The 72,089-nt window shown below is 40.9% G+C and overlaps 1 long non-coding RNA gene across 1 annotated transcript; it reads left to right on the plus strand.

Annotated features, from left to right (window-relative positions):
* Positions 1–887: 887 nt before the first annotated feature.
* Positions 888–38,844, plus strand: LOC308595199. The gene is made up of 4 exons (XR_014011903.1): positions 888–1,191; positions 15,605–15,828; positions 18,333–18,396; positions 37,669–38,844. It is a non-coding gene; the product is annotated as an uncharacterized lncRNA (long non-coding RNA).
* Positions 38,845–72,089: the final 33,245 nt, after the last annotated feature.

Here is a 72,089-nt window from a genome sequence, read left to right on the forward strand (position 1 = left end):
CCATTTCAGACACAAGGGATAGCTTGTTTGAAAGGACTCCAGCTTCAAAATCTCCCTGTGTATGCAAAACTAGCATGACAAGAGAGAAAAAAGACTTAATTGTCAGAAGCATGGCTAAGGAAGAAAGGAGCTTGCAACTGAAGGATGGAAGCTGTTAGGGTTGCCATTTATTTTTTCTGGAAGGGTTCCTGTGTCTTTAACAGAGATATAACAACCAGTGCTTGCCCTGCTTCTGCTAAATGCAAAACCTTCGGGGAAAAATATCAGCTATTCCCCAGTTTGCATGTAATGTTGAACAACAGTTATAAATAAACTATGGTTTAATATCAATGAAAAGTGTGTCAGTGCACATTGCTTTAAAGCTGGCTTTCTCCCTGCTCGTCCCATTACCCCATGAGGAAGAAACAAACCACAAGTAGTAGCTCACATATAATGCTAAGCCAGTTTGTTTCCTCAAGTCTGGCTGAGGGAAGTATGGGAAGAGCAAAGCAAACACTTTATAGCAGCATGCACTATCACACTACTCATTTGAATTAAACCACATATTATTTTTAACAATGGTTTAATGTTACATGCCTAGAAAAGAGGAGACAGGAGATATGAGAGCCATCTTCAAATATCTAAAGGACTGTCCCATGGAAAATGGAGCAAGCTTGTTTTCTCCTGCTCTACTTCAAGTTACAAGAAAGGAGATTCAAACTAAACACCAGGAAGAACTTTCTGATGATAGTTCTTGGGAGATTGTGGACTCTCCTTCCTTGGAGGTTTGTAAGCAGAGGCTGGATGGCCATCTGTCATAGATGCTTTAGTTGAGATTCCTGCATTTCAGGCAGATGACCCTCACGGTCCTTTCCAACTCTACAATCTGATTATTTAAACCTGTCAGGAAGAAGATGCTGCTGAGATTCTCCTGCCACCAATGAGCAAAATATTATGAATCAAAGGAAGCACAAAAAGGCCTTCATTCAATCTGGCTGTCTCATGCATCTGAGACAAGTTTCTAGAGATGGGTCATGAGTGTTTTCTCAGCTGACAGAAATTGTGGGCAAATGGGAAGGAAGACTACCAATTCTGCTTCTTTATTTATTTGTACTGATCAGCTTTGCCTGCCTGTGTGTCATCATAGCACCTTGGAAATTATCTCAAGAAATTATCTCAAGAAAGCTTCAGCTGTCTGAACCTCCCATACACGTAAGTTATCTACAGAAGTTATGCTCCATGTTCTCTCAGCATCAGAGGTATGGCAGTGGTAGGACAGGGAATTTTCATTAGCAGCAAGGGATGGATTCTTTGAAAATCATGAGGCCAGGCTTATCCACACAGATTTTTAAGATTTCCATCTTGGTTCTTAATCTTAGCAAGAAATGAGTTATGCTAAAAATACGATTCTCCCGTATGATATACATCATTATTATTATTATTATTATTATTATTATTATTATTATTATTATTATTATTATTATCATCACCTGATAATACTATATGCATATACACTCCAGGTTTCCTAAAATAGCCAGCGCATAAGCAGCTGCATACAGTACTGCATTTAACTTCATTAATTTTGCTGAAGAAATATTAATAAGTTGAAAGAGGGCTTTAACATTAAAAATGTACATGGTTTCTTATTCATAACACTTTAGGGTTAATATTGAGGATAGGAAAACATTAGTAGACAAAAACTACAAAAACCTAGCCACTATAGGTGCGGTATTTCAATCTCCATTATGTACTTACTGTTGCCACATCCCCTGTTCTAGTTTTCTGCTGGAGCTTGTCAACATTTTTTTTTTTTTTTTGACGGAACATCTGGGTCCACTCTTTGCCATGAATGGCTTCCTGTGTGCAAATTTCTGCTATGGGACATTGGGATTTATTTATCCAGAAACACATCTTTGAAGCCCCATTTTGTCCTCACACTGAAGTAGACTTTCCAGATGTCCAGGTCTAAAGCAGATAGTTTGTGCTGGGTCTGTCTCACTTTTCCTCACTAACAACCATTGGACGATTCCTCACTTCAAATCTGTCTTCTTTTTAGGCTTCTTTTTAGAATTAGGCAATCTAACTGCACACTAATACAGGACAAAATGGACTGGAAGAACATCTATGGTTTTATTTTTTTAAAAGTATGTTTTATTTATTGAAATATTATATCCCCCTTTGATCCTAAATGGCAACCCAAGACAGCTAATAAGACTCCTTGAGTCCCTGTCAGGGAAAAAGGTGGGGTAGAAATAAATCTATAATAATACTAATACTAACAGCACCTTGAACTTGGTCCAGTAGTGATGACTGTTTAATGAGTATTCATTCTAATTATTTTTCTGGGGAGGATAGATGCTGCTGCAAAGCAAGTGTTGACCCATTTTTCAGTGCATTTCCATCTCACTTTTCTTATTGCAAAAAGTCCAATCTCAGGAAAGTAAGTTTGTTGGCAAGAGCTCCAAATCAGCTTTCACTGTGCAACCTGAATTTGCTAGTCTGTGACTGAATACATCCTGAAAACAGCTACAGTCTGGAAGCACCCTAAGGTGTTTGGGGGCAGAGATTGAGCATTAAAAAGCTGGCAGATTTTCTCCTGGACATTTTGTGCTGAAACTGCAAAGCCATTTATACACACTACATGAATTTCTCTGCTCTTTCAGTCGCCTCCATCTTCCATGAAGAGAGGTTGCACAGGAGCCTGCAGTGAGTGTAGATGGCAAGGAGGGATGGCTGCATGTGAGGTTAAACTCTTCCTCCTCCTTAGAACCAATCCTGGCTACTGTGTAAATCAGGGGTGGAAGACCTGTGGCTCTCTAGCTATTGTGGGGCTCCAGCTCCCATCACTCTGACCCACCAGGGGGTGACAAAACGGCATACTGCAGGGGACAGAACTTACCATGGGGCCTGGCCTGCAGCGTGCCCAAGCCATGCACCTCAACTGGGAGTGACGCGGTGGCTTGGGGCCCCACGCTGCCCCAAATGGCGGCATGGGGCTTGTGTCCGCCAGGTGGAGTCCATGGGCAGCTCACCATGGCAGCCCCCTGGGCAGATTGCTGCAGTGCCCCCATGGGTGGATCGCCCTGCCCCCGCCACTCCCGGTGCTGGAGCAGCTCGCTACGCCCCTGTGACCCACTGACGATATTGTCTGGGGCTGTTGGGAGCCAGACTCCAATCTGGAAGGCCACAAGTTCTCTTTCCTATGTGTAAATTTCTTCACTCACAAGGTTAGTTTCTGGTGTTAGGAGAGATAAAGCAGCCTCTGTTAGTCTCTGCTTAACTGGACCTAGTCTTCATGATTACCAGGAACAATGTGCCAATTCCAACTTTCAGGAAAACTACTGTTTATCCACCCCCCTCCCGTGCATGTTTACTCATAACTAAATATTGTTACAAAAGTCTGGGTGCCTGCCCCTCTTTCAGCAGAGTGGTGGCAAAAGCCCGTGGGGTCCCAGGCACCCACACAGGGTCTGTGTCCCTTTGGAGAATGGAAGAGACTGCAGAGACTGTTGTGGCTTTTACAACTGCAGTCTGCATGGAGGGAGTCTGGATTTTACAGCATAGTCCTTTCCAGAGGTGCTGGTGCCCACAGCAGCACAGGCAACCTTCTGCCAGCCTGCCCAAGATGGATCTCAGCTCTTCTTCCAGCAATCCTCCCCCCGCAGCAGTTACCTTGGCAACCTTCCAAATCTCCAGTCTCTGTTCACACCTGGGGCAAGATGGAAGGAGTTCACTTATATTGTTCGTGTTCCTCTATTGTTCTTTTGATAGCCGTAGCTCAGCCAGGTTGTTTTGCATAAGCTAGACCAAGAATTCCTTTGCAACTTGCATTCTTCCTTCATATCACAAATAACCCAGATCCTAGCATTTATTAATTTATAAGGTTTAGGGGGGGGGGTTATAAATCTATAACACCAATCAGTAGGGCTTACTCCCAGGTAAGTGTAAAGAGGAATGTAGCCTTAGCATGGTTTGTGGTGGCTTGCCAAGAATCTAATTCAGTCCATGATGGTGGAGTCAACTGATTGGCTTTGCATCTGCTGGGACTGCATAATGCTCTGAAGTGGTCAGAAGATCTTTCCAGCTGCGTTATTCCTCTACTTGTGGAGTCTGGTGGCTTCTTACATAACGATTCTCAAGCCGGTTTTGTAACTGTCTTTGCCCTAAAAAAAAGAAGAAGAAAAAGCTCTGTGAAGTAAATTAAAAACATTACTGTTCCCCTTAAAAATTACTGGGTTTGGGATCTAGAAGCCTGACCAACTTTCATGACTGGTCATCTCTGCTGTTGCACACATGAAAACAAGTCCTTTGATAAATGAACCCAGCATGTTCAAACTGTGTAAGAAATGAAGCAATGAAAGGAGTGCAGAACAGACGTTCTAAATTATTACCTACATTTAAAAGATACAAATCTTTAGGGAAGCATCTGGCTTTTCCACTCTTGGTTCACTTCTGCTTCATTGCTACACAGGAGGATGACAGCTTGAAATAAAAGTTCCGCTTTAGTAAAAATATAAACATTATTTTTATGGGGAAGATTACATGCAGAGATGCTTGGGTATATGCTTTGTGATGACTGGGGAAAATGTATTGGGTGGGGTTATGCATAAAATACATTGTATTATAAAATTAGGTTGCTATATAGTGCTTAACAGAAGTCCTGGTTTTTCACATCATGTGAATAATGGATTCTTTGCAGTGCATCACTTACAATGTGATTTAATAGGGTCTAGTTACTTCTGTGCCATAAATGTCAGTGTACCAGTCTCGCTTCCAGTACAGTCCAACACATGTTTACTTGGAAATAATTCTCTAGTAAGCATGTTTAAGATTGTAGTCTGAAGCCCTTTACTGTAACCGTGGCTGTATGATATTAGTGCATGTCGTTTAATAATTATTACAGGAAATAAAGTAACACTCATTTTCCTCAACATGATTGGCAAATCTTTAATTTGCAGCTCCCTAAGTGCAGAATTGGAAAAGTATCGGCTCTGCTTGGCAGGAAATCTACAACAGCTGAGCTGTGGAAGTCCCATAGAGACACCACAGCTGAAAGAAATTTTAATTTAGGCCATATATCTCGGTCTACCTTCTATGAAGTTTGCTGCCATCTAGTGTTGCAAATATTGGTTAGTTGCTTCTACCAGTTGCACAGACGGGCGCTGTGGGTTAAACCACAGAGCCTAGGACTTGCCGATCAGAAGGTCGGCGGTTCGAATCCCTATGACGAGGTGAGCTCCCGTTGCTCAGTCCCTGCTCCTGCCAACCTAGCAGTTCGAAAGCACGTCAGAGTGCAAGTAGATAAATAGGGACCGCTCCGGCGGGAAGGTAAACAGCGTTTCCGTGTGCTGCTCTGGTTCACCAGAAGCGGCTTAGTCATGCTGGCCACATGATCCGGAAAAACTGTCTGCGGACAAACGCCGGCTCCCTCGGCCAAAGAGCGAGATGAGCGTGCAACCCCAGAATCGGTCACGACTGGACCTAATGGTCAGGGCTCCCTTTACCTTTTATGTAATTGTACCTACATACCTACGTACCTATGCATCTTAGTATAAAAGCAAATAGACAGATACTTATGGAAGATGCTGTCAGTGGTGAAAGAGAGACTCATTAAAAAACAGACCTAGAGGACCTTTACCATACGGCTTTTTGAAGTCGAGGAAGAGTTTGTTTTTCCAGTTGGCTTAATTGCAGGATGGTGTGAGGCTTTCAAAGCTGCTGCTGTTCTATGAACTAAGGAGGAGACATTTTTGGTGCAGGCACCCCAATAATGGAATCTCCTTTCCAGTAAGGCTTGCCTGCTGGTGTGCATGCTAATGCCTTTGTTTTCATTAAAGACTTTCTGGTTTTTATTTTCCCAGACCATTTAAAACCATGTTTAGTCCTGGATACTAAAGATTTCTAGTGGGGGCTTATACAATGTTTCTAGAATTATTTTGTGCTGCATGGGCTGGTTTTTAGGTGGATATTGTATCGATTTCAGGTTTTAACCTCATTTTGATATTAACCTCCCCTGGCAGCTGCAAAACAGGCATGCATGCAAGAGATGACACTTTCCTCTTCGAAGCACCTCAATGCTGGGAAAAGTGGCAACATCTGAAACATTTCTACGACTCATACAGTTATTTAAAATGCAGAAACAAATATGGCAACAACACCATCAACATGCTGTTTTAAGTTGTTAGCTGCCTTCTTGATCCCTTGCAATGGGGGTGAACTAAAAAATCTCTCTCTCTCTCTCTCTCTCTCTCTCTCTCTCTCTCTCTCACACACACACACACACACACACAGCAGACTAGGAATGTAGAAGGAATGATGTTTTAGATTAAAACATGGCTGTGCACAGATCCATCTTGCAGTTCTATCATGTGACGCAGCATCTCTAGAGATGCTCCTGCCAGTGGTAGAGACTGGGATATGAAAGCTAGGAGCTAAACAGCTCCTTAAACCTAGGTTATAGGCACAATAACGGAATGTCTAGGCACACTTTTTTTTAATAACAAGAATACAAAGCTGAAAATGAATGAACTGCAGCTAAAATATTATGTTCATTTTTCACATGGTCTGGTCCTTTCCCTGCCCACCCCCCTAGTATTCTTCAGAGGGTCTCTTCTCCAGTCTTCAGAGAGTAGCTGGAAGTGGGGAGGCAGAAAAAGGCCCTCCTTTCCTTCCACTCTGCAGGTTTAACCTGAAATCTCAGGTGCAGTAGTGTGCCCAGAACTCAGAAACTGCCTGCGCTAATGAAATTATTGTCGCAAAATGTGCCTAGAACAATGGGAGTTTTGAACACTGCCTCCTGCACCTTTAATAGTCCTGTAGCATAAGAAGTTTAGCATAGGTTCTGGTGCATTCTGAGTAACAGAGCAGTCCGATGGAGTTAGGGGGGCAGAGTGAAGTGGCAGGTGATTCTCCTACTTTCAAAGCCCAACAGGCTCATGCTAGATGGGTTAAGAACTGGGGTTGTTTTCCTCATCTTTTTTATTTCCTTAGTGTTGGTTTTGGGTGCAAGGGGAGATCTAGGTTGCTGTACCTGAAGAGCTTTGGATCCAGCAGATCCTAGGCCACCTATGCCCTTGTCCTGCAGCAGCACTAATATTTGGGGAGCTACTACCAACAGGAGATTTATGCCTGTGGATCTGTTTGCAGCTGGACTGGTCCAGAGGTGCCTTCACTCCAGTGGAATGTCTCTCTGCTGGCAGAGGGGTATTTCTGCTCCCATCCTAATCCCGTTTACCAAGCAGGTCTGTGCATCTGTATTGTTTCGGAAGTCGTCTTCTTCTTTTGACCCATTTGAAAATGGAACAGATTTGAAAATGTAGTGACTAACACTGCCCTATTTTGCAGGTGCTGAATAATGCCCTGCTTCCCTGGATGAAAGCAGCTGTGTGGAAGAAAAATAGGCTTTAAAAATAATAATAATCAGACACTATGCTGCCTGAACATCAGATGCAATGCTGGCAAAGTTAAGTATTTTTAAAGTCCAATTGATTTCAGTGGGCACCTGAGGAGCCATGAGTGGAAATGGAGACTAGCCTGAAGAGCACTGAATATGGAACGATAAAGCCATCATCTCCCGTGGTGTTCTCAGCACATTTCTTTCTCTCTACATGAATGATATCAACCCAGGCTATTGAAGTACCCCATTTCCTGTTCTGCATCTTATTAAAAGGACTTTCCCCTTTACTTTCTGTTCCTGCATCATGATGAGCCTGAAGCATTCAAAGAACATCTGAGTAGGGAGTTAGATCACAACTGCTAGCTACACTTCCTGCATGCTGGCATGCATTCCTGCATGACAATGAGGACCCTGAGCAACCCATCCATTGGCTGTGTGCTTGGCAGAAGTGTGATGATACATGTATACAGATGTACATGCTGAGACCTCCATTGGGATTGATCAGGGTTGCTGCAGAGGCAGATTTAAGGGAGCATGACCAGTTCAGCTGCACAGAGCATGGAACCTTGGGGGATGACACAGGCGACCCCACAACTATGCTTGGGAACAGGGGTCAGCAAACTTTTTCATGCAGGGGACCGGTCCACTGTCCCTCAGATCTTGTGGGGGGCCAGACTATATTTCGGGGGTGGGGGGAGGAATGAACAAATTCCTATGCCCCACAAATAACCCAGAGATGCATTTTAAATAAAAGGACACATTCTACTCATGTAAAAGCATGCTGATTCCTGGACCATCCACGGGCCGGATTTCGAAGGCGATTGGGCTGCATCCAGCCCCCGGGCCTTAGTTTGCCTACCCATGCTTTAGAATGACAGGGGGCACAGAATTTGGACGTCACACAGGGTGCTGCTGAAATTTGAGACCCCAAGGTCTGCCACTGGTTGCTGATTGCACAGAGGAGCTCTGTGCAGGGTCTCTTCACATTTCTGCTAAATGTGTAATTGGCAGTGGTGTGACTGATGGGTGCATTGATATTTGATAATGTGGCACATCCATGTCAACCCTCTTCTTCCCACATTCATTTGGGAATGTATGACAAGGGCCATGTAATGTGAGCATCTGGATTAGAGAAGAAAATAGGGAATGGTGGTTTTGACAGCAGCACAGAAGTCAGAGTGGGACTTGTAGATAGGGTGCTTCCAGATGGATGTTTATTGTGCAATTGGTGCTGCTCAGGAAAGCAAGTGTTTTGCAGTGTTCACACATCTATTTGGAACATCTAAATTACCGGTGCTTCCCCCCCCCCCCTTGAAAAATAGGTTCCAGCACTCACCATGAATTTGTTACTGTAAGTGCCACACTTTTTAACAACCACAAAATGGTGCCAGTACTGCGTACCCTTGAGTACCCCTTGAAAAAAGCACTGTTAATTACCTGTATGAAACACTAAGCCCTTATCTAGAACCACCCATATATAGCTTTTTTATGCAGCATAGTTCCTTTTCTCACTGTTATGTCCCATATTTCACGCTGGCCTAGTTTGGCAACTCCACATGTTCTGGTTTCTGAAGCTGTTTTCACCCTGGAGCTCTTTTGAGGCACTGCATTCCCACAATTAGCTCGAAGTGGAATTAAAATGGTGGTCCTATACAATCACTTAATGGAGCATAATGGTCAAACTGCACCAGTAATATTTGGTTGTAAGTGCCATTCACCAAAGATTCTTGGCAATGCTAATTAAGTTTTTCTTCCTTGTAGGTTAAGACTTTTCATTGGTAGGTCACAATCCTAGCAATGTCTACTCAGAAGTAATTCCTAGTGAACTGAATGAAGTGTCTAGTAATGATTGCTCCTTGGGTAGACTTTTAATTGCCTGATGTCAATTCTGTTGAGATAATGTGGAAAAGTTTCATCAAACTGATAGTGGCCTTGTTTCAAAGAGGTCTGTAACACATTTTCTCATGCCCCGTCCTTGATTTCTTTGTTGCAAGGAAACCAGAAGATTTGGCACTCTTCAATCCAGATGAAAAGGTTTTGGTGGAAGCACAACAAATTGTTGTGAAGGTCTTTGCGTTTCCATGCCGTATTTCTTCGCAGTGCAAAATGGTGTCTTTTCTCTCAATGTTCATGGATAATGGAAGCCACAGCCCGTAGCTGCAACCACTAGAGGGCGATGCAGCACTGAAGAATGACAGCGCCGAGAAAACATCCCAGAAAATAGCAAATATTTGGCATAATAAAATTTGGGGGGGGGGTGCGCCCCATTAACAAACAAGGGCAATTCATCACCATTCATTTTAAGCAATGTTTCAGCTTCCATTTTAAAGCTTTTACGTAGCTTGCGTAGGTGTGAGTAACTATGAAAGCATTCTGGCTTCTTTTCAAATTGGAATTCATACAATTTCTTTTTGTCAAGCGTTTTCATTTTATTTGAACGCTTTTCCTTCTATGCAAAAAACCCAAAAAACAAACCCACACAGAAACAGGCTTGGGGGAGGATGTTATTGAAGTAAACACCTGCTAAGTTCCACCCACCTTACCACTGAGAGCTGAGAATGGGAGGCTGCAGCTTAGATTTATAGTCACAGCATGTTTCTCCGTCTCTGTGTCCATGATGAGGGACCCAATTTATACCTATCTTTCTTTAGCCTGTGCAATGTTTTGATTTATTTTTTTTTGAAAGCACAATCAGATTCCATTGTATTTCTGCCTCCCCCCGTATCTTCTCTCCTAAGGCTTTTTTCCTTTATGAGAAAATCTATAACACACCTTTAAAATCTTACCTAGTCTTGGGACATCGCTCAGTCTAAATAATGAAGTTAGCAGGTCAAACTGAAAACACTATCAGTCTTACACACTTCTTTGCACAAAGCAGATGTCCAAATGACACCCCCTGCTCTTGCCCCCCTTTAAATGAAACCTAAAGATGGAGAATGAAGACAGGAAAATGGCCACCCTGTGAAATTTACTGTTCAAAACAAATGCTTCTGGACCTTGGCATAGGGAGGGTGATTTCTAGGCCTAGTTACACCAAAGAATTAACCCTTGAATTAAATGGTGTTGACGAAAAGGAGTTTTACACAGTGTAATATGTATTTTTGTGACCTTGCTTTTCTATGCCTATAACAAATAATGGAGCACGTTGCAGCTTTTCCTTGTCTTCTTCCTCTTCAGTCTCAGCAGGTTTTTTTTAATTGTTTTCTCTCTTCTGAACTGAGTTTAAGACTTCCATCATTCCTTATGCAACATGACCGGTGCTTTGCTCTTTTCCTTCCTGTTGGTTCATAATACTCTGTTTAAAAGCAAGAGTGAGCCTAGACTCTGAGATGAGTGAATGGGTGACTGAATGTCATTCTCCCGATCAAACAATCATGGCTGCATCTTCTATGCCACAAAGAGTATATCTTGCACCACCTTTTGCAGGGCTACCTTATGCCTTGTACTTAGTTTGGTTTTGCCATTTTAGTTTTCTGTCCCAAGTTCCTACCCCTGTGCTCAGTGCCAGATTTACATATAAGCTAAACAAGCTATAGCTTAGGGCCCCACCCTCTTGGCCCCCCCCCCAAAAAAAATTTAAAGGAAAAAGACACCTGGATGTACATTTCCAAAATACAAGATAAAAAACAAATACAATAAAACCTACATACAGCAACAGTGTTTTGTGTTGTGTAGGCTCCTATGATATAAGTAATGCCCCCCCCCCCCGCTAGCCTGCTCTCTAAAATACCACATATTACCTTCAGTAGCTTAGGGCCTCATCCAACCTAAATCCGGCCCTGCCTGTGCTTCAAGGCAACCCCAGAGCCCTCCTTATACCACAAGCCCCAACCCAGAATTTGTGTTGAACCGTCCACTCTCCTCATTATTCCTTGGCTTCTCAGCTCCCTCTCTTTTCCTTCTTAGTCTGAGTGATTTCAAAGCCTGAAGATGCTCTTGTCAATGGCAAGGAGCTGCCATTGCTATGGCTTTCCTGTCATAGTTCTCACTTCAAATTAGCATCTCCCTCCAATATGATCCACTTATCCATGATGTGTGTTCTCACAAGAGGACCAGCTCTTTAGAGATGGCTGTTGGCCGCGTTGCTTTGTAAAGCATAAAACAACACAGTCCTGCATGAAGGGACAGCTACCAGGGGGACTGAATCGCCTATTATTCCAGAGAAGCAGGAGCACTTCCACTTTTGTCAAGAGGAAATGCTCAAGGGCACTGGAATGTAGCCTGCAGATTAGAACAATCCACATAACTACATGGGATCATCTGGCAATCTGAGTTCGCAAATATGCTCCTGCAGGTAATATGGATCACTGCATATTGCATAGTCTCTGTGTTCTGCCTGCAATGATCTCATGCATAAATCGGCACTGCTGACAGAGGGATCATGGGCTTAGCAGGCCTGTGCAATTCATTTCATTGGCAAAGTAATGATGGCCGAGGAAGAAACTGTGACCCACACAATTTCAGGTGCACTTCAGGCACAGGCTTAGAAAAGCAGGTAAGACGTTACTGTGTAGATACTGCCTAAGATGCCCCTCTTGGCTCTTGGCTTGTTATATTTGGCATGCTGTGCTTTTGCCTAGTATAAAGGTTTGTTTAATAAAGGATAACAAAATATAATGTGGTTACTGGTGGCAAAGATCCATGCTCCACTTCTCTGGCCTGGAATTAGCAGCTACCTACTAATATGCACTGTGACTGGCAATAATCCAGGAGAGGAAACAAAATAAATTGAACCAGTGTGCATGGAATGTGCTCAGACTTGTTAAATAACTCATCCAAATGAAATGTGATGTTTTGCCAGGGAATCAGATACAAGTATGGAGAGTCGATTTGTGTGTGTGTGTGTGTGTGTGTGTGTGTGTGTGTGTGTGTCTGTGTAACACACAGAGAGAAATGCGAATATAAGAACCAAACATACCATTTATTTACTGGTGGTCCAACCAAGGTGTATGATTTGTGCAAGGTCTTCTGCTTGCCCTATGGGCTTCCTATCATTTTTGCTCTCATGTACTTCCCCAGTCTTTTCCCTGTGAAAGAATCAGGGCAAGGAGAAAACCACTTGGACTTCTGCCTAGAAAGCATGTGTCAAGTGGAAAACTGCTCTGACCTGTGATTTCTAGGTATGGGACAAATGGAAGTGTGGAAGAGCCCTTAGTTCTGAAGGAAGGCAAGGAAAACCAACATTATTTTTCATGGTCAATAAAGGGGACTCTAAAAAGCTCAGCAAATAGTTCTTTGTATGAAGTAGATACCTATTGTTTGCAAATGAAAACCAGATCCTGATTTATCGTAACTCAGGGTGATACTTCAATAGGAAAGTTCAGTTTGAGAACAATAACCAAAGCTATTGTCCCTTTTAAAAGCTATACATACATTTAAGGACTTTCAAAAAATTTATAAGGATGCAATGCAGCCAACTGATGCACTTTAAAGTCAAACTAGTTTCACAAGCTGCCCTGTCCTGTTTACATCAGTGGAACCCAGAAGGGATATACACACACACATGACTGGGTTACCTCCATATGATTAGCATAATAAATATAATAACATTTTCTCTTCTCCTGATACTACTGCATAATATCAGCACACTTCCGGGATGCTTCTGCATACAAAACATTTGGGAGACATCTCTATACTCTTCATTATATTATCTATATGGCAACAGGAAAACATATAGAGGCATTCTGGGTGATTACTCACAGTTACATGGTAGGAGCAACGCAGCTGTAGATGCAAACCATATTATGCAAAATAATCCATACATGAGAAGAACTCTATAAACTAGAGCTTTGCACTGGATTCAGTTGAGAACTGAATCCCAAGACAAATCAGGGCCATTTGGTGGGATCTAGGTGTCCTTCAAGTTGTGTTGACACAACCTCGGATGGATTGAGTGGCCCAGTGCCATCCTGGGCTGCCAGCAATTAGGAGAAACTGGGAAAAAGCGTGGCTGTGTTATGTACTGAAGTTCTCACCCTGGGCCAGCAGGGGGATACTGTAGATAGTTTTCACTCAGGTCCACATATGCAAATAAAGGATTGAAAGTGAAGTTCAGTGATTGGATAGTTACGGAAAGTGTTACAGTTGTGTTGTAGTGGAGCTCTATATAAGCAGGCTGGCTGAACCCTTCAGTTCAGTTCTGTTCTGGTCTGTGAATAAACAAGAGCTGTTTGAAGAATCGCTGTGTTGTCTGATATGTTCACCCACAACTTAACAGGCTGCATCTTCATGGGAAAAGGTGGGAGGTGACTTTCCCAGCAAGGCCTCTCCTCCTCTCTGCCCCTTGAATCAACACCAGGCAGTACAGTATTAGATTCTCCAGTGTAACAGGTGTTAAGCAGGGTGATCCGATCATGAGCAGTGCCAGTCACTTCTCCCTTGAAAGCGGCTTCTTTTGTGTACAAGGAAGCAGCTCATGAAGGAGCAGCAAGGTGCAGGATCTGATCCCCTGGCTTAAAACCCCCTCCTGTCCATATTTTTAAACCTAATTTTAACTGTATGTTAAACTCAGCTTAAAAAAACAACAACTCTTAAAAAACCCTTAGCCCCTCCCCTGAAATGCTGCAGGGATAAATCCAGCTGGATAAGGGGCTTGCTGGGTGGCACAGGGCACATCAGCCCAATCCTTGGGCCACGTCTTGGGGCCACAGGGCAGATCACAGGGTCCATGAACAGCCCTTATATAAATGCTCTAATTATGGCAAAAGTTTCAGAAAGAAAACACATTTGATAATGCATCAGAGAACCCGCCCAGGCCTTGGGAAAAGCTTCAGTCATAGTTCACTGCTTACAGAACATAAAAGCGTAGACACAAGAGAGAAACTGTATAATTTTGTAGAGTGTGTGAAAGGCATCCGTTGTCATACTGAAGTTCTCTGACCACAAAAAATCCACATAGGAATGAAAGCGTAAGAATGTAGGGTAGACTGGGGAATGAAAGCTCTGTGAAGGATTGTGTAGGGGAAATTCCCTTAGTATAAGGATTCAAGTTGTCATTTCTTTTTGGTGCTACAGAAAGCCATTTCTGAGTATTTTAATATACAAGGGCAAAAAGCATTAGAAGTAAAGGAGTTGCTCTACCACTGAGCTATGCCGCTTCTCTAAAAATTCTGGTAGCTGGCCTTTGTTGGCCTGTATGAAGTCCGCCTCACAAATGATGATTCAAGCTGTAATTGTTCACAACCTGCTCTGTTTTCTTCTGCTCCTTTCCCCTGCTCCTCCCCCAAACACCCACTCCACATCCATCCTATAAGGATTCAAGAAAAGGCACCCTATTGGTGTCTTGGGTTTACACATGACTGTGCCATGGAAGCAGCCTTTAGTGCTCTGTTTGCCCCCTTCTAACTTTATAAAACAAGCAGAACCACGTGAGAGAGCAAATTTAGGCATGGGGAGAAATGTGATGCTAAACTTAGATCATTACTGAAACAATATGCAAACTGAAACACAGCCACTCTTATCTAATTTTTGCAGTTCAGTGCAGTTCTCCAGACAAGTAATGTGTACAGAAATGTACATACTAAAGCCTAAATATGAATGCTTATATTAGTGAGATGAACACACAAACATGCCTTATCTTAGGGGAAATGGCATTCCGAAGATGTATATATTAGGCACAATTGCATATAAAAATGTGTGTAGCAGGAGGAATGTGTACACCAATTCTGATGAATTTTCACGAGGACTTTTAGAAAACAAAATCGCAAACTGATTTTGAAAGGCATGGTTGGAAAAAATGAGAAACTGAGAGGAACCAGAATTGACCTATTTATCCTATCCATCTTGATTTGCTTGCAGAAAGCTTAAGGTTAGGTTAATGAGCATTTGTTTTGATTTGTTTTGTAGGTTGGTGATAGGGCAATGAGCATTTATTCTGATTTGCTTATGGGGTGTTATTTATATGTCTTTATGTTAGCTATATTTTAGTGTATATCCCTATCAAAGCTGTTTTTAAAATGGGTTTATTGTTCTAGGGTGACAGAATATAAATCCACTTCAACTGTGCAAACCTTTACGGTATACGCTCGAATCCTTCCTGCAAAACAGCAATAGTCTATAAGCAACCCATATGACATTGTGCCTCATTAGCCGTTTGACACATCCATCTGGAAATTATATATGGGTTGCATGTTGGTAACCATTTTACATGTAGATATGTGGTCTTCAACAATAAGAATGATAGCTTTCCAATGCCTTGATCTCTGCTTTCTCTTATTCAATTGGACACAGCGATAGTTCTCTTGGGGATACATGCTGTACTAGTGCTAAACAAGAAAGGCATATTCCGAAGCAAAGGGGAATCCAAGAGGCATCCTGAAAGCTCTGGGACTGAAGTGCTTTGAAGACCTGCCTGCTCGTGAGCTGCGCTGGCTTATATAACTCATTCAAAACTTTTGGGAAAGCTGCCCTAGAACACACAATGGATGCCCGTTTCGACCCTTCCTGTTGAGAAGGTATGCATAAATGTGCACAGGGAAGCTTAAAGAGAATGTTATTGCTTCAAATAATAGAAAGGGGTGATTTGATTATGCATCAGTGTTACTCGGCAGGGAGGATGTATTATTCACTTGCTGTTGCTAGGTTACCAGCCTTATTTACAGATAGAAGTTTCCAGAGAAGGGAAATTTGAGAAGCTTCAAGGACAGAAGGCAAGCGGGAGGGAAGAGGCACCAGCAAATCAAAGCTTGTTAGTCTAGAGTGAATGTTAAACACCTTTCTACAAAGAGGCCTAGAATAAAAAAGAGAAGAGTGGGTGAGATAATATGAAAAAGCGTGTCAGTAAACTGTCCTTCTTGACCAGCAGTTCTGATTTCAAAGGATGCTGTTGGCTAAGGAAGATAGAGAGAAAATTAAGTGTGGGTGTCCATTTATAGAATCATCGAATTATAGAGTTGGAAGGGACCCTGAGGGATCATCTAGGCCAATCCCTTGCAATGCAGGAATCTCAACTAGATCATACATGACAGATGGCCATCCAACCTCTGCTTAAAAACCTCCAAGGAAAGAGAGTCAACCACCTCTTGTGGGAGTCTGTTCCACTGCCAAGCAGCTTTTATTGAGAGAAAGTTCTTCCTGATGTTTAGTCAGAATCTTCTTTCTTGCAACTTGAATGCATTGGTTTGGGTCCTAGCCTCTGGAGTAGGAGAAAGAAGAAGCACACAGGTTTAAATTAGATTATGTAGGCACATGAGAAGAAGCAAAGACCACAGAGTAGCTTTAAAAAGAGCAAGTACAGCCAGATGCTATGGCAAAGGGCTCAGATGGGCTAGTGACCTTGGAAACACATTGTTGTCTGGGAGGCAGTTGATGTAGACCTCTTGTACACATGAAGAATAGGATACATGCAGTATGTGGAGAAGCTGCATCACGTGGTGTGCTACAGCCATTGACGTGCAGAAAATGAGACTAAATTGTGCTATATTGGTTGAAGTGGGGTGGGAAATAATTTGGGACCTGAAACACATCAGAAAAGGCTAGCAGTTCTGGCCTCCAAACATAATCAGTGTCAATGAACAAGTGTCTTTTGGTACAAACAGAATCGCATAATTTGCACCAGTTTTTGTTCAGGAAAAGAGTATAAAACAAATCCCTCAGTACATTTGCTTTATTATTTTTTAGCTATTTCAAAAGCAGCTTAGAAGCCACTCAGTGACTCATCATTTGTAGGTGGTAGCTTTATGAGTAGCTAAATGCAGCCAGCAATTGTTCTCAAACTCGATTTCTATCTGAAATCTAGATTCCTATTTGGTCCAGCAATGCCAAAGCATTTTCTTATAGCAGGAGCATGAACGCTACATAAGTTGAGCCCCGAAGGTAAAGTTAGTTAAATTTCTGATACAATTTAAGCTGATGGCATCAAATTGTAATAGGTGTTTCTTCCAATTCAGACACACATCAGAAAGAAGGCAAATGTAATTTCGATTATTTTCTGATTCTGTGAAAAGGAATGTTAAATATAACAATAAAATGTTGCAGTGATGAGTGGTCCCGTTCAGGATTCCAGTTGGCCAGCCATAAGGTTTTTCAGGACACTCCATTCCATTGTCCCTTCCCCTGGGTTCTGAGGCCACAGAGTGATTAGCGCCTTGGGATAAATGATCATGTACACAAGTCTTTAAGCGATCATGAAGTTGAGGGTGGGCATGGCTTAGACATAGGTCACATGCTTTGCCTGTGAGAGATCCTAGAGTCAATGACTAGCATCATTGCTTAAAGTACAGCGGCAGCAGGATTTGAAGAAAAGCCATTGCTAGTTAGTGTTGACTTTCATGGGCTAGTTCGGGTGTAACCAATGTGACACCTTCCAGTTGGACTACAACTCTCTTCAACTCCAGCCTGTAGGGCTAATAATCAGGTATGATGTCTGTTGTAGTCTAAAACTACTGGAGAGTATCACGGGCACTGTCCAAATATACAACGGTTCTCAGTTGATGCAAGGCAGCCCCTTATATTCAATAACATCTCTGGCAAAATAATATTGTTGCATGTATGTAGCCATCTTTGATAATTAATGATTATTGAGCAGAGGTCTTAGTGCTCGCACTCACTCACTCACTCACTCACTCACTCATGAAGTCAAAAAAAGAAAATTTAATGACAGACTCAATTGAAATTCTTTTGTTCTGTTTCTATTTTTATAAAAGCCACAAGAGATTAGGTTAGAATTTCCTTGTATAACAGTGATTGCCATGGTAACGAAACAAATTTAAAGCCTTAGGTCTCCCCACTCTCAAGTCTTTCCTTTATATTGAATATAAGGATCTCAGGTTTTGTCCTCCTGCCCTCCAAGTCAATACACTGATGTGTATTGTTATACAGAACCCTATGAAGAAACCTGTTGAGTTCTCAACACCGCGTGGAGCCTGTTTTTAGTAATTAAGGCACAACACACAACACACTTACCAAAGCCAAGTTTTTGCTATTAACTTCTATTTGCTATATTCTATTCTATTTGCAGTAATTTGCTCACACCTTCCATTTTTTAAACATTTCCTGGGAGTTCAAGAATAACTTGTGAGAAGGTAAGTGAGACAACTACATCTTTTATCTCGGTCTTCTTATTCCTCCTGTAATTTTTCAGAATTAAAGTCCAGTACTAGGCACACTTACTTTGCCGTGGGACCTGTTTTTAACACGGTAGTCTTGGAACTGATACAGCTAGGTAATGAACCTCATCATTCAGCATCAAAGTGAGCTCCTGCTACATCCTGATATGGAGCCACTGTAGATACAGGATTTCTATTCAAGGTAAAATCGGGAGCTCAGCACCACCACTCAGCACCCTTCCTAGAAGCTCTCACTAAACATTTACCCCTATGAATATTTTGCAAAACTCACAGACTTGACTACCTGCTGATCAAACTCTCCGTGGTCAACTCACCTTTTGAGACATATCAACAACATAGGGTTGTAGCCAACTGAATTCTCTGAATTCTCCCATTGCAATTAATAGAACTAAGTTAGTGATGTGCATTAATTTTAATGGATCTGCTCTGAGTATGATTAACATTGGATGTAATCCATAATTATCAGAGGAGCCTTGCTGGATCTGAACAAAGGTTTTTATTCATTAAAGGTTTTAAAGCAGAAGTTGGATGGCCATCAGTCATGCATACTTTAGTTGAGATTCCTGTAACCTCACTTTTTGCAGTGAGGGCATCACCAGAAGGCCCTCAGAACTGGATCTCAGTGTCCAGCACTGGTGGAGCCAATTCAGTGCTCCTGCTGGTGTGTTTCCACCACCTCTAACCTCTCAGTCATCTTGTAGCACCTCTCTTCCTCCTGGTAAGCAACTGCAACCCACCTGCTAAGAACCTAACATAGTGGCTCTGCCCTTCACAGTCCGCCACTTCTGCATTTCAGTGACACCTCAAATTCTTTCCATTTTTGCCCCTTGCACTGTGGGTGTCACACTGAAGTTGCAATTACGCTGGTGCACTAATGGTGCCCAAGAATGACACAAATCCACTCTGCTGGTATATCTTTGGACTCAGTAGCACTGGGGACTTATTTCATCTTTGTCCAGGGTGCTTAAGTCAAAAGTTGGACTGTACTGTTATTCTTTAAAAAAATATTAGTAACAATGGTTTGGGTACTTGCAAGGTAACCTGTTTTTATGTCAAGATATATTAGTCCCCCCCCCCCCTTTGGTTATATTTCAGTGTGAATTTTTGAGTCAGATACTGTTATATTATAAAAAGCTTTTCCTATCTCTTCCACTGTTAAATGTTTTATACTGTAATGTATTATAACACAACACTTAATAAATTTTGACTTGGCACCCCACAGGGCAGACACTATTTCAGCCTGACTTCAGCACTTCATGATTCTTTCTGCAGAGATTGGGGATTTGTATTCCCCTCAAATTCTGCAGAGATCCCCAGTCTTTTATATACCGTATTTTTCGCCCTATAGGATGCACCACCCCATAAGGCGCACCTAGTTTTTTGGGGGGAAATAAAGGGAAAAAAATTTATCCCCCCCCCGGCACGGGGCTGGGGCGGGGGAAGCCCGAGCTTGAAGGGGAAAAAGTGTGTCCTATGAGGCAAAAAATACGGTATACAGATGCACTCATTCTGGATACTTTTGAACTGCATGGACCTTGGATTAGACCACAGCCTCCTAAGATTGATTCCTGAATTAGCTTGTTGCTCCTTAGATTCTCAAGGCTGATTTTCTATCATATCCATTCATCAAACCCATAGGAAATAATGTATCCTGGAGATGAATTTCAGAGATTTGCTTCAAGAGGCAACTCCCTCATATCCACCAGCTGATAAGTATTTTATGCATGTGTCAGGAAATGGTCCGAATGGGAGAATTGGGAAGTGTATCCTCAGTCAGATCAGTTTCTCTCTGAAGCGGAGGAGAGGGGGAAGATTCGCACCCCTTCTCCCCAGCAGTTTCAGTAGGAGAGAGAGAGGAGAATGCTGCACAGCCTCCGTAGGAGTTACCTAACTACAAGATAGTAGAAGAAGAGGGGGAAAGGAGGGAACAGTCTCCCTAGAGAGCCTGGGCAACCCCTCTCCCCTTGGGCTCATAGGTCTCTCCGTATTAGAGAACAGAGAATGCAGAGGGGTTGAAATTCTCATTGGTGCCCAGGATGTTGCTGGGGATGGAGGGGGAACTCTCTTTGTGGAGAGATATGGATTCTTACCTTGCTGAATAACTGAATAAAAAGGACTATAAAAGACAAACTGCTTGTGATTCTTGACTATGAAGTTACCAGAGGAGGAGAGGCCTCTCCACGCCTGGCAGTATGCTGATTTGGTAGATGGCATGGCGTCAGCAATGAAGCGACCTAGGGGTAAATCAAATAGGCAAGATCAGTTACACGAAAATATTATCTGGCCTCTGCAGAAAGACATTAATCATGCCAGAGGTTTCCCAGTTCTGCCCCATGGGTGCCTTTGATACTCAGGTGAAAACCTTTGATTCCTACCTGGAAGTAACCCAGTTCCACCATATTATCACTTTTTACCACACTTTAATCTTAAAATAATACTTGAAGCAGCTTACAATACGGCTTAAAATACACAACAAAAAGACAAACACTAAAATTGCATATTAAATATGATAATATCCAGAACAATAATAATATATTCCACCTGCCCTTCTGGCTATCCCCAGTCTCTGAGATTCTGACTTAGATCCTGCCTAAGTCCATTCCACAATGCTGTCCTCCCTATGGTATCCACTCAAAGGTCTGCAGCCCTAAGCAGCAGCCCTTCATAAGTGTAGTCTACCCTGGCCACTCTGGACACTGCCTGGCCCAACTGTTAATCTGAATCCCTCCACCAGCACCTTCTCCACCTCTCTATATCAGACATTTGGAATCAGTGTGGTAGTTCAACATCATTTCTGAAGTGCGAAACTCCTTTGTTGAGTGTGGGCTCAACAACATGCCAGAATGGCATATCTTCCAACATGACATGGCCCAAATCTGGGATTCCATCTTTTGGGTCCACACTCTCATGTGAGTCCTGTGACTCGTATGAGATCATACCCCCCCAAAAAAAGCGCTATGTCCAGGAATAGTGGCCCAAAACATGTTTTGGGGCACCATGCCTGAAAAAAAGTATAAGGTTGTGAAGGCCATTTTGGCCATTGTCCTCTTGTGAGAAAAAAGGGATGTCCCATGTTTATTGGGGCAGTTGATGGGTATGTAAATGGGTTGGCGACATCACAGCAAGGCCAGACTGTTTCCATTTACAGACAGATGATGCGAGTAAATCGCTACTGGATCTCATCCACAGTTACCTGCAGCAAAATGTTTGCCCATGGACTGTTCACTTCTCTCATAAAAAAATAAGAAGTACTGTCCACTCTTGAATGTCTTTTCTTCTAGTTTTTTTATATAAAGTTATTCAGTGTGCTAGTTTGAAGCAACAATTAGATGCAAATAGGCTACTTTTCCTTTACAGAAGTAGGGCAGCTTGAGGTGCTTGCGGTACCAAGTCACAAGAAAAAAGGGTGTTTAGATCGCGTGCAAAATATTTTATGGTTTATGTAAATCTGCTGTGTGCAACGGTCTGAACAAAAATTCTGTAAGAGATGCCTTTCTGGACACTTTATAATTTAAAAATCGATGACAAGATACACTGAAAGGATGAGAAGATTATATATATTTATTTACAGCTGGTATCTGTTTGTTTGTATTGGGATTTATTTATTTATTTCAACATAGCATTCTTTAGTCAGTTTTTATTTCATTTAACTCAACTAAGAAGGAGCCATGCATCCACTTTCAACTTAAATAATAGTGACGTCCTACTCTGTATCTCCTTTTGCTCAAACATTAGCTCCACACCCACATTGATTCAGAGCCAGATATTGGGTGGGGTGGTTGATCCTCAAGTCAGCTTGAGGCAGACTGGCCTGATCCGGAGGTGGGACAGTTTGTGCCAAGCCCAATCCTTCACTATCCTACTCCTCAGGCTCTTCAGATGTGTGTAGTGCTATTCCCTGTCTTTCTCCCATTCCTTTCTTAACCAGAGTCCTTGGATAAGATCAGGTTTGAGCAGCACAAAGGAGTGAGGATGGAGGGATGGGGAGAACCCATTTTACCATTTCACCTCTACAAGAGTAGATCCTGACATACAGCAGTTAACAGTATGAGCATGGTTAGACTCAAGGGTCCTCATGTATTCTTTGTCAAATGGAAGCTTAGTGCTGAGTAGAGGAGGTCCACAAGATATAGGGCAAGTTCATAAGGGGGGTGCAATTTCCAAGACTTGACAACAAACATGTCAGATTATTAATCTTTTGAGAGTTTTATGGGGTGATTGCTCACTTATGACAATCTATTAGCCTATTTGCCATTTTGCATGGCAAAATTTAACACACTTTAACACCCATCACTCTTGCTAAATATGGAGTTGTGCTGCACTTATTGTGTGGTGTGTGGGTCAATTACACAAACTAGCTCATTGTGTGGTGGAGTCTGGTCTAGTGAAATTATGCGCATGCCTCATACAATAAGGTGAGCTCAACTCCATATTTTAAAAGTGGGATCAAAAGGTCTGACATATTTTAAATAACTGCCGACCTTCTGATCAGCAAGCCCAAGAGGCTCAGTGGTTTAGAGACAGCACCACCCCTTTCCCTTGCCCAGACACTTAATACTCTATGGGAACTGCTCCAATCCATTGGTGGTTTCCTTGTAGTCCACACTGAAGAATAGGAATCTATACAAATTTCAGAGTCCAAAGTTCAATGGAAATGTTGCACAAAATTCTCTCTCTCTTTTTCGAAGTTCTGCTTCTTGTTTTTTGTTTAAAGTTGTGCAACCGGTCTTTCATTGGGGAGCCTAAAACAGGATTCTTGGAAATGTGCAAGTACTATTTATAAAGGTGGTGCCTATCACAGATTCATTCTGGGTTGGACTGGATCAGAAAGCAAGACAATTCCAGTTCTACATAATGGTATTCTACAATAATCTGGAAATTGAATTAAATTAGAGGTTCCAGGCAGCACTAAATAAAAGAGAGTTGCATCATCCAATAATGGCTTGTGACAATAATTCTTCAATAACATGAATTCACAGTGAAGTCTTTTTCAGTAATGCTTTTCTGCACTCATAATTAAATGTTTTATTGCTTCCAGGTCAACATATTAAGGAGCAATTCATTAATAATCCCCTAGCCACACTAAACTGGAAACAATGCAATGGACAGAGCATGTGAAGAGAAAGCTTTTCATTTAAGGCACTGCGGCCCTTAAAAGCCTCAGTAACAGTTTATCAATTCATATTGAATAGACTGGCACTGTTAATGCAAATATTAGGTCCCTCCTCCCTTTTTAAAGACCTTTATCGTTTTTACATGGAAGTAGAACACGAAACAGTGGAATGCAATGACTGGATTTGGCAATGGTGTGATTTGAGGTCTCTTTAAAAAAGTTAATGAATGAAGGATGGTCAATTCAGAGAAAGGGGCATATGTGGAAGCAACCCTAGAATTAAGTTAGATGAGATATTTTTATTAAAAACAGGGCACTTAGTCACTGTACAAGCTCTTTGAAGTCTACTGGCAGGTAGAATAAAAGCTAGCAGTTTAGGACACCTTGACCTCGTTTATGCTGACGCTTTCAGAAATTGCATTAAGAGGCTGCCAAATGCTTTAAGATGGTACTCTGGGACAGCTTTAGGCATGCACTTACAGTGGAAAGAGTGTACAGTTTTTCATTCACATGGTTCTTTCTTTTTAAGTTTTCAATTTAGCCCTGTCCCTAAACAGAAGAAAATGAAACCCTAATTTTGGTATATTTTCATATTTTTGTATTCTTTCAAACTTAAAGCAATAAACAGCACCAATAAATAACAGCAGCAGAAGCAACAGCAGCAGCAACAACAACAACATTCATGGATGGTTTATTATCAACTTTTTACTTAAAATGTCACCACAATTTTTAATTTTCTTTCACAAAAAGAGCAACAGCTGCACAGTGAGTACTCTCAGCACACCTACAGGTATGCAAATTACTCATATGCAGGACAATATGTTTGTTGTCTATCACAGCCAATGAGAGAAAGTTTTGGGATGAACAAAATAAAGTAATATATATTTATTTGTTCATACAAGGATGTGGTATGTTGTCAGCAAAGTCCTTGACATTGTGCTTTTAAATATCATACCCAAGAGAAGAACTGTTTTGCCACTTTATTCCCATAAGAGACACCACAAACTTGTTAAAAGAGAGAACTATTTGATTTAGTAATTCTGTAGAGATTCAATTTATGGAGTCACTAATTTCTTCCTCTGTTGCTGATTGTTTCCTGATATTTTCTAAGTTCCCTTATTGTTCCTATCTAATCATTATTCCTTTATTGATCCCCCCCAATATTTTTAGTTTCCTCTCTCCCCCATGATAAATACATATTGCCTGCCAAGCTGTTTGCTGAACCAACTCTGTCCTTCACCTTTCTGCTAATATCTTGATCCTAAGTATGATATACTCAAAGGTAGCTATGCTTGCCCCAATGAAATCAGTGGTACAATGAAAGGGCAATATTAGGTTGACTGCAGCAATGGAACAAAGCTATAAGAAACTGAGTTGGATTTTGTGCTTGATGGTCACACTGGGTGACATTCAACTAGGTTTTACTCAGAGTAGACCCACTGAAATGCATTAACATGACTTAGCTAGAATCATTAATTCCAATGGCTCCACTCTGAGCAATACTGAGTTGACAATCACCCACTGTGTCTATAAGTAGAACGCTTGTCAAATTCATTATTCACTTCAACTTATCATATAAAATGTGTACAATACATATAGTATTTACTTACTTGGCCTTCCTTAACTAATACTGTTTTCAATGGTTTATCAGCTTCTGCTTATGAGTGTGATACAGGAAACCTCTAACCCTTAACTTAAAGTGTTTTCCTATTTTATTTCTGACTAGGGATGGATAAATATGTCCCTTTTGTTTTATCTAAATTCCTATTTTTTCAAGTTTTATTAATTTCCCACATTTCCGTTTGCATCATAGTTTTATAAAGTCATCATTTTAGTGCACATTTATCAAATATACATGCATTTGTATGTCATGTCCCCATAATTCCTTTTTTGAATGCTCTTTTCATTAATATCTGCATTTGTACCTGTAATATACACATTTTTGTAAACAGGTTTAGTAAAGGTAAAGGTAAAGGGACCCTGACCATTAGGTCCAGTTGCAGATAACTCTGGGGTTGCGGCGCTCATCTCACTTTAGTGGCCAAGGGAGCCGGCGTACAGCTTCCGGGTCATGTGGCCACCATGACTAAGCTGTTTCTGGCGAACCAGAGCAGCGCATGGAAACGGCGTTTACCTTCCCGCCGGAGTGGTACCTATTTATCTACTTGCACTTTGACGTGCTTTCGAACTGCTAGGTGGGCAGGAGCTGGGACCGAGCAATGGGAGCTCACCCCGTCGCGGGGATTCGAACCGCCGACCTTCTGATCAGCAAGCCCTAGGCTCAGTGGTTTAACACTACCCGCGTCCCCTACACAAGTTTGGTACACCAACAAAAATACCTGTGCTTCTGTTTGCATATTTTTTGAGGAGCTACAGATGACGAAGGTTCATATTAACATACAAACTAAACTCACTGCCCCACTTTTTGTTTTTGACCTTTTCAAAACCATACATAAACATCAATCCTTAGTATTGTAATATCACTGGGACTTGATTATATTTAGATGAATAGGATATTTCTTTCCAAAATGTCTTTGTGGCAGATGGTGCTTTCCCATCTGTGGTATTTGAACCCTAGTTCCTGTATTCCATGAACCACCTACTGCCATCTGCTCCTTCCACCAAGTACCATTATTAATTTGCTCCATTGCCTTTCCAGAGAAAGCCAGTAGAAGGCAATTTGCTTCTTCCAAATTTACTAGGGATCTCCCACTTCAGAGCTGCTTGATCTCCGCTTTTACTTGGGCCTCTTCCAAATCATCAACCAATTTTGGCATTTTGTCTATTAGCATGGAGTTTGTTACATTGTCCCCCAAGACAAACAGATGCCAGCCTTCATACAGATTACAGGTAACAATATGTTGGTCATATCTAACATTTCAGCTGCACTGGCACAAGGGACTTCTCTGCTTGCAACAGAATTTCCTCTCCATCTCCTCTTCTTTCCTCTCCAGTCCCCTCAAAATTAGTTCAAGACTCTTGCTGCCACAACTGGACACAACTCTGTACTCATAAGTTGTCTCTATTGAAATGACCTTATATAAACTCTTGTATCTTTAATTCGTTACTTTATATGAATACAATTAGATTCCAGAAATGGGGGGGGGGTGTTTGGGGGAGAGGAGGGGATAGCTCTTGATTTAAAGGTTGACCTAGCAATGGCTTCCCCTGTCTTTCAGTACAGTTCCTCCATGGCTTCCCATCCTGTACTTCATTGGCATATCACTCTTGATAAAGACAGGGTACCATTTTGGCTGGTGAAAGCCAGATCAACTGATGTTTGTTTGTTTGCTTGCTTCCTAGATAGCTGTAATGTTTTATTCTGTTCTAAGCCTTCAGGATGTGCATTTTATTATTTATTAAATTTATATCCCACCCTTCCTCCCATTGGAGGAAGTAGTTCCTAGGATTTGAATATATGACAAATAATTGTATTTTTTTACTTCTCTCATTCAAGCAGTAAACTTGAATTCATAGTTCAGCTAGTAATTCAGAAGGCCCCTGACCTTTGATTAATGAAAATTCCCTTGTATTCAAAAAGGGTTGTTTTATACACTTATCTACTAAATTAAGTATAACCTACACAAAAAGTGACCTTGCAAGTTACTTCACAGCTATTTTTATGCATTGCTGCAATATATTTGCATACTACAGCAGGGCTAGTAAGTAATCTTCTCCTAATGTAAATTAGAAGTTGGCTAGGCTTATCAAACAAGACACAGCAAATTAACAAAAATCATTTTGCCACAGCACATAATTACCTCCAGGGAGCCTGTCTGAAGTTCTAAAATCAAGGCAGCGAACACAATGGAGTTTTACAGCAGATTTGGAATAGACTTTTCTGAATGCCTTGATGCCAACTTAGTAGAATTATTTAGTAAATTAAAAGAATATGTGGTAGATGTTTCGTATTCATTTCAGACAATGGCCTGATTCAGCTAATATTCTTCCTTACTTTGTCCCTATTTATGATTTAGGAGGTTTATCATGCTTTCCTGCCTGGCCTATTTAGCACATCTGTTCCATCTCCACCCCCACATGTTGGAATGTCTGCACATGGGCATAATGTTTGAAGAGCATTCAGTGTATCTAAGCACCAAACAATATGATTGATTCCTAATTTATATATATATATAAAATCTTCAAGAGCGGACATTTGAACCGTATATCTCAATTAGAGCTAGACCAGTGACTGTGAGTGGCCGCCGAGACCATATAACACCAGTCTTGAAAGACCTTCATTGGCTCCCAGTACATTTCTGAGCACAATTCCAAGTGTTGGTGCTGACCTTTAAAGCCCTAAATGGCCTCGGCCCAGTATAACTGAAGGAGTGGCTCCACCCCCATCGTTCAGGGCTGAGCACCTTCTGACTGTTCCCGTAACTGTGAGAAGTGAGGTTACAGAGAACCAGGCAGAGGGCCTTCTGGGTAGTGGCGCCCACCCTGTGGAATGCCGTCCCATCAGATGTCAAGGAAATAAACAACTACCTGACTTTTAGAAGACATCTGAAGGCAGCCCTGTTTAGAGAAGTTTTTAATGTTTGATGTTTTATCATGTTTTTAATATTCTGCTGGGAGCTGCCCAGAGTGGCTGGGGAAACCCAGCCAGATGGGTGGGGTATAAGTAACAATTAATAATAGTAATAGTAGTAATAGTAGTAGTAGTAGTAATAATAATAATAATAATAATAATAATAATAATAATAATAATAATAATAATAATAATTTTGCCTTGCTTGGGCTTTGCCTTAAACTAGCCTGTTTAACATTGTTAGAACAATATTAGATTGTTCATTCTAAAACATCACAGGACATACTTGTAATTTTAATCGTATTTTCATCAAACTGTTGCTGGTTGCTCTGCGGCACCCTCTGGTTTCACATTTTAATAATGCGTTAAGAACATTGTAAGCAATGCAATCATTTGTTCCTCTGTGTAACCGCAACCGTTCCTTAACTCTTTCCTAGAGTTAAAAACACAAGTGTAGATCCACCCTTAGTGTCTTGTTTTCAACAATAGCGAGATCACAGATGCCGCTAAAGATACTGTAACCGTGCTAAACTTTATCCCTCTTCAGAAATGACACCCACACATTCAAATGCATAAACAGGACGTGGGGCTGCACCCGTTACCCTGACTTCTGGTATCCATGCCTCCATCTGTAGCAGGGATGGCTTTGTATATACAGCTGGCTGCAGAAAGACTTCCATGCCACCCTGGACCCCAGTAATGCAGGGGTCTCCTGCTTGGTAACTACAACTGCACATGCAATCTTCACATGTATGTGCTCAGGCTTCCTTGCTACAGCTGTGTATGTGTGGATGCCAGGCAGTAGGGCTAGCTGGTTTGGCCCCGTTCCTCGCTCAAAGAGTTGATTTAATGTGTGGGCATCATTTCTGAAGTGGGCTAGAATTTCCATCTCAGGCACTCCAAGTCTGCTATATACATATTATAGATCTGTATAGCACCATCAATGTGCACAGTAGTTTAGCATATGGGGGGGGATGTCCTCTTAAGAATCTTGTAATCATCAATAGCAAGGGTGAAGAAAAGGTGGCATCATATACAAGTTCTGGAAGAGCATTTTGGCAACCATTTATTTAAGTGTCATCTGCATTAATCATCCTCCTCCTCATTATATGTCCACACTGATTGGCATTACTGTTATCAGCTCAAATTAGAAATTCTTTAGCTGGTTATTTGGGACTGAAAATAAGCAGCTAAATTTTCCCTTTTACAGAAAACCTGTGTTTCCCAGTGCTGGCACAGGCTGAAAGAAGGCTGGCTGGACTTCACTCACCAGTCAGTTACATCCACACTTTCCAAAGAGTTGAAAGCCAGAGAGTTTCAGTGTGGGAGACAGTTTAGTACTGAAACTGATGATGAGAACCATTGGGAGAGTCAAATGAACACTGAAAAATTAATACTTCTTTCTCTCCCACACAAACAGAAAGGCTATTCATTTACATGGGGACCAGATTATGTTTGTGAAGAGAGTTTTCTGATTACGGATCTGACTTGAGCTTAATACCATCTGACTAACACATCACTGATATGTAAATGTAAAAAAAGTTGAAACTGTGCTTTTGCCTTCACAAAGCTTATTGTGAATATTCAAAACTTGTTACATCATTCCTAGATGTTTTCTTCAATGGCTTAATCCCAGCCAGTCATAAAATATGGTTTATTGTGAATGCCCAGCCTAGGTTTTAATATTATCATGATCTGGAATAATAAAAAGGTGTGCATTTCTGACCATATGTGGAGGGCTACCAGAGTGAGTCCACATGTCTGCATTAGAGGGAAAGGTTGCTATTCCAAAAAGAGTGGCTTCCATTGAAACTAGAAGCATTGTAGTTCCTTTCCTTTTTTTAAAAAAATTGTACTTCTCTAAAAATGTTTCCATTTCTCCATTGCTATGTTGAATGGATCATTACATTTACGAATTCTCACATGCAAATCCAAGATTAGCAGGTATTTTATGCATCTTGGCTGTGAGTCCTGGAAGACCTGCTCCCTGCCTTGCTAGCCTTTCCCCGGCTGGCTGACTGACTCCAGCTACAAAAGCTGAGGCTGCTGAACAGACTCTTGGGTGGGGGCATAGTTTAGGGTTTGATAGATAGATAGATTTTATAATTTATTTAGAAATGGCTTGATTTGGTTGTGTGCTTTTTGATGTGTTTTATTTATAGTTTATGACTACTTTTGTCATGTTTGTGATTATGTAAATATTTTTACATTGTAAGCTCCTTGAGGATAGTTGTAACTGTGGAAAAGTGACATACAAATCAAATTATGATGGTGATGACGATTCTGGGATTCCTGGAGGCCTTGTTGCCTGAACAGCAGTGGCTCATGCTGTAGAGCGTGTTGTGGTGTCTTTGTGCCTTGCGGATCATGTTTTGTGTGTCTGGTGGAGTCTGGTGACAACATAGATGTGGAATAGCACCTTCCATGTCTGGCTACTAAGGAGTGGGGGTGGGTGGAATGTGGTTGGCACAGTGATTGGTGATTGCTGGGAGTCAAGAGTTGGCATGGCTGCTAGGGAAATGGCTGTCAAGAATGATCCATTTAATTGTGTGTGTGTGCTGCTAGTATTATCTCCTCAGCTTCTGTGTATAGGAGCATATAGGATCCCAATTAAGCCTGCTGCTAGTGTGTGAAGATACAGGAGCGCTTGCCTTGACTACAGAACCCAATAATGCAGTGCATTCCTGAATAAAAATGTGTACATGGCTATATCCAAGACCTAAATAGAAACTAAATTATGCAGAAGTATGCATGGAAATGGGTGAACTTTAATTCAGCCGGAGGGTTTTCTGTGGTGATGTATTGCTTGGACCAAGAATCTGGAGGCAATGATGAAATCCTCAAGTGTATTTTGCATCTCCTTACATCACCCTGATGTGCTAGGGCCACGGGAAGACAAGCTCACACCTTCGTATTTTTGAAATATTTGAAGCTTGTACTGATTCTTTTAAGGGGGCCACTGGGGCTTCTTTCCTTACTCATATAAATAGAATGACAATATAAACCCCAACACTGGATATAATTTGAAAGTGCAGAGTTTAAGTATGCATTATAAGTCTGCTTGTTAAAATCCAGGCTTTGCCAGGCAAGTGAATAAATCAGTGCTAATAAAAGGAGAAAAGGTCTTGCAGCTTCTATAACAAGCTGATACAGTCACCTTTCCCACTCCAAGGAGGAAAACAGCAGGTTCCTTTTCTTTCAGCCTCAGGCAGAAGAATGGAAGGGCTCGTCTGGTAACTCCTGAGGGAAAGAGAAATGTTAAATAAGTTCCTCCCACACTGTTTTCAGAAGAATGCATGGCTTCTGACTCCTGACCCATCTATCGCCCTGATATCCAGCCCTGAGAGGAAAAGAAAGGTGCCATATTTGACTAGCTTGGCAAAACAGGGAAGGAAATGGTGAAATATAACAGTTGATCAAATTCTATCTTGTCTCAGGCCTATTTTCATATTCCCGTAGGATACTGTCAAGTCATGCTGCCAATGCAGAACTGTTCTCTACAGTGCATTTGTGAGTACTTTGTCTGGGCTGGTTTAAAATAGCTTGAACGACAGTTTCAGCAGTTGCAAAGCATATTCTTGGGATTTTTTCTTTCTCTTCAGTATTTTGCCTACCCTTTCTCTACCCCCAGCTCAGGTTTAACTGATTCCTTTTGGATTTATTCAGTGCTTTTTTTTCTTAAAAAAAATGTTTAGGGGTACTCTCATTTCGATTCAAGAAAATTACCATTTTACAGTTCAAATCAGGAAAAATACAGTAAATGGACAAAATGGACAAAAGATTCACAAAATGTTTAGGGGTATGCGTCCCCCTGCGTCCTCCCAGAAAAAAAGCACTGGATTTATTTATTTGATTCTATTTATGAATTGCACCCCATAAAAATATCACGAAGCAATTTTCATATGCCTACGTTAAACCTTAAATGCTTAAAGGTTGCAGTTGCCACAATGTGTCCTTTTGGACACAGTTGGACCTGCTTCTGAGTGGAAAATGCAAATGATTGTGCTGTTAAAAGCTGCAACCTCCACAATAAAGATTATACAAAAGAAACATTGTACAGAATAGACCACAGCAGAGAGAAATTTGCCCTTCAGACACAAGGCATTTGGCCTCACCAAAATAAATTTAAAATCAGGTACTGTACTTTAAGATTAGAATAAGCTCCAAGTAGTTTTATGCAGTAACCAAGTGGCCCAACTTGGATCTCCCCCATCTGGGGTTGGGATTTCTCCAAGATGTCATTTCTGACTATTAAAGAGCTAACATCATCTTCATCAGAAGGAATTTCCAGGAAAGAGGCTACTTCTGGGAGTGCTTCACAGGTGTGCTTCCTGCTTTTTGGGGAGGCTTATTGGAAGACCTTAAAGGGGGGGACCGGGACAAAATGAATACTTTAGGAAAATTACACCAACAACTGCAGAGCAGCCAAGCTGGGAAGGAGTAGGGTATGTGTGGCCCAAGGAGTTGGGGTACAAATGCTCTTGTGCCCCTGCCCCCATGTACAGTGGTACCTCGGGTTAAGAACTTAATCCGTTCTGGTGGTCTGTTCTTAACCTGAAACTGTCTTAACCTGAGGTACCACTTTAACTAATTGGGCCTCCTGCTGCCACCACGCAATTCCTGTTCTCATCCTGAAGCAAAGTTCTTAACCTGAGGTATTGTTTCTGGGTTAGTGGAGTCTGTAACCTGAAGTGTCTGTAACCTGAAGCGTCTGTAACCCGAGGTACCACTGTATTTGGACAAGAGACTACAGAGAGCATTACAGTCCAAAGTGTGCAGCCGTAAATCAGATGAGCAGGGGTTTGGGGGTACAGAAGGTCATTACTAGGAAATCAGTGCTCTGAAGATGTGGTAAACCCAGCTGAAAGACAATTCAGTGGGGTGGAAAGAACTATGTGATTGGCCATTTCACACATATCTTGAATAGTGTAGGATTACTATGTTTGATCAGAAAATTGAGTCTGGGTCTGTAGATGCCACTCTCTTCTCACCCAGGCCCCACCATCCTCAATCCACTAGAATTTTGTGACATTTGCTCATATTTTTTCTCAGTCTTCTTGTAATCTATTCCTGCCCAGGAGGAAAGATTAAGTGAAACAAATCCTGATATGGGCTCTTCTCAAAGTACTCTGAGTACATTTTCAGTGTTGTGGCCCCACTTAATTCTTGATAATAGAGAATTGATGTTGATGCAATTTTAATTTAAGAATTGTAGACTTTTAGAATATAGCAAAAAGATGCTGCTGCTTTTAATTTATTACCCATCTTGAGGTCCCAGGGCAGGTTACAACAGTTTAAAAAACAACATTAAAATGATGGTGCAATAATACACAGAACAAGGACAATTCAGAGTTAAATGATGGGGTCTTGTTGTTATATATTTTGGGAGCTGGCTTCAAAAGCATACAGGGAAAAGGTTCTAGTGGTCACCTGTCCAGAAGATGGACTTCATTGGGATGAATGGACTGCAGCCGACATGCTTACAGTATTCTGCAAGAAAGGAGGATCATGGCAAAGACTAAAATGGAATCATTGAAAAGTACACTTTAATTTTTAAAACATAGTTCATGTTTAAGTGAAGAGGAATAAAAAGCACATTTTACTTTGAAAAGTGTAGCTCAGGTTTAGGTGAAGGAGAGGATTAAAATATTTATCATTAAAGCACTTTGATGTATAAAAGGATGGATGGAAGGCAACCTAAATGGGACGATTGCATGGTAGGATGGGACACACAAAGTAGCTGGGATTGTGAGTGGGTGGTCTGGGTCTGGTGGATATGAATTTAAAGGGAAGTAATAACAGAGCCTAGGACTTGCCAATCAGAAGGTCGGCGGTTCGAATCCCCGCAACGGGGTGAGCTCCCATTGCTCAGTCCCGGCTCCTGCCAACCTAGCAGTTTGAAAGCATGTCAAATTGCAAGTAGACAAATAGGTACTGCTCCAGCGGGAAGGTAAACAGCGTTTCCATGCGCTGCTCTGGTTTGCCAGAAGCGGCTTAGTCATGCTGGCCACATGACGCGGAAGCTGTACTCCTGCTCCCTCGGCCAATAAAGCGAGATGAGCGCCGCAACCCCAGAGCTGGTCACAACTGGACCTAATGGTCAGAGGTCCCTTTACCTTTAATAACAAGGAATGTTATTTCAGCATCTGTTCAGGTACTCAGGCCACATGGGCACTACACATTTAAGAGTGGTTTAACAGCCATTCCCTCTTCTTAGTGGGGTTGGTGGTAGATGGGTGGGATCCAAAGATGTCCCAGAACTTACATGAATTTTGGACAAATTTTTGATCTAAGGGGGTTCATTTCAAAAGTTAGATAATGGGTGCATTCAGATGTGAGGAATATTGGGTTGGTTTTTCCTGATTATAACACTAGCCCTTTTGTTCTGTTTTCTAATGTTCCTTTCACACTCCATTAGTTCCCCCTCACCAATTATCTATATCCAGAAGACATATGCATATTTAGATATTAAACCGGAGGATGACATCAGCCATTGTTAGTTACTTGGCAAGCAGGCCACACCTTGTTAAGCTTTGGCCCTATATTGGTTTGTGGCTTACTTGGTCATCATCTTTTAGATTATCAAACATCATCAAGGAATGTAGGTCTGAAGAATATGTTTCCATATGAATAGCATTTTCCATGAATCAAGCAATTAAACCCCGCCGCCCCCCCCCCCCGAGAGAGAGAGGGGAAATGATACAACACAATACAAAACCACTATAGAAAACTATAACATCTCAAAACAGCAAAAACATAGCAACATATTTGGGAGGCATCTTAAAAGGCCCTTTCCTCTTCACCTTCTTTCTTACCAAGGCACATCCTGACTCACAGTATGAAACAGTTAGCCCACTAACACATGTACATCACCCCAATTTCTGTCTTCCAGCTACACAAATCATACAACATCCTATCTTCTACTCAACTGATTCTACTTCTGCATCCACAAACACATCACCCACCCACCCACCCACCCACCCAATCACTGCAATATCTCACACTCCACGCTCCATCACACTCAAACTGCTATCACTAACCACTTCTTCCACCCTACTATTTTATTTTGTTTTATTTTATTTTATTTTATTTTATTTTATTTATTTTATTTATTTTATTTTATTTTATTTTATTTTATTTTATTTTATTTTATTTTATTTTATTTTATTTTAAAGTACCAGGAGACAATGAAACCATTCACTGGACAGAACCATATAAAATATCAAAACAAATTCCCGCCCGTCAATCACATAGATGTACTGCTATCGTGGCCAGTAATCTTGCTCTCACTCAGGTTGCTAATTTCCACCCAGGACTCTCACTCAAGGATGGGTAGAACTGCACTCGTTCCTCTCACCAGTGAGTACCCTTAGACATTTCAGCCCACAGGATAGACACTCACAGAATATATGTTTGTGCCTACACTGAATGTTACAATGTACCTACCAAGGATTGTGGCTCCTTCTGTTATCCAAATTTTCAACAGCTCATACTGCTTCTGCTGAATACAAGATCCCAAGAGAACTCTGTCTCTGGTTGTTTCACTCTTTTTCAGACCTGCATGATTCATGGGGAAAGTTCCATAAAAAGCACACTGAAGGACTTTTTAATGAGAGCTTTTTTCCCATCCTACATACACCGACATCTTTTTATTATTGCATGAGCCTAAGCATCCAAATTTAGCTCTTTGGAATTAAAGATAATCTTAGAGCAATATGTTCCACTGTGGTTCCATCTCAAATCGCCTGACAATGTGAATTTTATACTGGCACCTTGACATGAAATATTGCTTGATGTTACGGTGCTGGGTCCGATTCAGTGCTCTAATCAAAGCTGAAACGAATAGAGCTTTTTTCCAGTTCACAAATACAATTTTAGGAAATAGTTGGAGATTGTATCCCATTGTGACTTTGCACCATATTTTCACCCATTCCAACTGCAGCCCTCTATGTTGTATCACATGTTGTTCCAGAGGCCCCCCCTTAAAATAAGATTTTGGGTGGGGAGGTGCAGGGGGTTGCATTGGGCAGGAGAGATCAGAGCAAATCAGATCCTCTGCCCTGCATTTGCAAGTGAAAGTGCTTCTGTTAGTTCAAAGACACCATGGGCTACAACTTTGGGTTTGTAATAATTTCATCTGAAGAAGTAGTTTTGTTGGAGTGTTGCAGTCAAACCTAACGGTGCTAAATTTTTAGAGGAGCCTCAGTGATGTCCCATCCCCTCTTCCCATTCCCTCTTCTCCTGATATTTTTTATGCATATTGTATTATTTAGATGATGTTAGTCTTTCTGAGCCCGGCTCTGGCCGGGGAGGGCCGGGTACAAATAAAATATTATTATTATAATTATCATCATCATTAGATAAGGAGGAAGTAAGGCATGTTTCCTGTTCTCTCTCTTGCTGCATGTGATGGCGGCAGACATGCCGCAACATATCTCCTTGCCTCAGACATAAGTCTGAAGCTGCTTTTGCTGAATTTCTACCCAGTAACTTATACCTGCATTTCTTATTGTTACTACATAGGATAATGCATGACTGTGACCTCAGGTTGAGTAAGTAAAGCATTTTTAACGTACTTCAGAGTGTGGTCTGTTTCCTTGCATTAGAGGAGAAGTGGGGAGCCAGCTGCCTCAAACAGCTGGAATGTATTAAAAGAAGGTTTCATAACCTATTCCTTTGTTTTTTTTATCTGCCTAACAATGGGGTTTAAACTCTGCTCTTTACATGCTAGTCCTGTGGTTTTAAAAGAGGCAGCCGTTTTGTTCTTTTGTTAGTTAACCCCCCCCCCCCGGTCTGTAGAGGATTAAATATGACTGATATATCTTCACACCAATACACATCATATTTTAACTCTAATGCTTTGTCACTTTGCTCTGTTTTTCCTTTAATTTACTGGGCTTTTAAAAATCCACTTAGTCATTTTGAAATGCATTGAGCAAGGCAGGTCACAATATATTAAAAGACCAAATTTCATTCCAACATAATACGGTCCATAAAACCACAGTCTAAAAATATTACAAACAACATTATAACAGCAGAATAAACATCAGCAGAATAAAAGGGCATGAATATAAAAAGGCAGCAAAAAATTAAAAGCAACAGCTATTGAATACAGAGCATTAAAATGTCAATTAAAAGCAGTTTGAAACAACAACAAAAAGACTTCAAAGACCATCCTAATGTCATCAAGTCAGCACAGGGCTAGGGCTCTATGTACCTGCTTGCTTTTCCTATTTCATCTCATTATGCTACTCTCTTTCTTTCCCTCTGGCATGAGTTTAAAATTGAAAACAACAACTGTCTGACTCTTTCTTAAAAGTGTTATTTGTCCAATGAACACGGCATGAAAATATGAACAGAACCAAATTTCTCCTCCATCCCCGGAAGGGAGAGAAGAAGAAGCTAAAAGCACCTTGCAGATTTAAGTAACTTTGGGAATCTAATGCAGGATAGCGGTTCTGCTACATGTTCTGCTACACATGTTCTGCTACACTTGTCCCAATTCACACTCAATGTGTATATTTCTAAATAAAATATATATTACAAGAAATGCCGCCAATTTCTCACTGTGCTCTCCCCTAAGGAAACCAAGCCCTGGTTATTCTGCCTCCGGAACTTCTTCTTGGTCAGGAAAACAGAGAGGACATAACAAGATTGCACTGCTGTTGATTAACTCCTTCCATCCTTGGAAAGACTTTCCCTTTTCTTTCAGGAGATGTGATGTCTCATGATTAGGACTACCACAAGCTAACCAATCCAAGAGTGGCTAACCAGCAGTTCATTACTGTTCCAATATTTATTTTCTGCTCAAAACTGCTGAAGAAATCCTCCTTGCATTGAGAAAAGTGTGTGAGAGAAACTCTTTAAGACTCCTTAAATAAAATTAAGGCTTCTTATATGTGAAAGCCCCACATATCCTCTGCACATGAATGTGCATGTGGCTCCATGATTACATTGCGAGACAAAGGTGTTAGCATTTTCTGGAAGAGACATAGTTGCTCACAATGTAAGTGGCTGAGCTCCGCATTGCAAGTGGTTCAAAATATTGAAGGCAGTGCTGAGATCATTTAATGTGAATTTGCTGTGCTTGGCCTTATCTCCATGACAACCATTACATATGCTTTGGCTCATAATCATTGATTAAGATGAAGTGGGCAGGTGCTCACATCCGGCTTGACTCAAAAACTGGGCTGGAAAGGGTCAGGCATGAACTGATCTTTCAGTCTTTACAGGATAGTCACTCACTTTGAAAACTGCAGCTTTTAATTTTAATTTTTTTAAAAAAGCTTATATGATCAGAATTGAAATTTGAAATGGAGACATCCTGGGCTCAGTCTTGTACTCTTTGCTTTGCAGATAATAAAACTGTGTACTCAAATGTGCTCATCCTGACAGGGGAAATTAAACTCCAGCCATCTGGAGGACAATGTGGAATATAAAACTCTCAGCATGAGGCCAAAGAAACCTCATAAACTGATAGATTATATTGGGGATGATTTCCTATTGCTGTGTAATATCTGCTGTTTTATTTTAAGGCTTGTAGAAAGCAAAATGGCACTTTTACCTTTCTTAATAATAAAGGGTGGAGGTCTACAATAAAATAAGAAACTTGGCCTGAACAGCTGTTGAAATTATTTGGGAGGTACCTATGGCCAACTGAGGAGTGGCGGTAATTTCTGAAACGCAAAGTGAGAAAGCAGCTGTGTGTTGATACCTCTTCTCTGTGTGTAATAAAAGGAAAGCCTATTTGTTGTTTACACTTCATCTCTCTGGCTGTGAATCTTCTGGGGGAATGCCTGTACTGGTCTCTGAAGTGGATGACAAATATAATTGAGAAGAAAAGTGACAAAACCATGAGCAGCATAGAAGAGGATCCAACACCCAAGGCAGCTTGCAGATGGAGCTTACAAGGGCCTTTTGGGTCTCGCCAAAACCGCTCACAGGAATACTGTGAAACTCTCAAGCTGAGCGATGAGACACCTTGTACTCAGTACATTATTAGACATTTCATCAGGGGAATGACCTTCCTGTGAAAAATACAGCTTTGACTGGAGAAAGCATTTGAGTAAATAATACTTTCTCCATAGCTATTAATTTAGAAGTTGTATATGCAGAAGATCATGCAATTTTTAGAGGAGACTCCATGATGTCTCATCCCCTCTTCCCATCTCCTCTTCTCCTGATATGATAAGGAGAAAGTAAGGCATGTTTCCTGTTCTCTCTCTTGCTGCATGTGATGGTGGCAGACATGCCACAACATATCTCCTTGCCTCAGACATAAGTCTGAAGCTGCTTTTGCTGAATTTCTACCCAGTAACTTATACCTGCATTTCTTAAGGATCAAGATAGCCTGACTACGCTATTATAGGCAGAAAGGTATATGCAAGCAACTGTTGCATTTTTGGGGGTGTAGGGGCATTATGTGACCAAGGCTCGTTAGTATATTGCAAGGTGAATTATAGGACCTTGACAAAAGATGATCTAGGAGGCAGAACCTAAACGTCCTTAACTGACTTTGAATTCAGTTGGATTTATTTCCATGAAGGATGTAGCAGTTAGAACTCAGAAATCTGTGTTATGTAAATAAATCTAATTCATGTATAATCCCTGATCTTCTGTGTCATCATAACATCCCTGCATTTTCATTATTCCTTGGGTTTAAATTATTCCTGAGAAATGCTCATTCAATCTACTACTATAAGCTCCAGAGAAGACAGTTTGACAAATGCCCATGGAAAACGTCCTTCAATGAGAAGGCATACCTAGCATTCAACCAATAGATATGCAGCTGATATTTGCACCCAATCAAAGTAGGTAGTCCCACCTATATGAGATAGAAGGGCTTTGGCTTTTCTAGGTATAGAAGAAAAAGAATCAAGATTACCTATGGGTCTTTCTATCCAGCAATCCCACACTAAAAACCACATGCCTGTATGAAGCTCCACATGAGGGACATTGCCTTTTGCCAAACCTTAGTTCCTCTACATGTGGATACATCTCTTAAAGAATTTTGTGCTATTGATTCACAGACTGGTCTTAGGCTAATCATAGCATTCATTGGCTATAAAATGAGATCAATATCCACAAAGATATAAATACAACATTGTGTTTATTATATGTGTATTATATGCATCTGTCTTGCCATGTAATGTGTGGCTTGCTTCACTGCTTTTCTTATCTGAAAACATCTACTAGCATGGACTTTTAGTTCATGCTTTTTACTTGTGGTAATTATTGCAGTCTCATGAGTAGTGAACAAATTCAGGCAGACAATGATATGGGTTAGAAAAAATGGCCACAACCGGACTTCCGGGTTGGCGCCATCGCCGAATGGCGGACTCCCTCCGAGCTCCGGAGGGAGTCTGCTCGGCAGGGGTTGGGTCCTACCGCGCCGGCGACGCGGGGACCCTCAAAAACCACGGGCACGGAGCCTGTGGACATGGGGACTCGGCTGGTACCGTCAGCGCCCTCCCGACTCATGAAGGAGCCTTTTTAAAGGCTACGGATCGGGTGCCGGGGAGCGGCGTGGTACTGTGAGTCTATCGCTTCCCCTGCCGAGCGCAGCCGCATGCCATTCGTCGGAGAGCGCTGGCTTCTTCCATTGAAAATTCGGACATTTAACAACAACCCGTGAGTAATTGGGTAATCGGGTATAAAAGGAGAAAAAAAGGAATTTTTTTCGGATTCGGCACGAGCGGGGGGGATCTAAAAAGGAAGTCAGTCCCCTACCTGATTGTAAACATGCTAAAACAAGGACTGAGAAACCAAGATCGATTCAGAAGTTTATTGCTGACAAAAAAATCAATTCCACGATGGGATATTACAAGAATTGTGCTGGAGGAGAAAAGTCGAGGGTGAGAGGGAAAAGGCAACCTCCCCTGGGAACCGGGGCGATTCGGAGAACCTGGTGGAGAGAAATGGAGAGTTTGACAGCTGTCAAAGTAGCTGTCAAATCTTGAGAATACAAAGAGGACTTTGTTACAAGTATTTTGCTGGTTAATTTTGTTACAATTGGACATAAATATGGATACAAAATGTTGGGGGAAAAAAGAAACAACAACTTGACTTTTGGATTAGAGGACACAAAGTTACTGCAACCACCCTAGAGGGGCTTTGGGACATTACAAGTGGCGTATGTGGAAAACTACTCCGGGATGTGTACTGGTCTTAGCTCCTGGGAAAGTAGCAAAACTGAAATATTGTTTTGTCTACAGAGGTGACAACACAATAGAATCTTTCTATTGAAGTAAGGTAGGAACTGGACGTAAGTTTTTGTTCCTGAATAACAAACCTCTGTAGAGATACTAGATTTCAGAATAAGAATGGTTTTGCAGCTGAACAAGACAGAAACCTGAGAAAGTAAGAAACAAAAGAGCAAAGGACCAACTATGCCACGGAAAGAATAATGGGAGGAGCAACAATGACCAAGGGAAATTAAAGGCCTCTATTAGACTGGATTTTTGAAGTTAAACATCATCAAAACAAGCAAATTCAAAGAAAACCGGCAAGATGGATTGAGGAAAATTTGGTCGTGGACTTGAGACCTCCAGGCCGACAACATACAGACTGATGGACATGGGGAATCTAAACCGGGGAAGGGAGGGGGAATTCTAGAATCCAAAGGCTATGTAACCAACTTTTGGAATCTTCTTCTATCTTTTATCTGTTATCTTTCTATATAACTTTGGTATTTTGATTTAACATGTTTTGGAATAAAAAGGGGGAATTCGTGGAAGGAAACGGGGCAGATCTTGGGGGAAAAATTTTTGTTTTATTTTGTTAAAGATGAGGAGTGATGTTAAGATTGTAATTTAAATTGGCTAATAGGCACAACATATTAGGTTTAAATTGGGAATGAGAACTTGTGGAACCAACGTAGGGAAAGGGGAATACAGTCGGGAGGGGAAGGAGGGAGTCCCAGAAAGAAGGTTATGAAAATAAGGGTTTAAAATTGGTCTTTCTTTTTCTTTCTTTTCTTTATCTTTTCTATTTTTTCTACTCTGTTATTATTGGAAATTTTAATAAATATGATTATAAAAAAAAGAAAAAGAAAAAATGGCCACAACCTTATCGATTCCAGATCTAGGTGGATTTTGGCTCAGGCATTGGATACATATCAGTTCCAACCTCCGGGTTGGAATTTTTAGGGTTGTACTAAGGATTATGGTCTCCACAAGATGTCAATCTACCATAAAGGCCATCCTCAGGCCACTCCTGGAAACTCTACGGCCCATCAACCCCACACTTGGCTTCTGGGCAGAAACATCCACTGATATCCCTCTAACAAGGTACACTGAATCCACTGCTGACTAGGATTCCACCCATTGCCTTAACTGCCAAAAGCTGTGACAGTTTGCTGTGGGGAAACTGGGTGTTTGCAAATGGGGCCAATCTGTTTGCAGGTAAATTCCTTTGCAGCCCTGAATTGGTAACCATAGCTCCATCAACACATCTGTCAGTTTTCTCTATTTTCATCGATGAGATGCTGGTGGTTACATACAAGGTAAAAAAAAGAAGGTAAAGGACCCCTGGATGGTTACGTCCAGTCAAAGTCAGCCATGGGATGCGGCACTCATCTCACTTTCAGGCCAAGGGAGCCAGCGCTTGTCCACAGACAGCTTTCGGGGTCATGTGGCCAGCATGACTAAACTGCTTCTGGCACAACAGAGCACTATGATGGAAGCCAGAGAGCACGAAAATGCAGTTTACCTTCCCGCTGCAGTGGTACCTATTTATCCACTTGCACTGGTGTTCTTTTGAATTGCTAGGTTGGCAGGAGCTGGGACAGAGCAACAGGAGCTCACCCCATTGCGGGGATTTGAACCGCCGAACTTCCGATCAGCAAGCACAAGAGGCTCAGTGGTTTAGACCACTGCGCCACCCGCGTCCATACAAAGAAACATGAATCAGGCTGCACGGGCGTGAAATCTAGCCTGTATTATATATCTAACAGACGGGGGAAAACAAATTACGATTGGTCAAATGCGCTGCAAGAACCTTTAAACCACTTACTCTGTTGTAACTATAGTAACAATGAGGCCATTTAGAAATCGAAGAAGCAGAACAATATTTGCAGTGTTGCTAACTTGTACGTTTATTTCAAACCTCAGTCGTCTAGGCACTTTTCACAGTCTAAAAATGGTAATGCTTACAACAAAATTAGAAACAGACGGAGTTGGTTTATATTAAGGGAAACCACTGGTCCATCTAGGACAAGGCAGAAATCTTTCACAGACTTACCTGGAGACACCTGGGATTGAAACCTTCCACTGATAGAACATGCTCTATGGCCCTCTCTAAAGTGGAAAATATTACATTCAAAACAGGAACAGGGAGATTCTGCATTGTATATTGAAGTTAAAGCAATTCCCTCACGGTTTTGAAAAATAACATTTTAAAATATGTATACATATCCATTATTCTGAAAGACAGGTGAGGGATGATCGAAACTCCCTGCACATTTTGGGGCTGGTAATCTAGCATTTAATCCTGAGAATGTCAGAAGAGGATGTCAATGTTGTTTTTATACCTGACATTTGGAATGGGCCCCTTGGCTGAAGAGCTCTCTGCTCTGTAACAAGCCCACAGCCTTTTCTGCTACATCAAAGCCCTTTATGAGATCAGGGAATCTGTGAGTGGAAAACGCTTAGAAACAAGCATCATGATAACCGGATAAAGTGCTCTGCAAGATAGATAGCTTGTAAGGAGAGCTATTATTATTTCATTTGTCTTGTCGTCTGATGGGCCAAAGCACTCCAGTGTTCCTATGATGCTCGTCACTATTTGGCAAACTGCATAGGTGGTGGCGGGGGAGGGGGCAAAGTGGTGCACCGGTTAGAGTGTTTGGCCAGTAGTGGGGAGACCGAGCTTCAAATCCCCACTCATTTATTTATTTTAGTATTTATATGCCGCTACTTCACGTAAAAGGCCATGAATCTCAATGGGTGACCTAGGGTCAAGCACTTGCTCTCAGCCTAACCTCTCTAAAAGGGTTGCTGTGAGGATCAGTGGGCAGGGAGATAACCACGTATGACGTTAAAAATAATTCAGTTATGTTCAAAGCAAGAGGAAGAGCAAGCAAGTAGCAGGTCCCTTGTGTGGAGAAGGTGGAGAAATGCTTTTGTGTGACAAAGAGAAGATGGAAATGTTCAACGCCTATTTGGCCTCCATCTCCACCCGAAAGGAAACAGTGCCCATAGCTTGGTAAAGAGGAGACTGGAAGGGGTAATATGATAAGCATCTTCAAATATCAAAGGATTGTCACATGGAGGATGGAGCAAGCTTGTTTTCTCCTGCTCCAGGGGCTAGAATCTGAAGCAATGGATTCAAGTTACAAGAAATGAGTTTCTGGCTTGACACCAGGAAGAACTTTCTGACAGTAAGAACTGTTCAGCAGTAGAATGGACTCCCTTGGGAAGTGGTGGGCTCTCCTTCCTTAGACGTTTTAAAAAAGAGGTTGGATGGTAATCTGTCATGTATGATCTAGTTGAGGTGCCTGCATTGCAAGGGGCTGGACTAGATGACCGCTGGGTTACTTCCAACTCTACAGTTTTATGATTCTAAGAAGGAAACAAAGATTTATGACACTCCAGACTTTTTGGAATGTAGGTTTCTTCTTCAAGAGAAACCTTTTTTTACTTTTGAAAAATAAGCACATGCTCCAAATTGCCTTAACAACAGGATACACCCCTTAATGTAAAAAGAAATAAGCGGATGTCAATGAAAAGCTGTTGCCATAGTAACGAGTTGCACAGTCTAAGGGCAACAGTCAGGTTTAATCTATCAAAACGCTTCCTGACAAAAACATAAGAAAATCCATATAATATCGGTGAGAGAGGGGAAGGGGGGGGTTAATTATTATTTAGATGCACTACACACCTAATTCAGCTACATTCTCCATTCTCCATTCTGGGCATCTGATAAGATGGGTTCTAGTCCACAATAGCTCTTACCATGATAACATTTATTATTCTTTCTGTTTCATGGTTGTTTTTGCTGCAACAGACTAACAAGTCTATCACTCTGGAAATGGTTGTAGTCTTAACATTAAAAAATCTGTTGGGAACATTGTTCATAGGGGAAGTTCTACAATGATTTATAGGAAATGGCTGTCTACTCCTCAGAAGGTGAAAACAGGAAAGACCATTTTTTTCTTTCATTTGGAAAGAAAAGGGTTAAAAAACCCCACCTTTCACATAGTAGGACCATTGGCCCACCCATGTCAGTACAGTCCACACCAGGAACAGCCAACACGGAACCTACAATATGTTATTGGAATCCCAACTCACGTTAGTCCCAACCAGCATGTCCAATGGTCAGGGATGACAGGAGTTGTAGTTCAACAACATCTGGAGGGCACCACATTGACCATCCCTATTCTGTACCAAGGATAGCTCATGAAACACTGGCTTCCTTCCCTTAGATCCTTAGGCAAGTTCTTCCAAACACAGTGGTTTTAACTGAATGGCTCATGCAATCCATCAGTGGTGGGGAAACATTCCTAAAGACATGGGCAGCAATCAGAGGCTATGGAAAGTGTAGTCTCACAACATCTGAAAGGACATAGGCCCCTAACCACTATCATACATATGATAAGTACTACAATGAGGGAGGAAACTGGAGCTCATCCAAAGTGTCATGTCATTAGGAAAGCTTATTAAAACATATTCAGATGTTTCAAGTCTCATGTGGGACTCCATTTATTAGTCTATTATGTTCTTTATACAATATGCCTAAGAAGTGATATTTTACTATCTAGATATTAATTTGACACCTAACAGTTATATATGAAACACATTATAATTGTTAATAGGTTATCAGTATAATTGTTAATTGGTTATCATCAGCAGTTAAGACAGAGAACTGAGCTGGCCAATACTCCATAGAGTCTGACATGCAACATTTAACACCAGCCCCATGTCAGTGTGCATTCAAGGTCTGCATTTTTTTTTTTTTACCCTTTGCTTCTTGCAATGTCTCCCCTGAGGATTAATTAAATACAGAATTCACAAGTGTGCTATCTAAAGGAATGGCGTTTCCATATATTTTACAATCCCCAAGTTGCAGGGTGCTTGCAATTTCAAATCAACACATTCTGTAATAATGGGCAGCTGATATGAAACAGGACATTGCAATAGTATGTAATATATGTTCATCTGTGAAAGGCTCACCTATAACGTTGTCTCTGTGTTTATAAACACAAGAGAAAATAAAAATAAAAATATCTACTTAAAGAAATAATTTAGGATGTTTAATTCTTCTTCTTACTATTATAGCAATACAGGCAACCTTCCTGTTGGGTCAGGGGCTGTGCTCCAGGTCATTGTGCACTTGTGTGAAATTGCATGTAATCGAACACCCATTGTAAAAGCCAGCAAACACCCCATTCCGCCCCTGCCCTGCCCCTGCTCCATCCCCGTTCTGCCCTTCTAGTGATGTTTCAGTGACATCTTTATGATGTTTCTAGGTCACTTCTGGGTTTAGCACTGTATCAGACGTGTCTAAACCAGGAGTTACTTGCAATCATCATCATCATCATCATCATCATCATCACTCCCTTTCCTCCTAAAGAAGCCCAAAGTTGTCAGTTTAGTACATACAGGCATAGGCAAATTTGGCCCTCCAGATGTTTTGGGACTACAGTTCTCATCATCCCTGACCACTGGTCCTTTTATCTAGGGATGATGGGAGTTGTGGTCCCAAAACATCTGCAGGGCTGAGTTTGCCTATGCCTGGTTTAGTACACTGCTGTTTTTAATGAAAATATATTTAAGTTGATATCCTAATGGAAACCCTTTTTAGTTTCTATTCCTATAATACAGAAAAGGTGTTTGACCCAACAGATGGATTTGGGTGAAATTATGCCTTGACTGCAGATAGAACAAGAAATCCTTTAGCAACATGAGATGCACATACATCACATGACAGCACACGCACAAACATGTTCATAGTTTGTGTTTAAACATTAAATACAATTTCAATTCACCATCTGTCTTTGATGCAGCTTGCTTATTAAAATACTTAAATAAACTGCATTCAAGGTCTTGTAAACATTCCTTGACCTAGATTTGCGATGCTTTCTGAAATTTTGTTTCTCTGGATACTTTGGCACATCTGCTTTGGGAGGAAAGTGGGATCTACAGTCGTACCTTGGGAGTTGAACAGAATTCCGTTCCAGAAGTATGTTTGACTTCCAAAATGTTTGGAAACCAAAGTGCGGCTTCTGATTGGCTGAAGGAAGCTCCTGCAGCCAATCAGAAGCTGTGGAAGCCCTATCAGACATTCAGGTTCCAAAGAATGTTTGCAAACCAGAACAATCACTTCCAAGTTTGTGGCATTTGGGAGCCAAAATGCCCGAATACCAAGGTGTTTGGGATCCAAGGTACGACTGTACTTTAGGGGGGGGGAGGGGAGAGTGGGTTTCTGCCTGGAAACTTTATTTGCTGTGAAACATTTAATAGTTCATTTCAGGCATCACTCAGTCTCAGTATACCTTGTCTCAGTATTTCTTGCTCATACCTAACTTCTCTGCAGTTCAGGGTTGGCTCTGGGTTTGAGGGGTTCCTTGGCAAAGGCAGAGATGGATTTAGGGCAGTGTGACTGGTTCTCCTGAACTGGGCACCGAGCCGGGGGGGGGGGGGTTGCCACAGGTCATTGCAACAATGACATAGTGAACTGAGCAGACTGGAAGGTGAGAGGTAGGGGTGCCAAATTTTGGCTTCACACAGGGTGCCACCGAAGTCCACCCCTGGCAAAAGGAGGCTTCCCCTAATCAGTGGGTCTCCCCCTGTGGAGTGGCATGAGCCGTGGTGAGATTACCTTGGAGGCATGAGAGGACAGGAACAGTTCTTTGATCTGTTTCCAAGCTAGTGCCAGTCTAGGACATTGTGAGAAAGGGATATGAAGACTCCCTGATCTAGCCAGCTTGCACTGGTTGGTGGGGTGGGGGGGACAGGTGTCAGTGGTGGGCCCACCTGGATACTGGAACCCCAGCAGCCACTGGAAGAGTGAGAACATGGTAATGGTGGACCATATTCATTGTTAAAGTCCTACCCATGCTTGCTTGTTTGTGAATGGGGTTGGCACATGAAAAGAATGTGTCTTGTATAGTCACAATCTGGCCCTTGGTCAAATAATACAGAAGCTTTTATTTTAAATACTTTTATAGTCATGCAAGCAGGAAGAAATAGATAGTTCAGTTTAGCAATTTATGATTGTATAAAGAAATCCTAGACAGGAAAAAAACAACAACCCACCATAATATTTTCAGCATGAACCAATGTTCAGGAAAACAACCCATTAGGATTTCGTCTACATTTTCCGCCCTGTAGGGATAACTAAAAAGGACACCAAGATGGAATGCCAGCTCACTTCTAAAGAATTGTTGCAAAATGCAAAATAGCCTAAGCACCTAATATGTCAGAATAAATCCATTTTCATTGCCGGCACATCAGTGTTTCTAACAGAGACTTCATTTTGATGGGCATTTCAGATTTTGACTGGCAACGTTGAAAGCAGCATTAGAAATATATATATAAAAAATGAAAGCAGATGTTCGGATGCCTTTTGAGGTTTCAGAATTTGTTTTTCTATGTGCGCATTTTCATGCCCTGCAAAATGTTTGTGTAGCTAATGAGCAAATAGCATTTCCACCAGAAACGTGTGCGTGTAGAGCTTCCAGGCAAATTTTTACACTATGAAATATCAACTAGGTTAAGTCAGGGGAAGCTGCCTGGAGTTGTGCTCTGCAGATTGCACCTTAATCTTGTGAGCCTAGGTGTGTGATGGGAGAAGAATGAGGAAAGGTTTTATTTTCTAAACAAATATTTATTTTCCTTTGTATTATTCTAAGTGCTCTCAATCTTTCTGCATGAACCACAGTTACATGCAATTTCCCCATCCTTTGGCCGCCATTGCATCACAGGTTTCCCCACTAACCACTGGAGGCTGGTGCCTCAGGGTGAAATGGGCTCTGCCCCACCAACCTCAGCCTGCCCTCAGCCAGCCTTCACCCACCAGCCTTCTTGTAACCAATCAGGGAGTGGCTTTCTCTGTTTTTGGCTCTCGCTCCACCTACTGCTGGCCACCAGCACACACAGCAGCCAATGAAGTAAATCAGGGATGCAAAAATTAGTGCTTTTATTTATTTATTGCCAAAAAAGTGTTACAGGCAAGGGATGGAGGATGGAACAAACACCAGCTGCAGATTGTGGTGGTGTATGTCCATCACAACAACCTTATGAGTTAGGCTAGGGAGAGTGACAGTAATTGGCCCAAGATCAGCCAATGGCTGAGTGGGGATTTTAACCTGGGTCTCCTCATGTCAGGGACCGTGCTGAGGAGGGCTGCACTGAGGAGGAATGGTGGGAGCCTTCCCCTCCCCCTGCTCCTGAATCTTCCCAGGAGCAGGAGGACAGTATAGATTTGGAACAGCGGTTTGCAGAGGGATGTAGTTCAGAAGGCAGAAGCTGGGAAATACTGGAAGGGAAACAGCTATGAGAAGAAACACTGGAAGAGAGAGGATTAACAGATTCACAGTCCCTGGACAGCATTCCTCTGTTCAGCCCAAGGTGAAGAAGAACTCAGGAAGTGTCAGAACAGAAAGCACAGAGGGTACAAGCTCATTTTACAAGACGTAGGAGTGACGTAGATTAATAGGGACGGAAGGGGGTGTGATCCTTAATTGGGAGCACCACCATTCTGATTAGATGCTTTCTTTTGTCCTTTGCTGTGTTTAATAAAGAAACTAACTGGTAAGAATTTCTTTCATTTGATCTGCTCATTTACGGCCAGGGGGGTGGAAGCTGATTCCCCAAAGCCTGACACCTCACTCTTAGTCCCAAACTCTAACCACACCACCACACTGGCTGTTCCATTTCCAGTTATCACAAGCAAACATTTTCTTTTGGTGTGATCTGTCTTCATTTGGGAGGGGTTTTGCTTTTTGTCCCCTAATAATAAGATTCCTGTCAGGTTCTGTATGCAAGCATTCAGCTACGCCATTTTCTCTGCTTTGTCTTAGCTGTAGCTTTTTATAAATGCTTCTATTTGTTTAGGTTTTCTGCACTGGCTGTCAGTTCAGCTATAGCTGAAATCATTAAATCCCCATCTAATTATAGTGTTGCCATTCAGACAGCCCATGCTCAGAGTCTGTCAATGTTTGTGTTAGAAATCCCCAGTCTTGGGGCTTTATTGCAAAATACTTTGTGAGGCATATCAGGGGAGGGTGGAGGGTATGCTTTTTAGAGAGGAAAGAAAACAACACATTGTAATCATTGCGGATGTGATTTTATTCCTTACTCAGGAGGACTGTGACTGTGATGGAGGCTATAGCTCCTCAGCTTTATCCCCACCACTACCCATTGCATACAAATATATTTCTTCAGCGCTTTCACTGTATCTCAGCATTTAACATGGTGGGTATACTTTAATGACATATGAGACATTTCCGCTGAGGTTCCAGGTAGTGAAATTATGGATGTAGTTTGTATGTTCATCAACAGCTAACCATTGTTATAGGATTCTAGGGATTATTGAAAAATTGTAAAATGAACAATTCATCAAGTCCATATAGAATCCCCTGAGGGTTATGAAAGAATTTTTAAAATTGCTGATCTTCCAACAAAAAGATATGGTTGCTCCCCCAGCAGAATGAAGACACACGACAACCACTAAATCTCAGAGAACCTACACAAGTAGACAAGGTTCCCAACTTCAAAAGTTATGTCTCCTGCTTATGAGCAATAAGGATGAGAATAGCAGAGTTGATGCATTTATTCTGTTGCGCGTCGAGGTCCCCAAGGCACCCCAAATAAAAACACAATGACACTTAATTTTTGTTTAAGGTTTTTGGCATAATTTTGGCCACAACTTTATTCAAATTACAGCAATGTGAGTGGTTGCTTAGGCATTGGTAGCACTAACTGACCCCGCACGGGGACAGCTCTGACATTCGCACCCCCCGCGAAGTCAGCAAGGGTAAGTCACCTGGGGAGAGAGACGGGACTGGGAACCATGCCTCATCTCTCCCCAGAATGCTCCCAGGGCTTGCGTGGCCCTAGCCCCTTGCCAGGGGGTTTCGGACAAAAGCATGGGGAGCTCCTGGGTTCCTTTAACGGAAAACCCTTGAAGCAGCAGCAGCATTTTGGAGGGGCAGGCACAGCCAAATCCATACCCCTCCACCAACCAATTCCCAAACCAATGCCTAACTGCAACCTTCCAAGTTGTGATGATTTGCTACGCAGTAGGCAAAAACCAAATGGCACCAGCCAATCAGCCAAATGGACAAAATTCCTACCGGGCCCCTGCCCCAAAGCAGACGACCCCATGACAGGCATAGCAAGATCAAGCAAACAGCCTAACATTAGGGAAGGGAGGGCAGATGATCCGAAGCACGCAGCGAAGAGAGGAAGTTTGTCGCTGCGTGCCTTGTATTTAACAAATAGGGCTGTCAATCACTAAATGGCAACATATACATTTCCCCAGTAACAGCCTGCCCCTGCTTAAAAGATGGCCAAACCTTTTGCCTAGCAACAATGAGGTGTCTCGTCAGACCCCACCGCAACATGTGCTCTCCACGAGGGAGAACACGCTTTCTGCAATAGATAAACGAGGGTGGTCTCCTTGAGATTAACTTCTGCATCTAAAAGAAACTGATATATTGCAAGGGGCAATGCTGATGGCCATTCAGCAGTGCAAATCAAATGTTTTAAATATTTTCTATTCAGTATGTGCAGGCACACTGCGGTGTCTTTAATGAAAATGAAATGAAATGAAAGGGTGGGGGGATTGTTGTGTCTATGAGTAGAGCAGTGACTGACAATTTACATAACTTCATGTTTGTATATCTGGCTAATTTAGTGAGAATGTAACATAACTCATTGTCTTAAACTGAAATTGGATTGAGAAATGATTTATTATTTCAAAATGAAACTCCAGCTACGAAGCTAATTACATATGTCAGAATCAAATACCTGCCCTTCACTCAATTTATCTTCTGTGTAGGGATAGGCAAATTTATCAATTTTTCCCAATCTTAAATTCAGTTTGTCCCGTTTCCACATCAGCTTGCAAACACGTTTTAAGTCATTGTGAAAATATGTACACAGTTTAATGCAGTTCTAATATATGTATTTTCGCAAGCAATTTCCCCTAAAATACAGCATTTTTCTCTAAAGTATACATTTATGTGCATGCTTTCCCCTCATATGTGCATTTTTGTACCGCTTTCTTTGGTTAGAGATGCCACCATGCTGATTTTAGTAAAACTCCATGACCATGAATTTGAACCCTGGTCTACCACTAGTAGGAAGACATAAGACTGGCACCTGAGGCCTCTTGTGGAAAGCTACTTGGTGTACAGACAGAAGGCTGAAATAGTTGTCTTTTCCTCCATGTTTCAACATAGCTCCAGGCACCCAAGGAACTCTTTGGTCCCTGGCCTGGGTATAAATACTTCTAGGTCAGGCCTGTTTCTCTGCCAGGATGACAGCCAGATTTGAGCCTTGCTTATTTTTTTTCTAAGTAGCTATATTCTTCTGGGTTTCTACCTATTTCCTTTCCCTTTTTTGTCTGTCTGTCTGCCTTGTATGTTCTGTCATGGACTTCCAAGCTCTGGACCTTTCATTCTTCAAGCATCCTGGACCTTGGATTTCCCATACACAATTCCTGACACCCTAGTGGGTCTTCTGTGTCAGCCAGAAAAATGCAAAAAGTACATAGACACCTCACACACACAGTCAGGTGACATTTGATCACTAGCAAGCCTACCATGAAAAAGCTGCAAAATATGTCAGAACCCAACACAATGATCTATCCTTTACAGGAGGTCAAAAGATCTATATTCCTGCTTAATTTCTAACCATGACCCTGTTCCCCTTTGGGTAACTGAATTTATTTGTGTGACTTGTTCAAGTGGGAGAAAGTACGCTTGCTTCACTTTTCAATTTGCTGTTGCTTGATATTCTAATTGAGTCATCTTTTGTGGTCAAAGCCTCTGAGACCCCCTTCTTAATTGTTCCCTCCCCCTGTCCTCCAGGTAGCATTATAATGGTACAAAGGAAAGTGATGCCTGCCTTTAATAGCCCTACTTTCATTTGCTTTTCTTTGGAGAAATGTTCTGAGTAATGTAAGCTTCTCTTATTACCAGTATCCTTTGTGTACATGCTCATACTGTTTCTCTAAAAGAAAAAAAACAGTACTACATTCACTTCCAAGTGACAAGATTCTTCCTATAGGGAAGCTTTTAAAGACTGTTTAGGGACGCTTTTAAACACTGATGTTTTAATGTATTTTTAATCTTTTATTGGAAGCCGCCCAGAGTGGCTGGGGAAACCCAGCCAGATGGGTGGGGTATAAATAATAAATTATTAAATTATTATTACTATAGCGTGTTACTCAGTGGGGCAGGGGAAATCATTACCTGTGTCAACTATGTATCCCAAACCTTCAGATCTGTTTTAAAATTTCACTTATCTAAGCAACTTTATTATGGATACAGACCATTTTGCAAACTGGATGCGTTCGAAATACATACAGGGAATAAAGCAAGTCTTAGGATGCTGAGGTAGTTTAAAAAACTCTATGCAACCATTTTGAACCATGCATTTCTACCTCCCCAAAATTCTAAACTCTGATGTGATTGGCTTTTTTGTCTAAAGCAGATGCCTCATTTATACCCTAGAATGCCACACTGTCAGATTGTGATATTTACACACGTTTTATACCCTTGGCATGAATGTTAACAATCCTACCAACATAAAAAGACTTACAAATATTTTGAATGTCTCACAACTCTGCCGGGCTGCTTTGTTTGTTTCCTGTTGACTACACAGTCCACACAGGCTGGTTTGTTTCCAAGACAGGAAGCAAGTTGGCCTCTTGCTACAGCTGGAGCTAAAGCTCTATTCTCTCCTTCCCCGAAAGCAAATTAAAGCCCTGTCCGGCTGGCAGCGAGGAGATGAACTTCAAGCCCTCATAAGCTTACTACGCTGCTTACTGCAGTTCTGTCTTTATATTTTATACACCATCAGTTCATTCTGCACATTCTTTGGTACAGAAGCCTTTATTCCTTTCAAAATAAGTCCTTGAATTAATCCTTGTTCTTGGCTGAGGTTGTGCTCTTAGTTTCAAGAGGTAGAGAGACATCACTGAAACTTGTGTTTTTTGCTCAGACATATGAGTCTCGGAGCTCCTAAGGCTCACCTCAAATATTTTTTAATCTTTACAGGAGGATTTAACTCCTTTCCCCACTTGCCATTGGAAAGAGTAAGGCTGTTGCCTTGGGCGACAGATGCTGAGGGACAGGGCAGCAGTACCCACAACCAGTCAGCACATATTGATTTGTATTTATTTGCTTCAATAATTTATATCCCACCTGTCACCATCAAGGATAGACCTGGAGTGGCTCATTTTTTTATATTTTAAAAGAATCAGATAAAAATATCAAAATACAATGCCAGGTAAAATAGCAAACCTAAAGAATACAACAATATTGCATCTTTCTAATCTGGATTTATTGACTTGGAATAAATGCAGTCCACAATAACCAAGGCAGAGAAGAAATACATATGCATACACTGAAATAATATGTGTGTGTGTGTGTGTGTGTGTGTGTGTGAGAGAGAGAGAGAGAGAGAGAGAGAGAGAGAGAGAGAGTATGTGTGTGTGTAAATTTACTTTTCCAAAATTCTAATTGCAAGCAAAAAGTACAGGCACATGGCTTCAGAGAGCTGAAGACAATTTTTAAAAAGGGACCACTGCTAATGGTATATTTGTTCTTCCACTAGTAAGCAAGCCTATCTGAAGTGTTTTTGTATCATTTAATCACCAAAGTGCAATCAACATAATAAGCGCTGCCCCTCTTAAACTTCTTTCAGGTATCTTAAAAATTGTATATTTACAGGTATAGTGCTGTTTTCTTCTTTAAGCTTACAATTCCAACATCTATAAATATAGTAGTTGTGCTCAGGCATTTGCTTGAACCAGCAAAGAGTTAAATCAGGGAAAGAGCAGGGTGTGCACAGACACTCTATTTTCCAGTGTCCCTGAACTTAGAGACAGCTCTTCAGATCTTCACACAATTAGTGCAAAGGTCTGAAGAGGGATTTTAAGTGCATTCAATTGAATGCACTTAGAAACTCATCCTGCAACTGGAAACCTTGTAATTGGATTCCTGCTCACAGAGAGGTTTCTAAGCGTGTTCAATTGTATGCTCTTACAAACCCTCTTCTGACTTGGTGCTAATTGCCCAGTGACCTGAAGAGCAGTCAGGAGATGTTGAGAAAGGGGCCTGTCTGTGTCCCCTTTCGGTATTCAGCAGGGAGCGGGTGGCGCTGTGGTCTAAACCAGTGGGCCTCTTGGGCTTGCTGATTGGATGGTCGGTGGTTTGAATCCGAGCGATGGCGTGAGCTCCTGATGCTCTGTCCCAGCTCCTGCTAACCTAGCAGTTTGAAAGCATACCAGCGTCAGTAGAAGACTAGGTACTGTTGCTGCAAGAAAGTAAACAGAGTTTCCGTGCACTCTGGCACTTGTCACGGTGTTCCGTTGTGCAAGGAGTGGTTTAGTCATGCTGGCCACATGACCTGGAAAGCTGTCTGCGGACAAATGTTGGCTCCCTCGGCTTGAAGCGAGATGAGCGCCACACCCTATAGTTGCCTTTGACTGGACTTAACCATCCAGGGGTACCTTTACCTTAACCTATTCAGGAAAAGGCCTGAACAAATCGAGTGGGTATCCTGCATTTCAGATTGCATGAAATTTTGATATGCCGATTAAATTTTGAATTCAAGTTAAATTAAATTAAATTAAATTAAATTAAATTAAATTAAATTAAAGACAAAATATATCATGTTTCGGGAAGTTCCTACACAGGCCCACTGAAATTATTGACAGTGGTCTTGTTCACACGACATGGCATGTAGAATGAAAACATGGAGGGGGAGCAGTGGTGAACTTCACTAGTTCCATTCCCCAGCAAAACATGTTGAGTATAACTCATGAACAGATCCTGCACTTTGTATGTTCAGTGTGCACAATGTGGGACCCTACCAAAGGGTCTTTCTTGAGTAGATCATCTCTATGTTGGAACACTTTTCTGGGAGGATGGTAATGTTTGAACAAGCTTCCAATCCTCTTAAACCCCAGGCAATGAAGGATCTATTGACAGAGCCAGTTTTTGAAGTCCAACAAGGTTTCAATGCAATTTCACTTGATTCTCACACTGCAATTGCAAAAAAACCCAATGCAATGTGCATGTATATTGCATGTGGATGCATATATCCCAGCCTGTATCAGTTTGTCAAAGGTCTTTCTTGGTTTGGATGGGATATTAGGCTGCCTTGACAGATTTTCCTAAACTGACTTCAGAAGAGGGTAGAAGGGGAGGGGTCCATCCTACCTCCTTGTCTGATATTGATTAAAATTTAAGTACAGATGCTAACAAAATCCTGACAAACAGTGGACATTTTACTTGAAATGGGATGCATGCTGCATAATATGCAGATTTCAGAACTGCTACAATATGGTGTATGTTTTATTTAGAAACTGATGGGAATTTACTGTGTTGCCAAGTGTCTATCACAAACTGGAATGAAATGTCTCTTGCAAAGCTATTCTTGAATACCTAGAAGAATGAAAGAGCAAAAGCCAGATTTATTGCCAAAGCTACCCCCTTGGACAATTACAAGAAACCCTTGAAAATGCAGATACACTAATTTTTGCATTCATGTGATGCCAAATGCAGCTTTTCAGTTTTTTTCAGTGGCATTTTATATTTGCTGAGGTATGTTTGTGAATAACAGGGTGTTATTTTTAATTATCACCATAGCACTTTTGAAATATGCTTTGCACTTTTACATTTTCTCACATCCGTCTGATGAAGTTACTTGCTGTAAGGGCTACTGAGTCAATCAGATTGACCACAAATACACTGGAGCTTGTTTTGACCATATGAAGCTGCTAATACAGATTCAGGCAAATGGTCCAACTAGTTCAGTGTTGTCTACTCTGTGTGGCAATAGATCTTCAAGGTCCCAGTGCATGATTCTCACTACAGCATGAATGCTACTTTGTGCAATTTAAAAAATGCAAATGAAACACAATGTGTACAAGGGAAACACCTCAGGTGCACTCTAGTGTCCCTGTATGCATCAAGTACACATGCTTCACCCTAAAATGTTCTGCTTTGTATGAGAAGATCTGAAGGGGTCTTCTAAGCATGTTCATCTGAATGCATTTAGAAGCCTTCTGGTAGTGTTGCCATATTTCAAACAGTGAAAATCCGGACAAAAGTGTTGTTGAGCTTTTTTTTTTTGGCAAAGTTGCTGAGTTCTTGTTTTGTTTTGCTTTTTTGCCCAAAATTGCTTTATAAATGCCATTTTTGATCTATTTTTATGAGGAAATGGCAAAAACGGGACTGCTGCCATGGGCTGCCATACGTCCAGATTTTCCCGGTCATTTCCCAATTTCCACCCAGACAATGTCGCCAGCTGCAGTATTTTGGATATGCACTCATGTAGTGTAAGAAAATCATTTGCCTCAATTTGCCTGAACTTCTTAATTAATCAATAATTATAATTATAATTTCATATTTTGTTCTTCCTTTTTTAAGTTCCTTTGTACCAGAATGGCACTCAGTTACAGACTGTTTTTGGGAAGATGATAGTTTCTCTCACTGGTTTACAGATAATGTCATTTCTGATATCACAGAAACATAGAATCAGAGAGTTTGAGGAGACCACCAGGGTCATCCAGTCCAACCCCTGCAATTCAGGAATCTTTTGCCCAACGTGGGGCTTCAACCTCTCAACCCTGAGATCAAGAGTCTCATGCAGTACTGACTCAACTATCAATTTATTCCTAGAATAAAGGCACTCTGTACATGCTTAGAGATGCTTCCTCCCTGGTGGTCAGTTGTTAAAAACCAAAATTTTCTTCCTATCACCAATTTCCCCCCCACACCTGCTCTATGAGACATTCTGTCTTTGGTGGCAGGTGTTTTGTTTTCAAAAGGTGGGAAACCTTAGTTGAAGATTTAAGGTAGGCTCATAACTTATTTATACTTAAAAAGCTGACCTTAACTCTGGATCTTCAGAGACTTACATTACAAATGTGGCATTTGAGGAACAAACTAGGTCAGGCTTTGTAAATATAAGGCTCTGGGACTTGCAAATCCTCAAGCTTCCTCTTGAGGATTTGAAGTATGATACATTTAGACTTACAATGCTTAATGTGTGCATATTAAAGCAGCATGCAGTAGCCATAACGGAAGCTAATGTGCAATTCTTATACGTGGCCTGACAGTAGGTTGCAGACTTTTAAAACTGGGTCATTTGAAAGCGAAGCTCTGAGATCTTTGTAGCAATGAAAACAAGCATGAAATTAAAGCATGCATTTAAGCATGTCCAGTTCAAGTAGATGGTAAAGCATGCTAAAAAGAAAGCTGTGGAACATATGCTTAAGATGCTTCTTAGGCAAAGAAACTTACCTTAAAAGCATGATATGAGTGGTAAATTTATTGGGGTTATATCAAAATGATAGAACAAAATTTTGCAATGGTATGTGCAAACCATTTAGATATGCCACCTATTTCCATTCAGTGTGGTCCAAACAAGGATGCCTCTTATCTCCCTTGTTCTTCATCCTCTCCCTGGAACCCCTGGCAGAAGCATCAAGACAATATTCACTTACAGAAGTTTACCAGAAGAGGGTGAAAAGCAGCAGATGAACCGTTATGAAGAAGACATTATTTTAAAGCTAAAGACCCATGCCTGAGCCATGCTGACGCCACAGAAGGAGCTTTGCTTTGTTGAGGAAATAGCAGGACTTGGAACCAAACTTTGACAAACCTATTATAATGTTCTTTCATATTCAACTTTTAGAGCAGGTGCATATCTGTAAAATTGCTTGAGCTCCCCTAATGCCATAAGGAATTCAGCTACTTAGGGGTGCATATCCCTAGAAAACTGTTTAGACCAGGGGTCAGCAACCTTTTTCAGCCGTGGGCCGCTCCACTGTCCCTCAGTCCTTGTGGGGGCCAGACTATATTTTGGAAGGAAAAAAAATGAATGAATTCCTATGCCCCACAAATAACCCAGAGATGCATTTTAAATAAAAGGATACATTCTACTCATGTAAAAACACGCTGATTCCCAGACCATCCACGGGGCGGATTGAAAAGGTGATTGGACGTTAGGTTGCCTACCCCTGGTTTAGACTGTTCAGTTTGAAATCTGATCCAGACTGAGAGAAATTTGAACAGATGGGCTAAGGGGAGCATACAATTACCAAGCTTAAGGGAGGATAGCAACAGTTCAGATGAAGATCATGCCGTGATCCTTTTTTGTTTTAATCCCAGGCCGTCCCTATCATTCTTTCAAGGTGAGTGGTCACACCTGGCTATGAAAATTCTTTCTTAAAAATATGATGAACTATCTAATATTAATTTATATTATGAGGCATTCCAACTCTGGCATGTGGAATTTATACTGGTGAAAATGCACAAGGAATGGACAAATCTACTGGGTCTGTGATCCCTACAGGAAAGTAGTTTTAGACACATTACGTTAACACTGCTGGGGAAAAAATCTTAACAATTTCACTATGTTATGGACTTGGAAAAAGTGGCAAGGTCAAATTTCCCCAGCATGTTCACCCTTAATCCTTTTACAGTCAGTGACTCTACAATACATAAGGTAATATCAGGGTTATTTTTGAATGTGTGGCTTTTTCAAGAATGATGCACCTGTTACTCAGGAACAGCATCAGCTGAGCATGGGTTGGTTGTGTCTCCATCAGGTGACAGAGCCACACAGCCGCTCGACCCCTCACAAAAACTGAAATTACTATTTTACACTTTAGCCATGTTGTTAAATGGAAAGGCCAGAAAAACCTATTCCAGCAAATACAAGAGAAACTGCGTTAAAAGTATATCACAGGGTATGAGAGTGTGGTGAAGATGCCCAGAATTATATCAAACATGGCCCCTGGTTGATGGTGAGGCTGTGGAGACCAGGGTACATATTTTCACTTATAGTGTACCTGTGCCCAGCTTTAGGAATCTTGTTTAATGATATTTAAGGATATAGGAGTCACACTTAATGAACAAATTCAAATGTCATCCCTGTTACCCCTCCTATCTATATTTGAGGGTTACCTAGAATCATAGAATTGTAGAGTTGGAAGGGAGCACAAAGGTCAGTAGTCCAACCCCTTGAAATGCAGGAATCTTTTTGCCCAACATAGGCTTGAACCCATAGCCCTGAGATTAAGGGTCTCGTACTCTACCGACTGAGCAATACTAAATTTAAGGAATTACTGATCTTTTCGTTGGTTGATGTGCACTTATCTATTGTACAGAGATGGAAGACTTTACAAGACTTAAACCTTGCACTATGGTACAAGGCTTAGAACATTGCCGTAGCTGGGGGAAAATCTTTGAGCTTTTCAGGGCACTGCAAAAACATGACGCCTTTCATGCTGCACGGTGGAACTTTATATGTTAACGAATGCCACTTTCAACAACAGCTCACGGCAGAATCGGTTGACATCTGGAACTCTTGAACTGACTCTTGTTTTCTGGCACTGACATATGCTTGTCATCATCCTCTACCCTGTTCGTTGTTTTTGTATTTTATTTGTCTTTTGGATTTTTGCTTTTGCTTTCGTATAACTATACTGAAAATCAACTCTAAGTTCTCATGTGTATTTTGTGATTTGTATGCCATTGTGCCTGATACATACACATAATTGCAAAGCAATTTCCCCTAAAGTAATGCATTTTGGTATGCTGTTTTTTCCTAATGCATGCTTTACTCCATATACACATTTTGGTACACATTACCTGGCTGTAACTGCATTGAAAAATTTGGAGAAGTGTGAATTTAAAAGGAGGGCTGTGTTCACATATAAATGTAAACAGGATCAAATTTATTCTCCATCCCTACATTCAAGGGAGAAAATCCCTGCAGCCTCCATCAGTTTCTTGAAATTCAGAAGATTGTCTTCTTTATCTCTCAAACTCTGAATGCAAGAGTAATTATTACATATTGTAAATAATAGTCTGAAACTATCAAGAAACTTGCATCTCAGGTATGCTCACCTGGTGCTCGGTTATCTTTTTTGTGTTGGGTGAAAAGTTGCTGTTTCTAACTTGCCCTAGAGGTTTTGGTTTTGTTGGGCAGGGTGCTCAATTTGGCTGATGAATTTATCTCACTTTCGAAAAAGCTGTTTTGCTGGCTTTTTCTTCTGTTCCATTGTGTTAATTTCTAGTGAGACGATGATGTATTATTTTTTTAATAAACAACAACCCAGTTCCGACTGTTTCCGTGGCTGTATACCTTGAAAAGCAGTATATAAATGCTTCAGACGAATGAAAAAAATATATATTAAAAGGAGTCTGGAAGGCCAGAAACTGAAGATACCATAATATCCTTTCTAATTAATGCAGATGCTAACTGAAGATGTGGAAACAGATTTCTCTGGAAATCAGGACTGGAATATATTAATTTTGGTTGCCTGCTAAATCAGTGCTTTTGTTTTTCACCTAAATACATATCTTAGAGAAGTGCTTCTCCCCATCAGCTGACACATTAGCATAATGTTTACAACCAGTGAGGTTGTTGAAAAGCTTTAAAACAGAAAGTACTGTAAATGCCCTTTAATTGGGAATGTGATATCCTCCCATCTGGAGTGACTCACTGCTGCAGCATCAGCCTGTAGTTATTGAAGCTCTTCTAAAATAAACCATGTTGTAGTTTTCATCCCAAATGACTCCAGATTTAGTCACACTTTGTCCTTTGCTCATGTTGCATTCTTTTCAATACCAAGTTGTGAATTTCCCAACTTGAATTTGATAACAAATTATGTTTGTCACTACTAAAATAAACTGGTTTTGGCAACTAGTAGAATTCTTTGGGGACCTTTTGTCTAGACATATGACTGCACTTTCCTGTATATCATGTAGGATCAGGTATGTGTATGTAGACTGCTGCTGCCCCTAGGGTTTGCTTCTGCAGATCTGAAATATATAATCAAATCAGCTTTATGCATGTTTGTATGCAATCTGCATATGCTTTGAATGGACTCACAAATAAATAAAAATAAAACAAGCTTTAAAAAAGAGTTTGACTTACAGTATCCCTTTTTATGGCATAAGTACTGCTGGGTTGTCATGTGTGGTTTTTGCATCATTTTAAAGTATAAATTGTATACTCTATGCTCAATTTATACAAACACTGAGAATGCACAGTTCCACTATCCTACCATGCGTTCAGGGCATGTGATTTGTCATCTATGCAAATAGGCATTTTAAAGGATTTGTTTTGCTAAAATCAAAACTTTTTTTATTATTTTAACAGGAATGTACCTTGGCAGGTATATGGACTCAGCAAATTTTACATCGCCTACTCCTGTGAAACTATGCAGTGATCTGGGGACAGAAAACATCCTCGTGGAAGTGGGTATATAGGATTCTGCAAGCTGAACATTCTCAACTTCTTTTGAGGCCAAGCGGTCCGGCTGGTATTCAGCTAAGTTTTACACATTGTAGACTTATTAAAATGATTGAGCATAACTATGTTAAGTCCATTAATTTCCATGTGTGTAGTCTGAGTAAAACTTAGTCAAATACTCTTCTCAGAGTCCTCAAATGTGAAACAAGAACCTCCAGTTCTATCCTCAGGAAAGGTTGGGAAACCAGTGGCCTTAGAGATGTTTAGGGACTCCAGCTCCCATCAGCTTCAGATAGCGGAACTGGTGATGATGGATGATGGGAGTTGTAGTCTGACAACAGCTAGAGGATTATAAGCTTCATATCTGTGATATATCCTATTGCCCAAGGCTGTGGGCTCTCATGTAAATTCAAGGCATAGCAGATTGAGGATGTAGCTGTTGAAGAACCAGATGATGTCAGAGAATTAGTTTCCTAGTCAAGGGACGGTCCTTCCTACAATTGCAGATAGGGTGAGGCTTGGACTCCTAGTAGGGCATGTCCATTGTGTAGTTCAGGGCTGGGGGGGAAAATCAGCACAAGGGCCATATTCCCTTCACAGCAACATTCCAGGATCCACTTAACACTGGTGGGCAGGACCAAAGGCAATAAATATAAACACTCTGTTCTCTATTTTCCTTCCAGACAAGAAGAATAATTATGCATCTTCAGGGTTACATTATAGTCATGTATAAACACTCGAAGAGGATCACAGGAAGGCTGGTGATGTGACTAGAGAGGGGATGTGGCTTGGAGAGAATTCCAAAGGTCTGATGGACTTTTGAAAGGTAGCATTTGGCCTGAGGTTCCCCACCTCTGGTCTAGGTGTTCACAGAAGCAGACCTTTGTTTAAACAATTTCCATTGAGTTTCCCATGTGAGTTGACCCAGACTCTGCTGTGCCTGACAACACAGAAACATCTATCTTCTCCTGAAATTGTTCCACAGGTCACCCTTCTTGGGTTTGTTCAGCATTTCATAGGCTTGCAGCTTTGCTGGAACATCCCAGTATTCCTTCTTTTTAGGCCATAGAACTAAGGCAATCAATAACAGTATGACATGTGCTTTGGAGTGGGCAGTGATAGTTCAATTAAGAGATCAATAAGATACTTCCTAACCAAATGCCTGTCAATGATAAATCCATAACAGTTGTGTAAACTGTCTTTTTAAACCATTCATTGAATAATCCATGAGCAGAACACATAACATTAAAGGTGTGCTTGGGCACCAAGAGTTGCCTTTTCTCTGTATTTGTTTATTTATTTTACAATTATAATCTATTTCTGAGTCACTGTTCTCCATAATCCCTTATGGGGGTGGGAACTGTTATTTGTTTTTTCTTGAAATAATTCAGAGATGTGTCAAGAGGTGTGTATTCCTGCTTGCTGCTTCTTGTTGCTGTTGTTTTAAAATCTTTTCAGCTTCACACTGTCCTTTGCTTTCTGGGCGTTATGTCCTCCAATAGCCTTACAGGCTTTCGATGGTCCTTAAAATGTGAAGCTGTCCCAAATGTCTGAAGAACTCTGAATAATTTTTCTTGTTGCTGTTGATAAAAGTAGGATTTTTTTTTTGTTAGGAATGTGTTGTTGTTGTTGTTGTTGTTGTTGTTGTTGTTGTTGTTGTTGTTGTTGTTGTTGTTAAAACCTTGAAGTTGTTGTTTTTAAAGCAACAACTCTGCTGCTGTACTTTAGTGAAAATAAAATAAAATCCAGAGTTCTTTAATACTTCACAAGCAACATATTGGACAGCCTCACTTCTTGCAAAGCCCATCGACACATAACAAACATAAAGATATGGACAAGCATACAGAAAATCACAGGAACAGAGTGACAAAAGTCTTTGCAAGGGCCCTGATCCGTATCAGGGTAGGGGAGTTATTGACATTGTACTTCAACCCTGAATGACCCCAGTTTGCCTTATTATTGTTGTTTAAGCCCACACAGAACAGATGCACATTCCTAGTAAATACAGTGGCTTTTCATATATGTAGGATAATACCAATTACAGCCAGCAATCTGAAAAAAATATATTGTGCTCTTGTTCAGAGCACTGTGCTTTATTAAGTGCTGCTATGGGCGATTCTTGTTTATCCATCCACATAAAATCTCTGTTGTGTATTGCTGAAAACAGGAATGATGTAGATAAGGAAACCAGACGGATATTCCAATTTTTGTATCCTTTCAGCACTTACCACATAGACCACCACCACCAAGGCTGCAGAAATCATGCTGAGTGAGAGACACTCATAGCTGTGTCATTTGATTGCAAAGTATATAGGTGGAAGCATAGCAGGAACTGGGTAAAAACCGGGAAGGCTGCAGAGCACCACCTGTCAATGCCGTCTGTTAAAACTGAACTTGTAAAACTACTGTTGTGTTAACATGAGGGAATAGAAAGGCCAGTCTGGCAGCTGTGTTTTTCCATTATTAGACAAAATGCTGTTTTGTGCATATGCAGGCTAATAAACCAAAAGGCCACTGTCCAGTGTTTATACTCTCATTGACTCTTTGCCACATTTCTTTTTGGTAAATATTTTTATTGATTTTTTTGTCATTTTTTTTGGAGAATATTTTTATTGAATATTTTCCACATCTTTTCTACATATTATTTATAGCACTTAATAGTATAGCTTTATGTTTCAGACACACCCCTCCTATGATTCCTGGGAAATTCCTTCTATCTTAACAATTTTAAAATGTCATCTTGATCCCTGGGAAGTTAAATCTGCAGCAGAATCATCTATTGCTGCACTGTCTTTCCTAAACAATTATGTGATGTATGTGGAATGACTGTATCATCCAATCTGTAACACCAACAGCAGCAACAAGCCCTGCTGCTATATTTGTGATATAGGATTTAGGTTTGATAAAGCAGGCTGGGCCCCATGAAAAAAAGACATTCTTTTCCTATCTGCTCAGAACTGCAACTCCTATTTAAGGCTCAGTATGAGGTACACTACTGCTGAAACAATGGTCTTGTCTATTTGTCTCACCGTTTGCCCCCAGGAAAACCCACAGTTTGCCATTGAATAGGTCCAAATGGCAATTGAGTTATCCACAGATTACTTTTTGTTCTGATTCAGCAGCAAAGAGCATGTTTTCCAGGGAAAAGCTGCAGGACAAACACAAAACCACTTGGACCCATGCCTAGAAAGCATGGGACAAATGAAAAACCACTCAAACCCATGCTTTCTAAGCAACATGACAAGTGTGGATGAGTCCTGAAAACCTGACCTCTGTTCTTTTGGAATCTCCAGCCTGAGCCCTGGGTGGAGCTGTCCACGGTTTCCTTGGATCCTGAAACTCTCAGCTCAGCCTAGACCAGGCTTCCTCAAACTTGGCTCTCCAGATGTTTTGAGACTACAGTTCCCATCATCCCTGACCACTGGTCCTGCTAGCTAGGGATCATGGGAGTTGTAGGCCAAAAACATCTGTAGGGCCAAGTTTGAGGAAGCATGGCCTAGACCTTGGCCTACTATTCCTCATCTTGTTTTTCTTGTCCACCACGAGCTTTTTCCCTAGGTCAGAAACCACAAACTGCTCAGGCTATCACTTGAAACAGAGCACATCTGTCTGATACTCAAATTACTCAGAATGTGGACATATCCATTTTACAAAGCATTGGGCCAAACTGAACATAATTGTGTGAATGTAAGTAATGTACATAGATGTGGGACTGCAGAGATGGACCTTTATCTTTCTGCCATGCTCTGGGTGGTTCCTTGGGTAGCTACCACTCTGCCATATAGGTGAATGTGGGCCCTTAGACAGCTCATCTGCTTCTTCCCCCTAATTCACATGAAATGATAGGTACACAAACGCCTGCCCTATAGCAATCTGAGTTGCTGTACTGAAATTCTCCATCCCATTCTCATAAGAGAGTTCTAAATCAGACTATCACTGATCTTTTAAGTTAAAGAGTGTTACAGCTTTGCAGGTCTGGGAAAATGTTGATCACTTTCACTGAATTGTCAATTTTTTAAAAATACAGTAGTGAATCAGATGGCCTATTTCTTGTGTTTCCTTAAATAATAGAAGTCCTGCTCTACATGTAGAGAAGCCAAATGGTAGGGAGAAGTCTCAGCTTGATTTCAGTGGAATGTAAGCATATACTTGGCTGCTTTCTGAAACCTGCACTTACACAGTATTTTGTGGATAAACAACATTGATTGCATTCTTCTTTACAATTCCCAGCAGACACCTGCCTTTCCTAAGGTGAAATCTAAACACTAATGACATCAAGTGGGAGATTTCCTTATTGACTTCAGTGAAGGCTAGAGTTAACTCTTGACATCTGCTGCTAGCTGCTAGCCAGTTCCTTTCACCTTTGTTAATTCTATTACTATGTAATAATTTTATTACTATGTTCAAGTTATATTAAAGTAAATACATTTTGACACATTTATCACATTTTATAGTGCCTATCAATCAGTCTTCTCAGTGGTTTACAAAGCACTGAAAACCATAAAAAAATACAAACAATAATAAGCTTAAAACTTGTATCAATGGACTAACAATACTGCCAGCATACAAAATCAGCACAAATTAGAAAAAAGCAACCCCACCAAAAATAGCATAAAATCAATATAAAGGTCAAAAACAGCAGGGAAATGGATGTAAATAGCACCAAACTCCAAAAATGTTCCAATAGCATACAATTAAAAATATCAGCCAATCACAAATTTCCATAGTGCTTTCAGGAAAATAAGTGAAAATAGTGGTATCTCTGGTTAAGAACTTAATTCGTTCCGGAGGTCTGTTCTTAACCTGAAACCGTTCTTAATCTGAGGTACCACTTTAGCTAATGGGGCCTCCTGCTGCCGCCGTGCGATTTCTGTTCTCATCCTGAGGTAAAGTTCTTAAGCCGAGGTACTAATTCCGGGTTAGCGGAGTCTGCAACCTGAAGCATTTGTAACCTGAAGCGTTTGTAACCCAAGGTACCATTGCAATGTTCTATGTAGTTCCCCTCCAAAGCAGTAAATGACGAACATTTGAAAATCAGGGTTTGCCAACTCATTAAAGAGGTTTAGTTGACTTATCATATTTATTTGACCAGTTTAGTCAATTAAATGTAAATAATCTTGGAAATGATTCAAAATCAAAACCTCATTCATGTGCTTTTTAAAATGTTTGTGGGAACTGGTAGAGAACCTAAAATTGAATAAGCAAAAGCTGCTACAAATTGTTAGAAATGCTATCTTTCATTATTTCTTTTTAATGCCCTGTTATAACAACATACCAAAACAAAAAAGCCTCAAAATTATCCACATCCATGTTATGAGACACGTATACCTGATGTTGAGCATTAGGAGTATTCTGGAACTTTTACTTGTGTACAGTACTTCTTACCTTGCTGCCTAAATGATTCCACTACAAGCTACAAGAAGCCTCAGACTTGAATTCTCCTCTCATATAAGATTCTCCCCTCATTAGAATTAAAACGTTCATTCAAGTATGTCTTGAAAGTGCTAACTAAAGCGGCCATGTTAGCTCTCAAAGAAAAACATGCCACATTTCCACTGTCAACGACACTTAAATGACAGCTGAGATGGCGGTGAGGAAATCAAAGAGGGTCAGATGATTGGCCCTAAATGCTCATGACTTCACGCACCTTTGAAATGTACGCATCATCAAAGCTTGAGTAAAGCTGTCCTATTTGCATCACACATAAGTTCTTACATTCTGTCCTAATTTAAATGTGTTATTTAAGAACTATAATAAAATATTAATAGGAGTTCTCATCACTTATTTATTTGATTAGCTTAAAAAAGTGTTATGTCATCACTCCATGGGAATTGGGTAAATGGGGAAAAATTAAAGCGATAGTTTTAGACTTTTGACATTTATGAAATGAACATTTTATTCTTAAACTTATTTCTAGGTCAAAAAACTTCATTGGGAAGTGTGGGCCTCTGAGAGGGCATGCTGTATCAGACTTGCAAATACTTAATGGAGTGCACTTTACTTGGTGCCCTTTGGTTGCATGGGAGCTGTTCACTCATGCACACCAGCACACAAAAATACAGAAGGATGGAGGAATTGATGGATGGAAGGAGAAAAATGGGGAAAGTATCAGCAGAACAGCAGAGTGGACATAGTTTCCTCTTGGATGTTTTCTTCACTTGAATATGGAAATTCTCCATATGTGGTGGACCTGCGATAAGGTAAAAAAAAATTGGGAATCAATTTATAATGAACTCAAAAAAAATATTTAGATATACTTTCCCCAAAAGACCGGAAGAGTGTCTATTAGGCTTAATAGGAACAGAAATTAAAATAGAAGATCACAATTTGTTCATGTATGCTACAGCTGCCGTGAGGACCCTTCTGGCCCAAAGATGGAAAGTGCAAGATATACCAACTATACAGGAGTGGCAGGCGAAGTTGACAGAATATGCAGAACTTGCCAAACTGTCAGGGAGGATCCGGGACCAGGGAGATCAAAGATACCAAAATAACTGCAGTAAGTTTATTGAATATTTAAAGAAGAATTGTAAAGAGGTCAAGACACTAGCAGGATTGACATAATACCTCCAATGTACTATTATACTAATATGAGAATGATGTGCGTGATGGAAAGAGGATAAATATACCAGTTGTGGGGAGGGAGGGGGGTCGCAACTCGGCAGAGTCAAAGGGAATGTATGGTGCTATTACAATTTGTTGGAAAAGAATATGTAAGGAAAACAATAAAAATTCACTTGGAAAAAAAGAATATGGAAATTCTCATCTTTCTCTCTACACGTTTCCCCACCATAAATCCTAAAGTCTATTATATCCTAATGTCTATTAAAGGTTACAGTAGGGGATCTAGATATAGGCTTAAAGAAATGACATCTGTCCCAGCACATTGGAATATCGATTATTAGATTTGTAAACCAATACTGGATTTTGTGGTGTTGGATAAAAGATCTGGTACAGAAAGAGAATCAAGTTAGGCTTGCTAATTGCAACAAGTACTGAGATAGCTATTAAGTAGAAAGATGGTGAACACCCTAACTCAGTAAACCAAGGTATTGGAATAGCTTCATAAATTTACAAATCAGCTACGGTTTTGCTCAGTGGTTTTTTCCCTAGAAAAATAGGTGCACACCATGAATTTCTTACAGTAAGAATCAATCATTTTTGGAAATTGGAATCATTTGTAAACCATTGGAGATGGTTGGATATTAAGGAATAAGCCTCTCCATTAGCAAAATCTGTGCTTTCTTTCAGGGGTACTCAAGGGCACGCAGTACCGACACCTCCTTAATTTGTTGTTAAAAAGTGCAGCACTTACTGTTAAGGAGGCATTTGGGCAGAGTACAATGAACACCATTTATGGATCAGATTAAATGCTTTCTTAGTTAATGAACCTGTAGAAAGAACTGAAAAGATCTACTGCTTGGTGATTAATAGATTTAATTACTAGGTGTGTCTGTCTGTCTGTCTATCTATCTATTCAGTACAATTGGGTGCAACTAACACATGCCATATATTACTGTGTCTTGCTCTGCCCAATATTTCATACATCCCCAACTAAAGTACAGTGGTACCTCGGGTTACAAACACTTCCGGTTACAGACTCCGCTAACCCGGAAGTGGTACCTTGGGTTAAGAACTTTACCTCAGGATGAGAACAGAAATCGTGCTCCGGCGGCGCAGTAGCAGCAGGAGGCCCCATTAGCTAAAGTGGTACCTCTGGTTAAGAACAGTTTCAGGTTAAGAACGGACCTCCAGAACGCATTAAGTTCATAACCAGAGGTACCACTGTAAATATTAGAGCAATCTCAGATGGGGAAATGACACCCATGACTTGTTATGAATGGAGACGTGGATTTTTCTTTGATTCTAGTGGTTATTTTGTCCACTAACCCATCTTTGTGCAAGATAGGAGCCATCGAAGGTCAACCCACTCCCCTCTTCACAATTGTTGTACTTCACTATACTAAGGAAGCTACAAAAATGAGTTGTTTCTTCAACAGAATAAGCTATATCCATATGATTTTCTCCCTCCTGCTTTCCTGCAGGTTGAATAATTGCAATATCCTGCTGATACTGCAAGTGGATTAGATAGGCATCAAAAATAATCCCCAGGATTCAATGTCTGAAGGCCAGCTATGCTTGTTTGGAACAAAGTTCTGCTCTGATAGAACAAAAAGGGTCTCACTACCAAGCTAAGTATGCTCAGAATTTGAGGATGCTAATTGGGGTTGTACTGCCAATTTTAAAGTAGAACAATGTCCTTAAGATACTTCTGGCCCAAGTTCTTTGCAGCTTATACCGATCTCTTATATTCCACCTTGATCACTGAGCTCCTCTGATGGCATATTTCTGATGGTTCCCCATGCCTCTGAGTTTCAGTTGGCCTCAATGTCCCAGCTGTGGTTTAAGCAAGCTTTGTCAGGCTTTTAACATTTTTATATCGCTATGATTTCAGTTTTAAAGCTGCTCTGCTTGATCATTGCTCTCTGTTAAATATGTATTAAATTATTGTTTTGCATGTTGTTGAGGATTCTTTTTCATAGCCCAAAGGTAGGATATAAAGGGGATTATAAGTAAATAAACAAATTGTTCCCCTTATTTCAGATACCTCAGCAGCAAAATGCCCTTAATGTTTGGACCCTAACACCCACCCACCCTCCAGTACAGAATGCTGTTTTCTAGAACTAGTGATATTGATTCATGTGCTAAGGAAATATGCTCTTACATAAGGTATATATTTTTCCTAAAGCAAATCTTTGGGGAAATCAAGATATTTTGAGCAATGCGTTCACATTTTCCTCTTCCCTGAAGCTATATAATAACCAGAGTTCAGATGGATATATACACACAATTGATTACCTGAGAATATTCAGGTAAAGTGAAGGTCATAAGAGGCAAGAAATGTGGTGGGGTTTTTTTTGGCCATCAATATAATACATTACCACCTGCATACAAAATGTTAATGGAAGTGACTTCATAATAACATTTGTTCTTTGCACAAATACCAACAGGAGAACAGTCTTTATCTCCACTCTCAAGACAAAAAAAATATTGCTCATCCATAAATGTGATGTGAAAGGGGCATGCAATTTAACCATTACCCTATTCACATATTAATGGTGAGTCAGGCACACACAAGAGGAGTGTCCTGCCTCTGGCTCCAACCCCAACGTTCCATTTCCAGGATAGCTCCACCTTTCATGCTTAGTTGTCTAAAATGAACGCCTGCACATGAGCAGCTATATGCAATCTGTAGGCAAGTGATTTGTGAAGAGAGCTCATGAGAAACAATTCTAGATTACCAGAGCTCTGGTCCAGTTTTATACTTCCACATTTTATTGTTGTACAAAGAGGCAATATATAACGGTTAATGACTGGTGGGATCTGCCACTATATTTTTTTTTATTAAAAAAAATCAGATTTGGAGCATTTCCTGAAAACTGTACCCAGTGTTGGACTTTTGTCTTTAAAATTTCAGTGGCGCCCTGTGAGAGACCAAAATTCAGCGCTCCTTGTCTCTCACATTCCTTTCTGCTCCAATCACTATGTTATAGTT

Source organism: Podarcis bocagei (assembly GCF_964188305.1).
Source record: "Podarcis bocagei genome assembly, chromosome: 9".
Taxonomy (NCBI): Eukaryota; Metazoa; Chordata; class Lepidosauria; order Squamata; family Lacertidae; genus Podarcis; species Podarcis bocagei.